This window comes from Punica granatum, chromosome 1 (genome assembly GCF_007655135.1).
Source record: "Punica granatum isolate Tunisia-2019 chromosome 1, ASM765513v2, whole genome shotgun sequence".
Classification (NCBI taxonomy): domain Eukaryota; kingdom Viridiplantae; phylum Streptophyta; class Magnoliopsida; order Myrtales; family Lythraceae; genus Punica; species Punica granatum.
Window position 1 is genome coordinate 44,401,789 of NC_045127.1, and position 72,089 is coordinate 44,473,877.

At 40.8% G+C, this 72,089-nt stretch overlaps 3 protein-coding genes and 1 pseudogene across 6 annotated transcripts; all 4 read right to left on the minus strand.

Moving 5' to 3' along the window:
- Positions 1 to 9,435: 9,435 nt before the first annotated feature.
- LOC116214512 ((+)-neomenthol dehydrogenase-like) lies at positions 9,436 to 11,242 on the minus strand. 4 transcript variants are annotated; one of them, XR_004158277.1, is made up of 5 exons: positions 11,109 to 11,241; positions 10,795 to 10,981; positions 10,469 to 10,546; positions 10,134 to 10,347; positions 9,436 to 9,928 (listed from the first exon to the last, which is right to left on the minus strand). XR_004158277.1 is itself a non-coding variant. In XM_031549922.1 (4 exons), exons 1-4 carry the CDS (start codon positions 11,204 to 11,206, stop codon positions 10,327 to 10,329), a joined length of 384 nt encoding a protein of 127 aa, XP_031405782.1. In that variant the 5' UTR covers positions 11,207 to 11,241; the 3' UTR covers positions 9,436 to 10,326. The 4 variants fall into 4 exon arrangements, 2 of the variants coding, with proteins under 2 accessions (XP_031405782.1, XP_031405773.1); XR_004158276.1 differs by having other exon boundaries at positions 10,134 to 10,546; positions 11,109 to 11,242; XM_031549922.1 differs by having other exon boundaries at positions 9,436 to 10,347.
- A 2,372-nt stretch (positions 11,243 to 13,614) lies between these two features.
- LOC116206516 lies at positions 13,615 to 15,653 on the minus strand (annotated as a pseudogene).
- Positions 15,654 to 32,906: 17,253 nt separating this feature from the next.
- On the minus strand, positions 32,907 to 39,011 carry LOC116206532 ((+)-neomenthol dehydrogenase-like). Its single transcript, XM_031539340.1, has 4 exons — positions 38,961 to 39,011; positions 34,116 to 34,193; positions 33,527 to 33,715; positions 32,907 to 33,309 (listed from the first exon to the last, which is right to left on the minus strand). Exons 1-4 carry the CDS (start codon positions 39,009 to 39,011, stop codon positions 32,932 to 32,934), a joined length of 696 nt encoding a protein of 231 aa, XP_031395200.1. The 3' UTR covers positions 32,907 to 32,931.
- A 20,553-nt stretch (positions 39,012 to 59,564) lies between these two features.
- On the minus strand, positions 59,565 to 62,228 carry LOC116191572 ((+)-neomenthol dehydrogenase-like). Its single transcript, XM_031520269.1, has 5 exons — positions 62,018 to 62,228; positions 61,534 to 61,789; positions 61,200 to 61,277; positions 60,852 to 61,028; positions 59,565 to 60,155 (listed from the first exon to the last, which is right to left on the minus strand). Exons 1-5 carry the CDS (start codon positions 62,050 to 62,052, stop codon positions 59,778 to 59,780), a joined length of 924 nt encoding a protein of 307 aa, XP_031376129.1. The 5' UTR covers positions 62,053 to 62,228; the 3' UTR covers positions 59,565 to 59,777.
- Positions 62,229 to 72,089: the final 9,861 nt, after the last annotated feature.

The window sequence follows — 72,089 nt, forward strand, 5'->3', positions numbered from 1 at the left end:
TCCATGAGCAAGAAGCAAGTCTGGGATCTTGTTGACCCTCCTGAAGGTATAGTACCTATAACAAACAAATGGGTCTTCAAAAGAAAGATTGGCACTGATGGAAAGGTAGAGACCTGTAAAGCTAGGCTAGTGGCTAAGGGTTATAGCCAAAGGATGGGAGTTGACTATGACGCGACTTTCTCACCTGTAGCTATACTGAAGTCCATCAAGATACTGCTAAACATTGTTGCACACTATGATTATGAGGTTTGGCAGATGAATGTCAAGACTGCATTCTTAATGGATACATTGAGGAAGACATATTCGTGGACCAACCCAAGGTTTTTGAATCCAAGGATAAGTCCAAGGTGTGTAAGCTTAAGATATCCATTTATGGTCTTAAGCAGGCTTTTAGGAGCTGGAATCGACGTTTTGATGATGCCGTGAAGTCCATTGGTTTCATCAAGAACAAAGATGAGCCATATGTGTACAAGAAGGTTAGTGGGAGCATGATTGCCTTTCTTGTATTATACGTGGATGACATTCTGCTGATGGGTAATATTTTGGTACTCTCACCTTTGTAAAGGGCTGGTTGTCTAAGACTTTCTCTATGAAGGATTTGGGAGAAGCGACCTATATTCTAGGTATTCAAATCTATAAAGATAGATCGAAGAGATTGATAGGTCTATCCCAAGACTTGTATCTGGATAAGGTGTTGAAGAGGTTCAACATGCAAGATTCCAGAAGAGGATTGCTCCCCGTGAGATACGGTATCCGTCTCTCTAAAACGATGTCTTCCAAGACTCATGAGAAGAGAGAGAAGATGGCAGAGGTGCCTTATGCTTCGGCTATAGGTAGCCTAATGTATGCTATGTTGTGTACAAGGCCGAATATCACGTATGTTGTTTGTATGACTAACAAGTATCAATCCAATCCAAGACCTGATCACTGGACTGCTGTCAAGAACATCCTTAAGTAATTGAGAAGGACTAAGGATATGGCTATGTTATATGGAGTAAGTGAGTTGAGACTAGATGGGTTTACACATTATGATTTTCAATCAGATGTGGATGATAGAAAGTATATCTTCGGTTATATATTCACCTGTAATGGAGGTGTAGTTAGCTGGAAGAGTTTTAAGTAAGAGACGACTGCAAATTCCTCTATAGAGCCTGAGTATATCGCTGCATCTGGTGCAGCGAAGGAGGTAGTTTAGATTCGAGAGTTTGTGACAAAGCTCGGTGTTGTTCCCTCTTGATCGTCACTAGTAGAGCAATACTGTGATAATATTGGACCGATCAATCAGGCAAAGGAACCAAGATCACATCAGAAGTCCAAACAAATGGAGAGGAGATATCACATTATCAGGGAGATTACCGGGAGAGGCGATGTAGTCATGCAGAAAGTAGCTTCAACAGACAATGTCACTGATCCACTTACGAAGGCCACGACACAACAACAACTAGAGAAACATCTAGAGAAGATGGGTCTTAGATACTGTACTGAGTGGCTCTAGTGCAAGTGGGAGATTGTTAGTGATATGCCCTAGAGCCGGTTTATGTACTTGGATAATTCCTTTTATGGCAATGAAGATAATTCTATTATTCATATATTGTCTATGTTTATTAGAGTAAAGTCTTTAAGATATTTTGAATACTTCATTCTTAAAGAGTTACGAATATGAGTGACGGAGTAATTCAGTAAGAACATCTTTAAACTGATCACGAGCATAAGAGACTTAACCAGACATTATCTCTTCGGATTGATTGTCACTTCTGTCTATATACATGATTAGTATTAGATACTAATGAAGATAGAATAATGAGTCTCATGCTATCTAATAACTATTTCAGAATAGACATGTGGATACTTAATTGAACATGACGTTTAGATAATATTCATAAGGTAATTTACTAATTTCAATTAATATTATCTAGACTGTATTAGTGCATATAATCTTTAGACCTGAGATGAAACGCTATTTCATGTAAATATAATTAGAATTTGCTACTGCTAATATATTTGTACTTAACATAAGTATTTGACAAATAGTGGTTTTAGTTAGTTATACTTGGAGGTAGGTATCTGATCAAAACGAGATTCACTAACCTGAGTAAATAGAAAAAATGTCATATGGATGTAAGTTTTATTCTGAATCAAGAAATCCTCAGTCGGGGTAAATATAATTGAATAAAAAAGAGTTTTTGTTTAAGTTCTATAAATCTAAGAATGAAATCAGAGAATTCATATGGTTAGCTAAAGGGTTTGACATTTACCTTAACTCTAGCTAGATTGGGATCTTGTAGTGAAGTGACTCAATGCATGGTGTATAAGGTCACAAGTTCATTAGAATGTTTTAATTATACATTCGTCACCATTTGGATTGTCATGATGTGTTGCTAGGCGTCACTCGTGAATTTTAGGAGCCGTGGGCATTTTGGAAATTGTGCTTTTGGTTACAGAAAGAGTTTCTGATAATGTCAAATTAGTCAATATTATAATCCCCTTTCTATTTGGTGATGAACCTAGTTAGTCACACACATTGAGCGTGTTTAAGTCGAGAAAATAAATTAATTCTAATTAAGGAAGTTAATTAGTAATTAATTATCGAATGAAGCTTGCAATTTGGTTGCAAAGGTGCTAGCACATCCTGAAGCTGAATTCAACATCAATGATAACTCTAATTAAGGAAATACAAGAGTTTTCTTATTTGGAGAGTTTATATAAATAGATTGTCTATTAATGGAAACTTGTGTCAAGGACTGGATTGATCTTTATTTCTTACTTGAAGGGCAAGTCATTAGATGACTTAAATGCTAGGACTAATTTGTGGTTTATTAATTAATATAGATTAATAAATAATTACAATTAGATCCCTAGGGTAAATCTATATATAGATATGATCTTGTGATTAACCCTAAGAGTGCCTTTATTATCAAGTCCCAATAAGTGAGAGGAGAAGAGAAGAGAGTCGGCTAAGTGAGCATGAGCTGAGCCGCCCTTTGCCCTTTTTCTGATCGGAGGCCTTCCCGGCTTCAGTTTGGTGAATTGGTCTTGTCCAAGACATCCTTGAAGTGGTCCTTTCCTTCTGTGGCAATTTCGTTTGAGTTTGGTGAACTAGATCGGAGTGTACAGGTCGAGAGGAGGCTATACTCAGTGAAGACACGTTCGTGTGGACAAGCTACAGACCGGATAATTGAACGGTTCCATTCATCGACTGAATGGACTCGAATTCGACAAGAGTAAGTATAAAGGTTGTAACTTTCTTGTGGATTCAATATGTATTGTTATTTATTCGTTAGAATGTGATTTCTTTTGTCAAGATATGATCTTGATTTTTGATTAAAATGAGCATGCGATAAAAATTTGATTTTTACAGATTTTAAAGTTTATGCTGCGTGCGTGCTCGGTTTTCCAACATCTAAATCCTACACGAATAAAGTTCCCATGTAATTCGGTCATCGCGTTACGTCTTATTATTGTTTTCACAATCAACCCCAATAAGATTCCATATAATTCAGTCGACGCGTTACATCAACTATCCGATCATTAGGTCGACGTATTACGCCCTCTTGGTGTTTTCAAATTCGACCTGAATAAGGTACCACGTAAAACAGTCGGTGCCTTATGCCTAATAATGCGATCGTTATAGTCGAACCATTACCATAGAAATACCCTTACCCAACTTTCATTTAGAAAAATTAGAAGAAATTTAATATTAGAAGTACTAGATATACAAATTAAGTTTGTGAGTGCGGAACCATTTTCGTCTCTTTTTTTTTTAATTTCCTTCTTTTATCCATTATTTCTTAAATTTGACCCGATAAGGCAGCAATGTAACTCAATTGATTTTGGCTGGGTCAAATGACCTGATCATTATGGTATACAAGTTTCTCTCATTTTTCCAAATGACTATAAGATTGACACAATACATTTCTCTATTCTCTCTATCTATTTTACCTTTTTCTGAAGACTTATACATATATTCTATACTTTATTTTTCTTACAAATTTTCATTTACAGACACTGACTTTCTTCGTCTATATTATATCTTTCTAAGAAATTATATTAATTTAACACGTACTTCTTTGAATTACAAGTAATATTTTATTTCCCCTTATCCATATGAGATGACTCAAAGATGAAAATTAATTTCATTGTTAATTTATTTTTCATCAATTTATAATATGCAAACATTTTCATATTCTTAAAGTGCATCACTAATCATATATATATATTTTTTGACAGAAACATCTCATGAAAAAATTATCCAAGTATATTTAATCCCTTATGTATATCTATGACAGACCCCATAGATCATGCTCTAAAATGTGAATTCTATATCATGAGCAGTTGCTTAAAACTTACCAATTATAATAATGATTTTTGATTTCATAATATACGCAAAAATATTGGTGTAAAAAATGTTATTCCCAATTATTAGTTGAATTGCCCGTTTCAATTCACGACTCATGACATTGCCCACGCAAAGCCAGGCTTATTTACTAGTGTCAGTGAATAATCTACACCGCACACGACTAGTATTTTCTTCAAAGGGGGAATGCCAAAATTGACAAAGGAGTGACTGACTTGAGCTGTCTAATGCAATGAAAATCACTAGGAAGATTCATTCACAACAATGATTCCTGTAATCTGGATTAGGGCTGGCAATTTTGACTCGGCCTATGGGTACTCGCCCGGCCCGACCTGTTTGGAGCAGTCGGACTTGACCCTTGCTAGGGTAAAGTGAAGTCTGGATCTTGTATGAGATCCACTAGGCCCTGCCCTGCCCCTCCCCCTTCCCCCGCGCCCTGTACATTTTGTATAATATAAATATATATAATATATTTATACAATAATTTGAATTTGCAAAATTATTTTTAATATTATTTTACCACTTAAATGGTCTATTATATATAACTGTTGTTTTCGATTATATTTTGCTGCGTGAGTGTCTTTTAAAAAAAAATGTTCAGTAGATCAGGGTGGGTCACAGGTCAAGGCGGGTCTACAGGCCCCAGGCACAAGTCAAGCTTGGGAGGGCATAAATACCCACCCTGACATGGCCTAATCCTAATCTGGACTTAATTTTTTTTTAAATCTATATACTATTTCACCCAAAAAAAAACTATATACTATAAAGTACAACCCTTATAAAAATATTTCTTCAAATTTTCTTGTTTCCTTAAGTAAAGTCTTGGATTCGAGTGTTGTTAATGAAATTAATTCTTAGCTTTACCTTTGTGGATCAACCTGACTCGAACTGGATTAGTTATTATCAGGGTACTCATCGAAAACATAAGTTTCTTTAATTTTTACCCTTATTATATTAATAATATTACTATTTTATCATTTACTTGTACTCTTTGCAATAGGAGTGTCGCGTAGTGCGGTTTTGAGGTCTCGGCCACCGACTTAAGTGTTCTGTTAATTCACATGACCTAAGACCCAATTGGGATTGGAGACGCCATTACACCTTCTTATTTGGCCGGTGAGCCACTTAAGTCAACTACGGTTAAGAAACCGTGGGTCCTAATGACCCACCCTCAAGGTCACGAAGACCTTCCTAGGTCCTAATACTCCTAATTAAATCACTAATTAGCCCAAACCCATGAATTAGCCCAAGTATACATAATTATTACAAAGTAACATACACTTTTCACGGCTCGACTGATTTTTACTCAAATAATCACATATAAATTCGGCCATAGACTCAATTGTGACTACTCACACTTAATCAAGCCTAAGGACACTCAATTAGATTCGATTAAACTCTGATTTGTGAGATCGAAACACTAATTAAGTCAATTTCGCCTAAATTGGTCTAATTACTCCTAATTGGACTCTAATTAAGCGAAATCGGATTTATTGGACCCTAGTCCACTCGGCCCTACACATCATTCATACATTCATGAGCTCCATGCATCTATTGAAGCACAAATTAAAGGAAAATGAATAATCAACATAGTTATCACCTAATTAAGCCTAATCACCCCTAAATCGATCAATTGGCTCTCGGATCAATTCAGCAAAAAATTTTCAGCATGCTTAAGAGGTCGATTTTGAGCTAATTAGAGCAAATTAAACCAAATTAAGAAAGATTTCAAACAATAGGAAGTTAATCACACCTAATTCGGTCTAATCAAGCAACAAATCAACAAAATGACTCCAAGCCGAATTTACAAAAAATCATGTAATGTTACAAAGTCCGATTTCACGCTAATTTTGTCTAATTAAGCCAATTCGAGCCTAATCACTTACAACCAAGTTCGTGGTTAAGCCGATTATACACAATTCAAGCCTAATTAGACTCAATTGACCTCAAATTGGACTAATTCACCACACGACAAGAATGATATCATGAGTAATTAAGCACGATTTAACCCGATTAGAAACCAAGTAGCATATATACAAGTTAATTATAACTAATTACACCTACTTACACACAAATCAACTCACTTAACACCAAATTGAGTCCAATTAACAGGCAAAGAGTCTTTTCCCGAATACAATCAAGATTAATTAGTCGAATTTGATCCTAATTAAGCATGACACTATCCGATTAATCCTAATTAGGCTCTAAATCACGCAAAATACCAACCTATTAGTCCAATCTACACATAATCACTCTAATTAAACAAACATCCACCGAAATACAAACTACATAGCATGATTTCAGTTCTGGACAGAGGCTTGAAGCCTCACATTACCTTAGTTCCGAGAAGTTTTTGGGTCTTCGAGCTCGAATTCGATGAAATCGGGGTTTAAGCTCTTAATAATCCTACTAATTATGGGAACCTAGGCTTAATTTAGGGATTTTGGGTCAGTAATTTGGTAGAGTCTCAGCACATGAGAATGGCAAAAATGGCGACAAATCTGCAAATGACCCTCTATTTATAGGGAAATGTGAGTCGGGGTTGTTTTGTAAAATCTAACAGTTCAGGGACCAAAACGTAATTTTAATTCTAACCTTTGATAGCTCCGGATGGGTCCAGCTATCCAAACCTGTCTGTTGGGACAGCTGGCTCGCAGGCGCAGTTACTAATCCCGCAGTGCGGTTAGTGACCACGCCTCCGTATAAGGACGAGGGAATAAACCGCGCTCCTATCCTAAATTTTCACCTCAGTGGGAACTAACTTGAACCAATTTAATTGAACTGGTTTGGTTGAGCCAAAAAAACATATATGCCCTAAAACTTTCAAAAACATTTCATTTTCACCATTTTCGGGATTTTAAATTACTTTTGAGCATAGAAGAATTATCGGAAAATATTCTCAAGTTTGTAGATAATATGAAATATATAAATGATAAAGTTGGAATATAATTAAAATGAAATATTTTGCAGTCAATTAAATATTTTGCAATCCAGATCTTAGATCACTCAAGAGAATTAGGATTTATGAAGTGAATTATTGCCTGGCACTCAACCATTGTAATTAACAAAGTATGGTCATCATTATTCCACGAATTTGCCGCTTTCAACCTTTAAGGAAGTCATATGCAAAGATTTTGACTGCTTCATAGATTATGAATCATAAGCCTGACTAACGCCAATTCCGGATTGTAGCCTAACATACAAACATTAAATCTAATTAGGACATAGAGCAGCTAACATGTTTGTAAGACATATCTCGATGGCGCCTGGGGGTTTTTAGTTCATGTTTCCCATGCTTTAGAGGACACTTACAGAGAGAAAAATAATAAAATCAGCATAAATTTAATCGGTAAATTTCACGTCGATGTTTTTTACCTCTGGAAGATTTTCATAAAAAGAAAAAAATGAATAAATTATTAAAAATCAACCGAAAGCAATATAAATTCACTTATTCCCCATGACCTACCATCAAGAAAATACATTTCTTATAGGCCGCATCAACACATTCCTCGCTCTTCATAGCCACCATAAACTTTGGCTGATGAAAAATTCAGAAATTGAAAAAAGGTAATAATGTATCAGCGATGTTGAAACTCATAGAGAAAAGATTTACATTAAATTATAAAATAAGAAAAAAAAAGTTCAAGGTATATAAATTAGAAAAGTCTTACCGTTACTGAAGCAACGTCCATAATGGAACTGTAATAGAGATCCCGTCAAAACAATCAGTCAATATCGAATACAGTTCATTCAAAAAATCAAAGTTCAATCACTAAAAAGAAAAATTCGGAGAATATTATTAAAACAATCAAAATATCGAGGGAATTAGTTTGAAATTTGCATTAAAAAAATTCATTATATGAATCAAAACTCAACAAAAAAAAAAGAAAAAATTGGAGAATAAAGAAAAAATGATGTTTGGAATTATATATAGAATATTGTTCTCCTTTAATCGATACTCGGCTAGGCAGATGACTATATGTATACACAAAGATTAACAATCAAAATATCGAGGCAATTAGTTTGAAATTTGCATTAAAAAATTCATTCTACGAATCAAAACTCAACCAAGAAAAAGAAAAATTTGGAGAAGAAAGAAAAAAAAGAGGTCTGGAATTATATATAAAATACTGTTCTCCTTTAACCAATTCTCACTAGGCAGATGACTATATATATACACAAATGTTGAATTGTCAAAAAACGACAATTATATATTTAATATATATATACTTAATAAATATGGTAACAATTATAATCTATATATATTTAATTGAAGCGGAAATTATATATATATATATGCCGCCTTTATATATTCTGGTGTTGCAATTATATCTTTTACATGGAGGAAAAATATATTTTTCCTCCTATAAGTTTGACATTTAGTCAATTTTGGTTCTATAAGATTTAAAACTACCGTATCAGTCCTAAACATTTACTCCATAAGACAATTCGGTTCTATAAGTTTTAAAAAAGATATTTTTGATCTTATAGTTGGCTTTCAATTAAAATATGGTCCTATAAGTCACGAAGTGGACAACAATTGCCATATGAAGCAAACATATAGGACTAATTCGGCACTTTTAAAATTTAAAAGATTAAAATTGATTGAAGACTAAACTTATAGAACCAAAAATTTCTTTTTCCCATATATTATATATATGGTAATGCAAATATTGTAATGTCATTGAGCTATATATAATCTAATTTTAAATATCGGGCGATGTATATATAATCTATACATTCTATCGCATATTGTGTTCCCTTGTATATATTCCGTTGTGCCTTATGTCATATTTTATTCTCTTATATATATTTCGTTGTGCCTTATATATATCATTTATATATTTACTACATAATTAATTAATAAAATTTCCTTAATAAGAATATAAAAATTTCCTTTAATATAGTCTATTGCATATTTTGTTGTCTTGTATATATTATGTTGGGCAACATGCATATAATCTATATATTCTACTGTATAATTAATAATAAAAGAATATAAAAGATTTCCTTAATTTATAAGTGATAACGTGGCAAGATGAGAGAGCTCCGTTTTATAATTTTGATGATGTGGCGGCATGAGAATTAAGCTCGGAACTTTATATATATATATATATATAGATATATAGATATAGGTTGTACTCTTTTGGCAAATAATATTTGGTCTTATTGCCAGATATTCAATAGATAACCTATGTTTCTCAGAAAGAACAGACTTTTTTCCCGGGAGAAGAAGAGACCGGAGGGCCCAGTTTCTTGGAGAAGAGACTAAGTGTAGAGGGCTCTCTGCTCCTTCTGGAGCGCTAAGAACTCCATTGTTGCCAGTTATATCCATCTTGACAAAGCCGGGCAAATGCTGTTCACCAGGAAGGATACGGGAACTCTTTTGCTAGGAGCCTCATGTAAGGCTGCTTTCGACAGCTTGTATGCGGAGAGGTTCTCAGGCCAGCCTTCGGCTTCTAATTGACCTTGCTGGAAATCTTCCAGAAAATCCTTGAGGAGCTCATCTATTCGATCTCTTGTGAGGTTCTCGACATCTTCAAGGGCATCTGTAATTGATTTTCCTGGAATATTCTGATAATGGTAAAGACATTGACGTTAGTTTCACTAAGAATTCGGGGGAAAATAGTGATCCACACCTCAGGTACAGGAAAGTTCCTTGAGTTCTCTCGACTCCCAACTATGATGAGAAGCAGTTCAAGGTCCAAAATGCGAAAGATGAATCGAATCATGAGTACGCAAAATTGAATTGGACAGCCAAAGTTCAAGCATATCTTACCTCCGAATATAACTGGAAAGTCCAAGAATATTACTAGGCTACCTGCAGGAGTCCCAACTTTGAAGAGACATTGCCTTGCAGAATGCGACCGTTGAAGCAAGGGAAGGAGACCTTTGGTCACTCTTTTTGCACGATAGAAGTTTGTTTCCAGGTATTCTACTGCCAATTTGTAATTTTGGGTTGCCAACGTTTTTCATACCCGGTCATCAGTTGGCTATATCAAAAGGATAAACATATTTCCAGTTCTGTCAAACTTGATTGTCTTCCTTTTTTTCATTATTCTCTATATTTTGTTATGCAAGTGAAAAGCTATCTGGGATAGCATGAAGACTTACCCAACCACCAATGCGCTCGACAGCTTCTTGAAGGGCATGAAAATAAGAAACAATTCTGCTAATCCCAGCATCGTTCACCTGCAATGATTTTCCATCTTCACTAAAGAAAGGCATCAAAAATTGAGTTTAGATAATAAATCATGCCACAATTAGGAGAAATATGGAATGATCATGGAATTTAATCACCAATCTTTATGCTTGGTATTTGGGGTCAGCTGGTGACACGTAAAAGTTACAATTTCCCGCTAATGAGACAAATATAAAAGAAACCACAGGAAATAATATGAAGCACATGGTTAAGGGGAAAACTGCAACGCCATATTCACCAGAATGTCCAGCTGAAAAACTACTTCACCCGGCAGAGGAGCAGATCCTTCTTGTTTTAGTTTGCGAACGGCCTCCAGACCCCTCTTCTCGTCTCTTGAAGTTAAGACCACAGTCACCCCTTTCGAGGCCAACTGCCTGCAAATCTCCAATCCGATCCCTTTGTTTGCTCCCGTTACCACAGCATGCCTTCAAGAGGAGGAAAGAAGCCTCTGTTATTTAAATGCAAAACTAGTGAAACAATCTACATACCAGCAATTTCTAGCAAGTCATCGAAGATGGTCAGATCCCGGGATGAAGTGGAAGGTGAAGATACCTCCTCATATCGAGTAGCGTGGATGCTTCCACCATGGAAAAGGGGTTCCGGATGATAAGAGCAAGCCTGTCTACTTCACTTAACCTTTTTAAAGTCATTAAAACCCGCTTTTCTTTTCTTTTCTTTTCTTTTCTTTTTGGTTTTAAATTCGCTGGTGGGAACATACTCGTGCTTGAGACAATAAGTAAAGTTACCTTATCTTATAAGATTTAAAGCACTGAACAGGTTAATCACGATTATTTTGTGTAAAAAACCGTTTCTGTCCCGAAACCCTTTTTTTTTGGGTGGATGAAACCGAAAATTTTTATTTATGTTTTGTTCACGATATTGTTGAGCAAGAGTGTGAGCCGTTAATCCATTTTCTTATCAATCAACATCTTCTTTTGACCAAGATGCCACTTTTGCTTCTTATAGGTTCAACGAAGGATTTGCGAATGGCAAGTTTCTTTGGCCGTTTCCCATTTCATTGTATTAGGCACATGAGCCTCCCTTTTAACTGAAAAAAAAGAAGAAGGAGAAAGGTCAAATTTGATCCTCAACCTTTAACTATTTTCTATCTTACTTCTAAACCTTTTCTTTGGTTGGATTTTGTCTGCGATCTTTTCCGCACGGTATGAGTTCATTCCGTCCAAAATTTCGTCCATTTTTCCTGACATGTATATTCGTCAAATGAGAATGCGCCACGTGGGCGACTGAACACTGCTACTCTAAACCGATTATTATAGAGCAAATCCGATTCTTTTTTTAATCAGACCCGTAAACCGGACTAAGATATTTTCAATTCTTTTAGGATTCCAGCCATCTGTTGGTGCATGAGATGATGAAAGAGAAGTGATGGCTGGAATCCTAAAAGAACTGGAAATATCTTAGTTCGATTTACGGATCTGATTAAAAAAATAATCGAATTTGTTCTATAACAACCGATTTAGAGTAGCAGTGATCTGTCGCGCTCGTGGTGCACTTTCATTTGACGAATATACATGTCAGGGAAAATAGACGGAATTTTGGATGGAAGGACTGAACTCATACCGCGCAAAAAAGATTGAGGACGAAATCCAGCCAAAAAAAAGTTTAGGACTAAGATAAAAAAAGAGATAAAGGTTGAGGATCAAATTTGACATTTTTTCAAAAAAAAAAAAGTTTCCTTGGCTCTTTTCTAATAATTTTTCTTTCTCCTTTATTTGTAAAATTTCATTTATACGACAAATGATTGTAATTCCATGGCTTCATCATTGAAAAATGTGAGCTACTATTAAGGTCATTGGCCGATGCGGCATTCATGATGACAAACTCCTCTTTTAGCCTCAGCGTTCTTGCTGGGCTACGGGACTGGGATCCAAACAATTCCTATCCATTTGGGCTTGTTGACAATCTTCAAACACAACCTACTGGCAATACGGACCCATCACTAAAAAAAAGGGCTAGCTATTATTGAGGTTACTAGACTTCACACATAAATCTCAGATCTTCCCCGTGTACAACCAATGTGGAATTTGGGGCGTGACAATGGTTGAGAGAGTTTATTATTATTTTTAATAAGTGAGAAATTTAGATCTTTATTTGTGAGAAATTAAAATTAAGCTGGTGAGTTTGTTCATCTTGAGTTCTCATTGATCGGATATAGCTCTGCACTCATTAACTACGAATCATGTTGAAGTGAATGAGAGCCATGGTTGCGGGTTTTATGTACGACACTAGTCTATCTTCATCTGTTATGTCTGAACTGTGGGTGATGAGGACGGGGCTAAAGCTTGGCTGGAACTCGGGATTTTAAAGACTGATACTTGAGCTTGACCTCAAAATGGTCACTCGTTCAATAATTGAGGATTATGACCAACTGGGATATGGTAAGGCTATTCTCGATAGAGATGGTAGATATATTTATCAACAAAAGAAATGAATGCTGATTGGCTTGCAAACCATGCTTTATCAATAGATTTCGAGTCAGAACAAATAACAGAATGTCCAGCTTTGTTGAAGTCAAGTAATGTATCCCCAAGTTCAACTCCTGCTGTGTATTCCCGACTAATGTAGCCTCAGATGCTTCAATTGTCGATTCTAGTATTGAGCAAAAGGTTACCAACCCTTTTAGTCCAGTCCATGTAATGTCTTTTCACCAATTAGTAGGTATGAGAGGATTAATAGGTAGAATTTTTGTCTATAAAAAGGGGTATAGGTATTAAGTCATGAGAACAGTTGGTTGGCTTTCTTTTTCTCCCAGTTAAGGATATGCTCTTATCATCAACTGTGTTTCTTTGACTCATAAATTATCTATGGGATGTTTCATTTCGAACTTGACACGTTACAAGATTGCAACCACACTAAAGAACTAGAGATATAAGACATTTCTTTCCTCAGGAAATATGCCTATCCGGGGCTCCCTATGAATTCGTGGGCATGTACTACTTGACATCTAACCCATACAGTGTGCCTACGTCCCCACACACGTAAACACAAGCTCTCCTCTCTTTAGAAAATTCTTCACATTTCGAGATTGGCTATCAGGTGTCAAAGGCAATATTTAAACATGAGCTCCTTATCATTTGTACATAACGAAAGTTTCATTCAAAGGCATTGCTGAATAATAAGATGAAATATCTGTATTATGAGCAATTATTCAATCCACTTAATATGATCGCCGACATAAACTGTAGGTCTAGAGAAGCCATAACTTTTGGAACATGATATTTCTAGTCTTACTGCCAGATATTCATCGAAACAGGCTTTGTTTCTCACAAATTAGAGACTTCTTTCCTGGAGAAGAAGAGGCCAGAAGGCCCGTCTTCCGGGAGAAGAGCCAGGTGTACAGGGCTCTCTGCTCCTTCAGCAGCGCTTAGAAATCCATTGTTGCCAGTTATATCAGTCATGACAAAGCCTGGGCAGACGCTGTTCACCAGAATGGATGGGAAATCTTTCGTTAGGAGTCTCGTGTAAGCATTCAAGGCTGCTTCTGACAGCTTGTATGCGGACATATTCTGAGGCCAGCCTTTGGCTTCTAACTGGCCCTGCTGGAGATCTCCGAGGAATTCCTTAAAGATCTCGTCTATTCGATCTTTTGTGAGGTTTTCAATGTCTTCCAGGGCATCTCTAATTGATTTCCCTGGAATATTCTGAGAATTGACAAAGACATTGACGTAAGTTCTACTAAAGTCTCAGGAAAAAATAGTGATCCACATGTCGGGTCGATGAACAGTTCATTGAGTTCTCTTGAATCCCGACTAACGATGAAAAGCAGTTTAAGTTCCAAAATATGGAAGATAAAATGAATCATGAGTATGCAAAATTGGAAGGCCGAAGTACGAGCATATTTTATGGCCGAATACAACTGGAAAGTCTAAGACTATCACTGGTCTACCTGCAAGAGTCCTGAAACTGAAGAGACGTTGACAATCCTTGCAGAATTCGACTTTTGAAGTAGGGGAAGGAGAGTTTCCGTCACTCTTTTTGCACCATAGTAGTTCGTTTCCAGGCATTCCACGGCCAATTGTTAATTCTGGTTTGCCATCATTTTCCACTCGCGGTCATCAGTTGGCTATATCAAAAGGGCAAACAGATTACCAGTTTCTGTCAGGAAAACTTGATTGCCATCCATTTTAATTTCATTTCTATTTTGTTTTACAATTGAAAAGCCGTGCAGCATCGCATGAAGAATTACCCAACCACCAACACGCTCAACAGCAGCTGTAAGGGCATGATAATCTATAACAGTTCCAACAATCCCAGCATTGTTCACCTGCAATAGTTTTCCATCTTCTTTTGGTCAATAAAGAGAGGCATCAGCAAATGAGTTTAGATAAGGAATCACGGCAAATTTGGGGGAAAGAATGGGATGATCCAGGAATTTCATCACCAATCTCTCTATGCTTGTTATTTTGGGTCAGTTGATGGCAAGTAAAAGCTACAATTTACCATTAAGGAAACGAATCCAAAAATACACAAGAAAGAATAGAAGCACATGGTTAAGGGAAAAATTGGGCCAGCGTACGTACCAGAATGTCCAGCTTTCCGAACTGGGTTCTGACAAACTCAGCCAGAGAGTCGATGCTTGCGGAGTTGGTAACATCAAGCTGATGAAAAACCACTTCACCAGAGAGAGCGACAGAGCTTTCTTCTTTCAGCTTGCAAACAGCCTCGAGACCCCTCTTCTCGTCCCTTGAAGCTAAGACCACCGTCACCCCTTTCGAGGCCAACTGCCTGCAAATCTCCAACCCGATCCCTTTGTTCGCTCCCGTTACCACAGCATGCAGGGGCGGAGCCACGGGGGGCTCCAGGGGGGGGCAATTGCCCCCCCTGAAATTTATGTTCTTTCAATTTTTGCCCAAAAACTTTAACTATTTAAGGTTTTGCCCATATAAAATTAGTATTTTGCCCCCACTGAAAAAAAAAAATGTATTATCTATGTCGGCTCATATTTTTGCCCCCGCTGAATGAAATTCTTGGCTTCGCCCCTGACAGCATGCCTTCGAGAAGAGAAAGAAGCCTCTCTTATTTAAATGTCCAACAATAATGAAAGGATCTACATACCGGCAGTTTCTTGCATGTCATCGAAGATGCTCATATCCCTGTATTGCATCATCTACGTTATGAAACTAGGATCACCGTATACAAGGTTTCAAGACATGCCGGCACCAATTGTTGCGAAGGGAAGAATTGGAAGGTTAAGTACCTCTGCGTAGCCAGAAATGTGGATGCTTCTGCCATGGAATGGGTTGCTGGATAACAAGAGTATTAATTTCGTCTCTGCCTTCTCTGTTTCAATATGAATATCTACTTTTTTTTTATTTTTTTATTTTTATATATCGAAACGTCATGAGAATCCTTCATATATCCATTGCAAAAATGGATACAAGAGAAAATGCCCAACCGAATATTACAAGAGCTTGATATAATAGTTTATCCGCTGGGTAATTCACAAAAGAAAATATTGTGAGAAATCACATCAAAATAAAGAAAAGTACAATTGAAGATTGTCATCTTAAAACCATCAGTCTCGATCACGCCCTGTCTGTAACATTCACCATGGACCCCAGTGTACACCAGGAGGGGGATCCCCAGCCTTATCCATAATCCATGGCAAATTCCACTCATCCGCCTTTGTCATATTCCGACTTGACCCCATCCAATCTAACCCTACAGCTCAACCCGACCTGCATTCTGCCTCTCCCCATTACCCGATTTGATTAACGGATCTGATTTGGCGCTCCTTGATTCCAGCTTGGGTCGTATTCAATCTGACCTGATATGGTCGGGTATGGTTCAGATCCGGTCAGGTCGAGCAAGATCCAATTAGTTCAAACATTGGTATTTCGGTTCAATCATATAGTATTTTGTAAGTAAAAGTATATAATAATCTTAATAACTCAAAGTAAATCTAATTTTAGTATTGCAATTGTACTTGAAGTACTACAATTTTCAAATATTAAATATTTTAGTTTAAATGTTAGTATTTTGAGAGTACATTCAAGTACTAACATCAACTAACATTCATCCGGAAAGACCAGCTAAGCATCATTGGCTTGGTCAGCCTTTACCCGACGCATGTGGTCCTTGACATACACCGTTTTCAAATGATGGGTCATCATTAATTATTAATATTAATATAAATAAACTAGATGCCGTCTTCCTCCATTCTTCTTGCATAGGATGACAGACATCGTTATTGATGATAGAAACTTATAGCTTTCAATTTGGAAATTTACAATTATATATTGTATTATATTATATATTATATAATATTATTATACCCTTAAATAAACTAAATCTCTTGCACGTTATGTCACGTGGCACTCCATAATTTTTCTTTCCTTTTATTTTTATTTTTTGGAAAAATAAAAGGGAATTGTGAGAAAAAAGGTTTTTATTTTTCCTTTTTAAGTTAAATTAACGTGATGGAGAGGAATGGATTTTAGTGGATTTTAGTGTAATGGCACAAGATACCGACTCGAAAGTTAAATAGTTCCGATTCTAGGTTCAAGTAAAGTCGGTCCATTCAATGAATAAAGCTCTGTTATAATAGATTTTCTCCAATCATAAGACTTCTACCAAAGACCTCGCTTTACGGAAACAAAAATTGAACCACCAAAAATCAACCAATTAGTAAAAGCTCTTTTTTAATTTATCATTAATTTGAGTAGTCTCTTTTTATTTAACGTTGAATTTTGAAAATATCCTTATCTTTTATTTTTTTCATAATAAGACCGTAGCCCGAGAAATATTCTTATTTTTTCCCGTGAAATGTAAATTTACACCGGTTACATAATTCTTTTAATGAATATCAAACCCCAACAACAAGTAAAGTTTGTATATTTAAAATTAGCAGAACTTAAGGCCTACTATATTTTGATCATAGTCCAATTGGAAACATTGAGAATTCAATTTAAGATTAACGCGGAAAAAATATTAGCTTTCATACCATATGAAATATTAATTAGTACATTCTTTTGAAAAATTTGAATTATTTAGTATCAATCGAGAGTCTATAAGTGTTATACATAAATAGTTTTGTCGTTAGTTTCAATTGTACTATATATATTAGTTATTATGCAAACTATCACGATAACGCAAAATAGTTTTTCATGTCCGCGGCATTGCGCGAAATAATACTATAGTAATGATATGATTATGGGTCCGTCGGCAAGAGGTGACGAGCGTGTGGGGTTTCTCCACCGGCAGTCACTTCCATTTTCATTTTTTTTCCATTTCTTTTATAATTTCTAATTTCTTAAATTTCCTCTAATTTTTTTAGTGTGTTCAAATATTATCCATGTGTGGACCCGAATTTCGTCTCGTCGGGGCCCGCATACGTGCGTATTGATCGCACGGCTTGGGAGTGTTCACATTCTTGGGAGACACCTGACGGACACCCGCGAGAAAGAGTTGTCGCTACCTGTTTACGGTCGGAGGTCATGGGTCGGTGAGTTGCCTAGGTCTGGGGTAATGGGTACACCTAGTTTGCTAAGGCATATGGTCTGCGGAACTAACGATTCCGAATTCGGGAATTCTATTACGTGCAGGCTTATATCCCGCACGCCCTATTGGTATTCTAGTTTGTCTAAGGTTTGCAATTTTTTAGTTTATTTACCGTGTTGATTAGGTTTCGCTCATCTCACTCATTTTGACACCGTAAACTCGTGGAAATGATCGATTAGGCTTAAGGGACCAAAAGAGGAGTGGATCCTCGGGTCAGGGAATCGGTCCACCGTTCTCGCATCTCGGTTCACCGTGTGGATTGGACTCGTGACCTGTGTGGTCCCGCTTGTCTTAGGGACCCGTAAATTGACTCGATCGGTTCCGTCTTTGAGACTCCATGCTTGCCGACATGGATCGTTACATAAACAAATGTACAAATAAATACCTTACAATGTATTCTCAAATAATAAATACAAATTACAACAAATGGATCCCAATCGACTCACGTTCAGTTAATATTCCACTCGCACTCATAGTGAGTTTTGGAAAGATCGAAACCAAATTTAATGCGATGCGGGCTCATGAGAGCCGGGGGTCGCGTTTGACCGAACCAGCGGATCCCAGGAATGCCAAATGATCCTCAAGATAGTATTGGGACTAGTCGAGCTCCTGGGTGATTGTCTAACCCCAATTCATGCATCCCGACCCGAGTCTTTCTCCACTTGGATACTACTTGGGTCGAGACGGTGACTTAGGGTTAGACCCCATACTACACTCGAGTCGCGTGCTCTCAGTGTGTGGGGGTGTTGGGTCATGTGATTGATGGTTAGGGCGTTAGACCTCGTATGAATCGTATTCTAGGGGTTCGGGCTTGAACCGCCACAAAACAGACAAAAACATATAAAAACAGATGAAAACAGATAAAAACAGACAGAAGTAGATAAAAGAGACAAGTGGTGTGGATTAATTGCCATGTTTACGTGATTATCATATTATGAACCAGAGTTGCTTAACAGACACATTTCTATCCTAAACAGACAAAACAGAGCAAGCGCATGCGATGAAAATCGACCATGGACCACCCTGAAAGGGCCAGTAGCATTCGGCTTTGCTTAAAATAGTTTGATAGACACGATGTCTATCGTCAAGCTCTAAGTGTGTGGATTTCTTTTAAATTCTTTTGTTTTGTGACACTGATAGATTAGTAGATTATGACAGAAGTGTGTTTTGCCAGAAATCTAAAACCTAGGGCTTGGACCCGCCCGTTTCCCTGTGTTTGACTATGTGCATGATTAGTCCGGTTTCGTGTTTTATAACATATAATCCCAATCTAAGCACAAACTTAAGAAAGTGGGAACGCGAAACACCACGGAGATGCCAAGATCTCTACTCATGCCTATGAAGGACTGGACAATCTTTCACGGGCTATCCTCGCTCGCACCTCTGATCCACATTCTTAAGCGCCCCAATTTATGCTAGAATGACATAAACGGTTGGATAAAGAGCCCTATATAGATAAAACCTATGCCTGCACGGGCCGCCCGTCTTTGCCCGTAACTCGAAGCATTTTGATCACTCTAAACCTATGGTTGCCGGTAAATCATAAACCAATAATCTTGCCCTCGAGACGGAAAAATTAATTTGCAAAAATTAGACTATGTGATGTGGGCCACCTCGGCCAATAGACGATGTCGACCAATCCCTAGATCCACTAGGGTCGTGTATAGACCTACGGGAGTCGGAAAGACTGGTCGGTCTGCCCGAAAGTGGTCTAAGAAGAATTCCCATGTTCCGATCTAAGCCGCTTCAAATTGGGCTCAGACTGAAGTCAAGACACATGAGTCCTTCCAAGATATCCATGCTACACGGACCACACATATCGATATTTGTAAAAATTATTGGTTTGAAAAGTCCCCAATTATCAGTTTGTGATTTATCGACTCGATTACAAGTTATTAGCCGGTTCATGCAATTCACTTAAATATCGAGTAAGTTACTTAGCTAAGTGAATCATCCCGATTACTGCGTGTGTGGCATTGATTAAATTGAGTGACCTGTCGAATGCTTTTGTTTGCAGGTTTCAAGCCGTCGAGCCGACCATTGGTGGATCGTCTGATAAAAGCCCTAAATCCCCACTGTCTTGGAATTAAATTCGATTTTAAATCGACTTTACGCGATTAATCTGATTCATGTGATGTTTTAATTAAAAATGCAATCACACACTCTAGCATACATGAATCATGATCACGACTATCACAACAATTTTAATTTGTCGGTTTTAAATTCAAGTAATCAATTAAGCTTGTTTTGGTGTATTTGGTTGATTTTATCCCTTAAAGCCAAGTGAGTATGAGATTAATTCGTGTGAGTTCATTCAATTCAAACAACCAATTTTAAGTCCGATTCTTTAAAATATTCAAATTCATGCTCATATCGGATTTTACTAGACGTTCCGATTTTAAAGAGTCGTCTTGGATTAAAAAATCAATTCGTGCTTTTCGATCAAAACAACAATTTCATAATATCATCATGATCATTAAATTAATCGACAAAAATGAGTCCTAGACATGCCACTAATTTTAGGATTTATACCTCTCTCGAGCTAGGGTCGTGAGGAGCTCTTGTAGCTTCGAAGCTGCCTCAAACCGAGCCTCGCATGAGCCGTTCAAACTCACCACAGCAGCAAAGAGTGGGGCGGTTGAGCAACTCAGTGAGTGGAGAGGGGATATGGGCAGCTCGATCACGTCTTATGGGATTGAGGAAGCGTGACCATAGCTTGAGGGAGCTCGGGAAGGGGCGCAACCATACACAACACACGGGACAAGTAAGGTGGTGGTTCCGTTGGACAGAATGGAGATATGTGAGTGAGTGTAGGCTGTTGATGTGGCCACGAGCAGGAAGGGGAGGAGAGAGTAAAGGAGAAGCTGTGATAGATGAGAAGGAAAGAGTTGGTTTTCGTGGAGGGAAGCAAGAGCAAAGTCGGGAGGGAGCTGGACTGGTGCGTTGCTGTTCTGTCCGAGAGAAGAAAGGGGAGACCGTGAATGTTGAGGGAGTGAGCTGAGGTGAAGAGGGAACGGTGCTTTCTTCTTTTTTTTTCCCTGGTCTGAGGGGAAGAAAAATATTAAAATGAGAGTGATGAAGGAGTGGGGGAGCTAGGGGGAATTGGGCCAGGATGTTGAATGAGCTGAGGGTGAGTTGCGTGAGCTGAGGGAAAGAGTGAACCTGAGAAATTGATCTGGTCTGGGAATTCAGTGAGCTGAGAGTTTCCAGCTGGAAGCTTGAACTGAGTTACTGTCCTCCTCTTTTCATGTCCTCTCCGTTCTTCTGTTCTCCAGTTTTCTTTTTTTCTTCTTCTTTTTTTTTTCCTGTCCGTTTTCTTTTCTGTTCTGCTTTCAGTTTGCCCGAGCCAAGAGAAAGAGACAGAGAGAAAGAGAGAGAGAGAGATCCCGCTCAGAATGAGGGAACCGAGCCTGAGATATCGAAAATGACGGTGGGCAATCTATTGCAGCTGATCAGAGGAGCAAAACGTGCAGGCTTGGGCGGCTACTGCAGGCTAGTTGCATGGGGCTGAAGCAGAGCAGAAGCTTTGAGAGATGATGGAGTTGCAGGAAAGTGTTGCAGAGGATGGTGATGGTGACAATTGCAGGCAGCTCGGGAGAGGGATTGCAGAGGATGAAGATTGCCATGCCTATTCTGTCTTGCATGAAGTCAGCGTGAGGATCATCTCGTACCAGGTTGGCGCCGAGATTCTGTGTAGGCGCCCTCAGATCCACTTGCCTGAGCTGCCAAAGAAAAGGAAAAAACGAAGCAGAAGAGGAGAAGAAGAAAGAAGAAAAAGGAATAAAAGGTGGCAGGTTGAAATGCTTGTGGCCGAACCTCCTGACAATTTTTTTTTTCTTTAATATATAAATATATTTACTTGTACGCATGTCTTCGGAGAAATTCAATTTCTCGGGATCCGTTGACATTTTTGGAATGAAAACTTTGAAATTGAGACATTCGAAAATAGTCGGTTTCATGAAAACTCCAATTTGCATAGACGGAGATCGAATCTCGATGAAAATCGATATCGAACTTCTGACACACGTTAATAGTAATTGTTCGATTATTTTCAAAATTTAACCTTTTCAACCGGATATCCGAAAAATATTCCAAGACCATCATTGTGCTCAGAAAAATTCTAGGATAGATATTATGCAGAGAAATATTTTTCGGTCCGAATTATAGTCTCGAATTTGAAAGTCAAAATTAAAGCACGTAAGCCTGAAATTCTTGTTTTTCCAAGCTGATACCCGAAAAATGATCCGGGATCACCGTTGTACTCAGAAAAATTTCAGGATCAATACTATATAGAAAAATATTTTTTTGGCCTCGAATATTGTTCTGAATTTTGAACGATAGGAATTGATGCACGTAAAACTCGAAAACGTCCCGTAGAGTATTTTTCTGAAAATGTAAAATTCGAATTAAAGAAGTGCCATGAGTTCAAAAACAGTGAATGCATCGAAGGATAGCCAGATGCGACTTTCTCGATAAATGGGAAATGTGATCGGGTTCTCCTTGATGGTTCCCGAGCGCTAGTGGACCAAAACAGGGTCTCGTAATTCGATTGACACGTTATCGATATCACGTAATTCAATTGACATGTTATGCTAAATGATCTTATCATTAGATCGACGCATTATGCCCTTTTAGTGTTTCCAAATCTTACACGAATAAAGTTCTGCGTATTTCGGTCTTCACGTTACGTCCTTTTAGTATTTTCAAATTCGACCCTAATAAGATTCCATATAATTCAGTCGACGCGTTACGTCAACTATCCGATCATTAGGTTGACGTATTATGCCCTTTTAGTGTTTTAAAATTTAACCTGAATAAGGTAACACGTAAAATGGTCGACTTCTTATGCCTAGTAATGCGATCGTTATAGTCGGACCATTACCAAAGAAATACTCTTACCCAACTTTCTTTTAGAAAAATTAGAAGAAATTTAGTTTTAGAAGTACTAGATATACAAATTACGATATTAGTTTGTGAGTGCAGAACCTTTTTCGTCTCCTTTTTCTTAATTTCCTTCTTTTGTTCAGTATTTCTTAAACTTGACCTGACAAGACAGCGGTGTAACTCAATTGATCGGCCAAATCAAATGACCTGATCATTATGGTTGGACCAGTTATTCCTTAAAAAAAAATATAATATCACATTTTTTGCCCATATGGTGTACAAGTTTTTTTCAATTATCCAAGTCACTATAAGATTTGACACAATACATTTTATTATATTCTCTCTATCTATTTTACCTTTTTCTAAAGACCTATACATATATCTTATACTTTATTTTTCTTACAAATTTTCATTCACAAACACTGACTTTCTTTGTCTATATTATATCTTTCTAAGAAATTATATTAATTAAACACGTACTTTTTTTGAATTACAAATAATATTTTTTATCTCCCTTTATCTATGTGAGATAACCCAATGATGAAAATTAATTTCATTGTTAATTTATTTTTCACCAATTTATAATATGCAAACATTTTCATATTCTTAAAGTTCATCATTAATCATCTATATATATATATATATATATATATATGAGGTTACTCTCAGTGGCATTTTTTCACAAGTAAGAGAAATCCTGTTTTTGTCAAAACTTCCTGATGACATTGTCTCAAAAATCTCTGAGATAAGTCTCCAGGAATTTTCTTCAAACATAATTTCCTTTTTCACTAAGATCCTCCAGTTCTGTGCTAGCACACCAAAAGCGACTGACGGATGGTTCTGGAATTGGGAAAGAAAAAACCATTTTCAAAATGATTTTCAAAAACCCTGCGACTTACATGATGAAGATGAAGCTTATGAAAAAACTGATATCTTAATGATGGACGGTTGTAGGCATATTCTGAAATTTTCCATACCCAGAATAAGTTTTTATGTTTTTCCTTTAAATAACCATTTCAACAAACACCATTTCGACTTTTGTGATCTTCTGAAATATGGGATTCTCAAATCAATGATCCTCAAACCAGAAGGTGCACACCGGTCAGAGCTCCAATCCCTTTTTGGGAACAATGCCTGGAATCTGATCACCAAAACATTGAGGCGCTCTGCTAGCCTCTCCATCCATATTGAGTCATCTCCCCTAGAGTGGATTTCTCCAACACAGGTTCAACCTGCAATTCATTACATCTTCATTTCTCCAGTAGATTCCAAGGTCATCTTACCTCCGGAAGCAAGATACTGGACTAATGGAGGTCAAATCATAACTCAGATCAGCAAATGGCGTGCTTGGGTTCAGGTAAATGAATGGCACTGACGCAAATATCCAGAGCACATTCTCCAGTTCTCAGGTAAATGCCAGAGGGTCTTCCTGCACATATCTCTCATCGACAAGCCATTACCACCAAGGTTCAGCACCCGTCATGATCAGTGGCTACAAAAGTTCGAGGATGAGATTAAGATGGGACCTGATATTGCTTATGAGCAGTATTGATCTAATTGCTAGCCTATGCACCCGAGAGCGTCCGCCCACTGCTTCAAACAAGTGGATCATTACCGGACAAAAAACCTTTCGGCTCACAGGCTATGCCCTACTCTGCGCAATTTCCGGAAGCGTCCCACCACTACTCCAGTGGTACCATAACGGACAAAAAACCTTTCAGCGAGCGTTCCGGACATAAAGCAGCAATCTGTCACCTTTTGCAACAAAAAAGGCACTGTAGCTACAGTTCTCCCACTGAGCTCGACAGTACCCCGCATGTGAGTGCACAGTCAAAAGCTGCACAGCAACAAGGCATCCATCATCGCTTATAAGAGGAGCCTTCCTCCAGCATCGAGGAAGCATCACTCATTCACCACAATAATCTCTCTCTCTTCTTCTTCTCATATGTAATCATCCGGCATGTAAAACCCGGATCCTCCACCTTCCATTCTGTGTGTAAGTTCCAGTGTAAGCATGGGTTGAGTTCTTTCAGACTCTTCCCCTTTTCTTTTTCTTTTCTCTTCTCCACAAATGTTTTCTTTTGTTTTCATAATCCTCATGTACTCTCCCCAGCCCATCATGGGCTAAGTTTCTGAATAAATCTTCCATGTTGATCATCTATTTATGTTGATATTCCCTTATATCAGATTCTTGATCTTTCAGTACTCTATGGTTATCCCTTAGTCGAGATCTTGGGTGTAAATGGTATCAGAGCCAAGTGGGGATAGGATATATAGTTTGTTCTTATTTTTAGTTCCAGTAACTCTTATAGATCATATCATCTAGGACCGCCTTCATGGCTGGTAGTATCTCATTCTTGTGTTCTTCCTTAAGTGTCTAGTTGCATATCTATACAATGAACTGAAGCTGGTAAACGTAGTAATACACAGCCATAGCGTAGGTCTCTCTAGTGTCTAGATCCAATACCACAATGAACTGATGCTAGGCAAAGAAGTAATGTCACGAGGCTCTAATGTCCATCCGGCAGCTCTAATGGACCCTACACATTCTAATCCTTAAGTGCGGTGCTCCAAGCCTATTGAACCCAATTGTAAGTCCCGACGGTTAGGGCAGTTTTTGGGTATAACCAGGAGGAGTAATGGTGTAAGGATACGGTCTAAGTAGATGGAGGTTATCTGCGTAACTCGGAGTAGAGTTATCCTCGTATATTATCGTTCGTCTAGGTACAGCAGTTGGGGTAGGAGATAGAACATTAGAGAGTCGTACTGAGTTTGTCTGTGTGCTCTTATTGTTAAATCCAGGTACAACAGTTGGTTAAGGTATGTACTAGATCCCCAAGGGAAACACGGTGTGAGGCTTCTTCCAGCGTCCAGGTATGTTTTAGATCTTGATCTTGAGAGAAGCTAGGCTGAGAGAGTAAGTTCAGTTTAGCATCTTCAAACCACTTAGCTATTGGTCTATAGATCTCTAGAAAGTTCATTTAGGTATAGATTAGTGTACTGAAAGGTAAGGAACTGATATGTTGTTTGAATATCTTGATAAATATTTGTGAAACTGGAAGGTTTATTGTTTCAAAATATGAGTTTATTCAAAATGAATCCTTCCTCTCACGCATGTGGCTCTTCTAGCCAAAAAATCGATAAGAAATCTTTTCACCAAAGGATTTCAGAGAAAATATCTGAATTAAATTCCCACAAAACATTATCTGTGTTAGAACGACCCATTCTGACCAAGATAGTCAAGGAATTTAAGATAGATTCCGATAAACTTAGGAATGATTTCCTAAGGCCCCATAATGAAGCCAAAAGGAGATGGCTCTACGAGTCATTCTCAGAAAAGTATACCAAGTCTCACATCCAGGATAGTTGGACAGCATTCATGCTAAAAAACTCCACAAATATCCTATTTTGGGATTGGTTTGAAAACCATTTTGTATCAAAAAGAATGGTCTATGTAACTCAGAAAACCATAAAGTGGGATCTTGCTAACACAGACCCGGTTGAGTCAACACATCCACCCTTAGATACCCTCAAAATAACCCATCAAAATGAGGAGATCAAAGCTTCTCCTTTCAAAAAGAAAGTAGACGATTCACTGGCCCCCAAAGATATTAAAAACATCTTTGAACAAAATAATTTCACAAATCATTGTCTCTCCACCATAGGCTCCCAGCTGACTAGGATAGAACAAGAAGTCACCAAACTTGTAGTCACTCAGGTAGGGACCTCTAGTCGTCCAAGCCAACTAAGGCCTGCACCCATTGAGTCTCTCAGAAAACCTCCTCTTAAACCCCATGAGATCCCAATCTGTAGGAAAAAAGAGTTTAATCAAGAGATTGAGAGAAAAATAAAAAACATAAATCTCCAGGAAGAATCACCCTCCATGAGTTTGCCCAAAATGGTCATCCCAGACACTCCCCTGTTAGGAAGAGAGCCTGGAACCCCATTAAAAGCAGCAAAACAAAAGACACAAGAGTTCTCGGACTCGAATGTCAACGCCATCGATAAAACTGGAGAACTGAACAAAATAGTGTGGCAGGAACCCCAAAAACCCTACTACACTACCATATCTGCACCAAACCTAGCGCTAGAAGAAAAACCTAGCATTGTCCAAAATAGGTATAGTGCAAATGCGATCTATGAATGGAACATAGATGGCCAATCAGAATACAACATACTGAGCGTCTTGCAGCAAATGACGATGGTGTCAAATGCTTACAAGACCCAGATGTGATTGTCTGACCCAGCTATAGTACACATGCTCATAGTAGGGTTCACTGGTCAACTGAAAGGATGATGGGATAACTACTTGTTACCTTTTCAACAAAATGAAATCCTGACCAGCGTCAAGACAGATGAAACTTGTGAGATCATATGGGATGGAAACAATGAAGATATCCCTGATGCCGTAACAACCCTAGTCTTTGCCATCTCCCAACACTTCGTAGGAGACCTTTCACACCTCAAAGACAAAAACCTAGAGTTGCTATCAAACCTAAAATGCAAAAGATTGTCTGACTTCAGACAATACAAAGACAACTTCCTCACTAGGGTCAGGTCTAGGGAGGATTGTAACCAGCCGTTTTGGAAAGAAAAATTCTTAGCAGGTCTGCCAACCTTGTTAGGAGAACAAGTCCGAAACGAAATCAAATCCATAAATCATGGCCAGATACCTTACAAAGATCTAAGTTATGGAGAGCTCATTAGCTTCATACATAAAGAAGGTATCCGAATGTGTACTAAGCACAAACTTCAAAAGCAATTGAAAAAAGAAAAGGCCTAGACCATGAAAGAACTTGGCAATTTCTGTCAACAATTCGATCCCTTTTTTCAGGTCGACAAAAAGGTCGAAAAAACCAAAACCTGCAGTGGGGACTGTAGCAGAAAACATAAGCCCAAACATTTCAACCGAAAATCTAGATTTCCCCCAAAAGCTCAATCCATTGATAAGAGTGAGAAAAAATCCAACTCCTCTTACAAATGCTTCAAATGCGGGAAAACTGGCCATACCCAGAGGTATTGCTACTTCAACAAAAAGATTCATCAATTGGAAATTGATGAAGAAATCAAAAATCAGGTCTGCAACCTGTTGATAGAGTCCTCAAACTCTGACACGGAATCCTCGACTGCTAGTGAGGAGGGCCTGCAAATGGATGAGCTTAATTGGTCGTCCGATAAAAAATCGATAAATGTCTTAACAAAAGATCAGGAATACTTGCTAGAAATAACAGATCAAATCCAAAACTCCTTGTTAAGAAAACAATATCTTGAGAAGTTGAAACAGGGCACTCTCGAACACGAGATCAAAACCCCTAATTACAACCTCTCTGAAATCCTTAAAAGGCATGACAAAAGACGAGCTCATAAAACCTCGTTTGATGCCCAAAAGGAATTCGAAATCTTAAGGAGTGAAGTTGATTGCCTCAAGTTCGAGCAGTAACAGCATTCCTTGATAATTGGCCTATTAGAAGAGCTATTCACTGAGGCTACAAAACCCTCAGCTAGCTCTGGACAAATCCTAATGGACTAGAATGATGATCCAGAAGGAAAACAAAACCCAGGAGAAGCTATGGACCAAAAGCAAAATGACCAGCATGAAAACCTAACCATGATAGGGGAACCTTCTGTTCATAGATGGTTAATCAAAATCACGCTCGTCATAAACCATAATTTGTTAATTGATGCAATTGCTCTGTTTGATACAGGTGCAGATGAAAATTGCATTAATGAACAATTCATCCCTGCCAGATTCTATGAAAAAACAACTGAATCACTTTCTTCGGTCAGTGGTACCAAACTCGACATCCAATACAAGTTGAGTAAGGTAGAAGTTGAACAAAATATAGTCCGGTACAAAACATCATTCTTGCTAGTAAAGAACCTTAACCATAAGGTCATACTAGGCACCCCATTCATCCAGCTTTTAAAACCGTTTCTTGTCACCTCATCTGGCATAGAGACGCAGAAGTTTGGAAACAAAATAAAATTTTATTTCATCTCTAATAAATGTATTTACAAAACAGACTAATACATTTTGTGCAGGAAATAGCCATGGAATCTGCTTAAGAGTGGTTACACAAATGACTGTTTGAACTGTGGCAAGACGATAGTCTTGAGAAAATACAAAATGACATACAGGACGGGGAAACAAAGTCCATGGATCGTATCTTCACTGCATATATCCACAATATCTGTGCCCTCATCGATCATCCTGTGTCCGATGTGTTGTGTGCTTTCTTTAACAGGCATTGCAAGGATTCTTCTCCATGCGATTCAAAACCCTGTTTTCAGCACATAAATTCCACTTTAAAAACCCGGGAGGACTATGAGTTGGTCATAGGCCACCTGATCTTACAGGCTCCTGTAAGAATAAATTTAAACATAAATATGCAATAACATTCTTATGTCTTGCAAGAAAATGGATGAGCCCTTGTTCGACCAGGACCCTGGTAACTCCTTTTCGGAGAAACAAAAAAGAAAGAAACCTACCTCCAAAAAAGCGGTTCCGGATAAACTCCAGCCCCACGGCTTGGAAGCCTGATCCCAGGCAACAACTCATCTTGGATAATTTATGGACATCCATAAAGAATCCTCAAAAGGGTGAGGAAATCATAAATGCATTAGTCCTTCACATGGAGGAACTATGCACCAGCAAAGCAACCTTGCAGCAGGAACTTTGCCTCAAAATCGATTCGCTGCAACATGAGCTATCCCTCCAAAAAGCTCAAACTCATGACTTCCTCCAGAACAGGTTAGTCGAGTTTGATAATTTCACAGAGCACTTTGCAGCAATGCAAAGAAAAAACAATGCTCTGAATGAAAAAATCAAAAAGAGTGAAAAAAGGAGAGATGTTCTGAAAAAAGAAAATGAGAGTTTCAAAAAAGAAATTGAAAACCTCTTTTTAGAAAGAATAAAAGTCTTAGAGCTTTCTGAGTCCTACCTCAGAGAAAAAGACGCTCTTGAAAAAGAAAACATAAAATTCAGGTAGGAATTGGAGTCATCCACTCCTTCGATAATCCGGTCTCAGGATCTCTCCAAACTTGTGACTGAAAAAATATTTTCTAAAAAACCCATTGAGGTTACTCTCAGTGGCATTTTCCCACGAGCAGGAGAAATCATGTTTTAATATATATATATATATATATACAGAAAATAGAAACATCTCACGAAAAATTTATCCAAGTATATTTAATCCCTTATGTATATCTATGACAGACCCAATAGATCATGCTCTAAAATGTGAATTACTTTATGATGAGCAATTGCTTAAAACTTACCAATTATACTAATGATATTTGATTTAATAATATATGCAAAAATATTCATGTAAAAAATGTTATCCCCAATTATTAGTTGAATTGCCCGTTTCAATTCACAACTCATGGCATTACCCGTGCGAAGCCAGGCTTATTTACTAGTGTTAGTAAATAATCTACACCGCACAGGACTAGTATTTTCTTCAAAGGGGGACTGCCAAAATTGACAAAGGAGAGACTGGCTTAAGCTGTCTAATGCAATGAAAATCACCAGGAAGATTCATTCACAACAATGATTCCCATAATCTGGATTAGGGATAGCAATTTTAACTCGGCCTAAGGGTACTCGCCCTGGTCCGAACTGTTTGGGGCAGGTCAGACCCAACCTTTGCTGGGGTAAAGTCAAGTATGGATCTTGTGTGAGATCCGCCGGGCCCTGCCCTGGCCTGGCCTGCCCCTCCCCGTGCCCTGTATATTTTTTATAATATAAATATATATAATATATTTACACAATAATTTGTATTTGCAGAATTACTTTTAATATTATTTTACCTCTTAAATGGTCTATTATATATTTATAATACAATATAAATATATATATATAACTGTTATTTTTGCTCATATTTTGCTAAGTGAGTGTCTTTAAAAAAAAATTGTTCTGTAAATCTGGGTGGATCACAAGTCAGGGCGGGTCTACATGCCCCGGGCACAAGTCAAGCTTGGGCATATAAATACCCGCTCTGACATGGCCGATTGTCATTCCTAATCTGGACTTTTTTTAAAAAAAAATTCTATATACTATTTCACCCAAAAAACCTATATACTATAAAGTACAACCCTTTTAAAAAAATTTCTTCAAATTTGTTTGTTTTCCTTAAGCATAGTCTTTGATTCGAGTGTTGTGAATAGAAAAAATCCTTAATTGAGATAGTTTTACTTTTGTGGGCCAACTTAACTCGAGTTGGATTAGTCATTATCATGGCACTAACCGAAAACATAAGTTCCTTTACATTTTTACCCTTCTTATAATATTATATCATTTACTCGTATTCTTTGCAATAGGAGTATTGAGCGGGGTGGATTTTAGGTCTCTGCCACAGAATTAAGTATTTTTTTAGTTCACGTGACGTGGGACCCAATCGGGATTTGAGTTGCTACTATATCGTTTTATTTAGCTAGTGAGCTACCTAAGTTATCTACGAGGTCATGATACCAACTGCCTAAGAATTTATGTTTGACTTGATCTTTCTAACAAGAGAAATAAATCCAGGGAATTTATTACAAGATTAGAGGTCTATCAACCAATAATTCGCTTTTTCGGTATGCTCTTGAATTCTTAATGGTTCTAACAATTTTTTAAGGGCCAAAGTGAAAAAGTTATAAAAAAATGGCTTTTTTATTTTTAAAATTAAATCGTGTCTGTGGAGTCAATGTTCCTCTCAGCACGTGGGTGACAGAGGCCACCTAACGAACAGTGGCCACCTGTCCCATCTTTGGTTAATTTCAATTATTATTTAATTTCTTTTAATTTGTTCGGAGCGATGTGATTTTTCATAGGCAGAATTAAGTTGACATAGTGTCTTTGCTGCTCCATATTGGAAGATTACAGGGAATGTGAACATTGAAGGTTTTTTTCTTCCTGAACTGTAAGTCAAATTGTGAGATTATTGTGTTTGGTAGATTGTATTAGATTATGGGGAAATGTGATAATATAATATATGATTTATTTTTATAGAGATGATTGTGAGTCCTATGACCGTAATCTACTTTATAATCTAACGTTGTAAAATAAGATGTAAAGTTTGAACTTTACAACGTAAAATCCTCACTTTACACTTAACCGAACGCCCCTAAATTAACTATGGTAATTCGTGTAGATGGGAAAGCACAATTCTTATTTCATATGTGTGATTGTTTCCTAGATTCACTTTTCATTTGATATGTAATATGTAATGTTTCCATGAATCCCTTATCGGTCATTGATGATGTATGTTCTATATATCATTGATAGGGGATGAAGAACAACTGCAGGTTTCCAGTGAAGACAGTGTGCAAGGGATCGTGTTCGAGCACCCGACCGAGCTTGGTAACCATTCTGGTGGATGGACGGCCAAGGAGAAGCACCTTGAGGGATCTTCTGAGCTGTAGGCGATGTCGGACAGGGCATTGGTCGTCCCAGGCAACCGGTCCAGCTCCCCATCTGATAAGATATATGACATTTATTTCCCCTGGGCATGTCCTTTACTTGACCTTTAACTCATGCAGTGTACTAGGTCACATGTCCTATCTTTAGAATATAAATTCTTCTCGTTATATATATAATAGGATAAATTACAAAAAAAAAATTCAAATTTTATAAAACGTCTCAATTTTGTCATAAATTTTATTTTATAATAAAAAAACCATAAGTTTTCTAAAATGTCTCAAAAATGACCTCCGTTATAACTTCCGTCAATTTTTGCTGCTGATGGTAGGTCCCTTTAACAGTTCACATAGGTCACACGTAGGCTAGTGGGTCACTTTAATAGTCCACGTAAGTCACACGTAGGCAAAAATTGACGGAAGTTATAACGAAGGTCATTTTTGAGACATTTTAGAAAACTTATGGTTTTTTTTGTTACAAAATAAAATTTAAGACAAAACTGAGACATTTTACAAAATTTGAATTTTTTTTTGTAATTTGCCCTATATAATATATAACGAGCTTTGTTTCTCAGAAAGTAGAAACTTCTTTACTGTGGAAGAAGAGGCCAGTAGGCCCGGTTTCCGGGAGAAGAGCCAGGTGTACAGGGCTCTCTGCTCCTTCAGCAGCGGTTAGAAATCCATTTTTGCCAGTTATGTCCGTCTTGACAAAGCCCGGGCAAACGCTGTTCACCGGGAAGGATGGGAACTCTTTTGCTAGGAGCCTCGTGTAAGCATTCAAGGCTGCTTTCGACAGCTTGTATGCGGAGATGTTCTCCGGCCAGCCTTTGGCTTCTAATTGACCCTTCTGGAAATCTTCCAGGAAATCCTTGAGGATCTCGTCTATTCGATCTCTTGTGAGGTTCTCGATGTCCCCCAGGGAATCCTTGATTGATTTTCCAGGAATATTCTGAGAATTGAAAAAGATAATGAAGTAAGTTCTTTTCTAAAAAAATCGGGAAAAATAGTGATCCACACCTCGGGTTGGGGGAACAGTTCATTGTGTTCTCTTGATTCCCGACTATAGGAGATAAATCGAATCATGAGTATGCAAAATTAAAAGGCCACAATTCAAGCATATGTTACTTCCGAATATATCTGGAAAGTCTAGAATGTCACTAGTCTACCTGCAAGAGTAGTGACTGTTGCACAATGTGACTGTTGTGCAAGGACATTATCCTTGCACAACGTGACTGTTGAAGTTGGGGAAGGAGAGCTTCTGTCACCCTTTTTGCACCATAGTAGTTTGTTTCGAGGCATTCTACGGCCAATTTGTAATTCTGGGTTTCCATCTTTTTCCACTCCTGGTTATTTGGCTATATCGAAAGGACAAATAGATTTTTGACTCTGTCAAGGCCAGATTTTTAGAGTTAAGTAGAGTTAAGTTTTAATTTTAATTTGTTTGTAATAATTGTGTTTGTTAAATTATGAAAAATTAATGAATAGTGGAGAGAATTTAGTATTAAAAATTGAATTGAATAGTGAAAAAAATTAAAGAAAATGGAAAAAGTAATAATTGTGTTGTTGATTTTTGTTATATAGTGGAATAGAGTTAAAGTTAAAGTTAATTTTAAAAACGTAACTCGCAAACCAAATAGAGTATCAAGGTATTATGGTGATTACGTGTGTCGAGAAAACTTGATTGTCTTCCTTTTCATTTTTCTTTGTATTCACTTTTACAAGTGGAAAGGCAGGCAGCATCGCATAAAGACTCACCCAACCACCAACACGCTCAACGGCAGCTGTAAGGGCATTAAAATCTATAATAATTCCGCTAATCCTGGCATTGTTCACCTGCAATAGTTTTCCATCTTCTTTTGGTCACTAAAGAGAGGCGTCAAAAATTGAGTTTAGATAAGGAACCATGCCACATTTGGGGGAGAAGAATTGAACGATCATGGAATTTCATACCAATATATGTGCTCGTTACTTGGGGTCAGCTATGGCATGTCAAATTTACGATTTCCCATCAAGGAGACAAATCTAATTTTTATCGAATTTGAAGTTTCCGCTGCGCACGTGATTGGTTTTCTAACACTACATGCCGGCAATTTCTAGCATGTCATTTAAGATGCTCGCATCCCTCTCACTTCCTTGCTGCATCTTCATCTATGTTATTAAACTAGGATCACCGAGTGCAAGGTTTCAAGACATGCCGGCACCAATTGCCAATTCTTGCTAAGGGAAGAAGTGGAAGGTGAAGGTTTACCTCCTCATAGTGAGAAATGACTATGCTTCTGCAATGGAGATGGGATTCCGGATGACAAAGGTACAGAGAACTGTGTGTCTGAATTCATTATTTCAGGGTAAATATCTAGTGAAAGTCTGATGGGAACAAAGTTGCACGTAGAGTTGAAGTCGATAGGTTTGTTCTTTCTCTTTGTATTCATTCGAACCTGTCATGCTTTTCTTTTCGGTTTCATTTTCGTTGATGGGAATTAACAAGTGCTACAAGGTAGGGACAACAAGCAAACTTCCCCTATTGTAGTACGGCCTACGAGATTCGGGGAATCGAATGGCTGGCTTAACAGTCAGAAATATCCAAGAGAAAACTGCCACTGAATCCGCCCCCACGCCTGCAACTTTCCATCTCACGATGGACTTGCAAGGTTAGCACACTAAGAAAAGAAGACAAATCTGGAAGGTGGATAAAACTCTCCCAATCAAGGATTTTTGCATTCACAAGACTCGAACACTCTTAAATTTTTGATTCATCGAATTACCTTTTAACACAAACCTTTGATTCATCTATAATAGAGCAGATAAGTTTGAATTTTTTTTTTGAGAAGTTGCTTTAGAGATACTAGATTGTCACATGTTAAGCTCAATTCTATTTTTTTATCGAGCTTCATATTCATAGACTTTCCATCCACGTTATGCGTGTTTGATTTCCAAATTTTCGATTCTGTTCATTTTTCATTCTATCTACATAGGTCGAAATCAAAAAGAAAAAAAAATTAAAGGGGTTAAAAGTAAAAGTACATGATGCCTAATAGGAAACTGCATGACTTCGCCTTGACATGAACTTATGCTGTCTTGACGGCGTGAATCGTGTCATTCAATCCCCAGACCAAGTCTATTTGGTTTTTTTGCCATCCGTTTCAACTCTCTGAGACTTTGCTTCATAAATCTATATGTATTCTGAAATTGTTATACATAAGAACTCTTAAGGCATACTGTATAATTAAACAATTGTAAACAAAAATACAAACAGAAAGTTCCCCTGATTTTCTTTTCATGTTCAAGGGGAGTGCTCGAGCAAGATTCGTGAAGCTTTTTCTAGATTTTGCAGTTTTCTTGCATCATTAGGGTCAGTACCCCATTTTAGTCCACCCTAACAAAAGGATGATATTTTTTATTTAATTTGTTTTAAAAAAAATCAGGCCGGGGAGGGGGAGGGGTCAAATCGGCGTCAGACCGGTCAAATCGACATCAGACCGGTCTGACGTCTGTTAGAATTTCTGACGCGGGTCGGAAGTTTCTGACTGTTTAATTTTCGCCACTGCTCTTTCTTTCTTTCCACTTCGCCCCCTCTTCTTTTCTTTCTCTTCCTTTCCGCCCCCGCCGTTCTTTCCTTCTCTTCTCTTCTCCCCTTCTTCTTCTCCTCCTCTTTCACTGACGTCCCTTTGCCATCTCCGACACGCCGCGGTTGTCCACCCACCGCGACCGCCTGCCACCGTTGACATTTTCGCCCGACACGCCACCGCTCGCTTCCCCGGCACGTTCCCTCGGCCGCTATCTCCCCCTCACGGTCCCGATCTCTCTCTCTCTCTCTCTCTCGAGACTCTTGGTTCGGATCTCTCTCAAAAGCTCGAAAATCTTTCCCTCTCGCTCGGATTTCTCTCTGGGAACGGACTCGCGACACTCCCCAGAGCAAAACCCCTCTATTTCCCCCTCTCAATTCCCCCGATTTTCGACAATTGAACTCGAAAAATCCATCGCCGGAAAACTAAAAAAAAAAAACTCACCAAAACCCGAAATTACCCTCGATCTCAACCGACCCGAGCCTCGTGACGCCCATCCCGAGCACGGCGTAGTCCAGGCGGTGCTTGTCGCCGTCTTCCGCGCCGTCGCCGCGGCACCCAGAGGCGAAAGCCGCTGTCCGCGGCCGCCGGATTCCTCTCCTCCGCCCAACTTCGTCTTATCCGGCGTTCTTTCTCTCACGGGCTCGGCCCATCTTTTCGGTTTGTGCAGGTCCAACCCAGTCGAGTCGGTCCAGCTCGTTCGGCCCAGTCCAGCCGAGACAACCCGACCCAGTCCAGACGCCCGACCCGTTCCGCCTCGCCTCGGGTTCGGCCCGGAACGCGTGACCCAGTTCGCCAGCAGATTCGGCCCAGCCACTGCCTTCCGCGGCCCAGCTCCCCTCCGTGGCCCAGCTCCAGCGCGCCCGCGCTCCCTTCCGCGGCCCAACTCCCGCTCGTTCAGCCCAGTCCGCTTGCGCCCGGCCCAGCTCGCCGGCCCAGCGCCCGTCTAGTCGGTCTGCACTGTGCAAACCGCCTCCAGTCGGTCCGACCGCCTCCAGCCGGTCCGACCGCCTAATTTTCGATTTATACCGATACTAGGTATATTATTCCGACTTAGTGGCATGCGTAGGGCTCAATTTATGAATAAATTCGATGATTATGGTGATAATTAGTGTTTGTCATGTTAAAAAAATTGAAAATTGGGAAATAGGAAAAATGGAACAAAAAAATAATAATTGTGTTTTAATTAAACCGACGAAAGCACGAATTGGAACATTTTTAATTACTCGACATTAAAACTGATTGTTTGAAGCGAGAACGAATTCACACGAACCAATCTCATGTTCACTCGGCTTTAAGGGAATAAAATCAATTAAATACATCAAAATTGGTTTAATTAATTATTCGGACTTAAAATTGATAAAATTAAATTCCATCGTATCTAATTTTGCTTGTTCATGTGCACATGTGAATAATTAGATACGATTTTGATCGAAATTCCGCACGAATCGGCTAATCACGTAAACACGGCATTAAAAGACACAACTCTCTGTTTTCTGTTTATTTATTGCAAGTGGAGCCCGGATCCCTAGGATACGATATACACAGGGTCCGACACCCTCTCTTGTCAATCACGGGGTCCAACGCCCCCACACACCTAGCGCGCGCAATCCGAGTGTGGAATCGGTCTTGTTTCGACTTACTGCTTCGCTCCTATAGTAGTGTCTATGTGGAAGACGACTCGGATCGGGTAAAGTAAGTCACGGCCGGACATGACCCGGGAGCTCGACCGATCTTACGGCTATCAAGAGAGTCACGTGACTCTTTCGCCATTCGTTGGTTTGGTTGGACCCGACCCCCTACTCTCTGAGCCCGCGTTGCTATAATTTCAATTTCAGTCTTTTTAAACCACACGGTGAGCACGAGTGGAATAATGACCGAACGCGAACCGACCGGGATTCAGTTGTTGTAATTTGCATTTTATTCATTTGAGAGAACAATGTAAGGGTTTATTTGTACATTTATTCATGTAAAAATCCCGGTCGGAGAGTGGACGGTCGAAGTGTTTATTCGAATTTACGGTGTCAAAATGCGTAAGATGAGCGGAACTTAATTAAGCGGTAATTAAATTAAAATGGCAAGCCTAGACAAACTAGAGTACCGATAGGACGTGCGAGATATAGGCTCGCATGTAATAGAACCCTCGAATTTCGGAACCTCGGGTTTCGCAGACCATATGCCTTAGCAATTAGGTGTATTCTGTATCCCTAGACCCCGGGTAACTTGCCGGCCCTCGATCTTCGGGTCGTAAAATGGCAAGTGGCGACTCATTCTCACGTGCGTCCGTCGCGCGTCCCCGGGAAGGTGGACACTCCCAAGCCACGTTGCATAAGCGCGTGCACGCGTGCCCCGACGAGACGAAATTCGGGTGCGCACAGCTTGGCGACTCCGATGGGGACACTTAGAGGGTTCAGGCTCGTTTTTGTTTGCGTTGTTTGCTTGTTTATTTACAGTTTTCCGCAATTTCCCGCTTATTTATTTTACGCACTTTTATTTCCCACACACGTATTGCATATCATACTAGCTTCAGGTACCTATGGGTCGCGTCCCACGACCAATATTAGGAAACACAGTTTAAATAGGGGTTCCGAGTAAGGGTACGTCGCACGGTTGGACAGTCAATTAGGCCCCCAAAGATCCCCGCTCGATTTCAAGGAATTGACACCCTTGAATCGGAAGCCCCTATCCTTACATAGCACAGTCTCTGTAGTACCGAAACCATGCATCGTGCTGAGACTCCATGCCATCCTCTAACCCGGCTTCAACAGCTGTCCTTTGAGTCGGCCTACGCGCCATTTGAGTCTTTTCCCATTTCGAGAGATATGTATAGATACCTTGTAATTTTAATTAAGCCGTCGTCATTTATATTTTCTCAGGCATACATCACGTAATTTTCAAAGATTAGGGTGTCACTCGCATTGATGAGTCCTAAGTCAATCTTCCTTTTATCTTGGTAAGGGATGCCGCACTTGGTCTCTTGATTCGCGTCTCGACAAAGTCTGTCAACACATGAGGGTCCCACCGAGTCTCCGCAAACCAAGACCGACACACTTGCCGGGACATTCCTCACTTCAGGCACAACCGCCATGGTATTCTCACCAATAGCAGAATCGATCACCTTCGCCGGTAAGCTACTGAGAAAGATGCGGAACTCACCGACTAACCGTAACTTCTGGAGGGAGCTCTCTCGGACCCGCACCAAGCTACAGAGACACGATCAGGAGCTCGCTTGCGCGAACACCTCCCTGGAGAGGTCTAGGAAGAGGGCTCGTGGAGGCCTTCACATGCACCTTAGGATAGACATCGTCACCAGGCCCTCGCTTAGAACTGGTACTTTCCACGGCGGTGGTCGCTCGCGCCCCGAGCGCGGTGGAAGATCGATTTAGGGCTTATTTTCAAAAAATTGCATTGTATTTTCGAACCATGTGGATCAATGCGAATAACAGCGTTAGCTTTCAAAATCCATGCATCTTATACACCGCATCTCTCTATTTATTGATTCTGCACATTTATATAGTTAGCAGAACTTGCTCACATTGCAACTTACAAATTTGTGGGATGTAGGTAACCATAACTGGCGCCGCATCGTTATCCTACTCGTCAGCAATTGGGGATGGCGCAAAACAACCAGCCCGCTAGTTCCGAGGAAAATGCTCCACAGACGCCGGTTTATTCTCAACCGCCCATGACTCATGCACCGCCACCACCAACCCCTGCAGGCGCGCCCCCGGCACACTCGGGAGCAATTCCGCCACCAATCCCATCGCCGGAGGCCCAAGTACTGTCCACCTCCATTGAAGGTGCCCGCATCGTCATGCTGGAAGGTGACATTACTACATTGAAGGGCACGGTCAATCAGATGGCCGCCGACATGGCCGAGCTCATGGCCTTGCTCAGAGCCCAAAGCGCACCTCCTCAAACTCTAATCCGCCTCCGGGGTATGGGCTAACGGTCGACCTGAACCCTTGGGTCCCATTGACCCATGCTCCGGAGAGTGGCGAAACGCCCTCAATGCACGCACCGGCGGTCCACCCTGTCAACATTCCTCCACCACTGGTGACGCTCCAGGCGGCCGTTCCTCCCCCACCGTCGGACCCAACTATGCTAGCACCGCCGTCGATATCCATACCATCTCCGGCTCCAATCTACGCAGCTCCTCCGCCGATGGTCTTCCTGGCACCGAACCCCACGCTCCTGTTTATACATCCGAGCCTCTCTCATTCCAAGCTCCACAACCCATATCAGCTTCTCCTACCCAGCACCACCTCCCATAAATATCACTGCCTCTGAACCAGGCACGCCAACTCAGGCGGCCTTCACAGCACCACCAACAAATTGTCTCCCGGAGACGGAGGCCGAGTAGGAGCAGAGATTAAAGAAGATGAAAGAGAACATCAGAGCTTTACAATCAAGCGGCTTCCGCCTCCATGTCGGCGATGGCGATTGGAGTCTTTTCCCGGGTATGCGGTTACTCACGAAGATTAAGGTGCCTGAATTCCAAAGATACGACGGCACAATAGACCCTCGTCACCATCTCCGTCACTGTAGAGGAAAGATGTTGCCGTACTGGGACTACGAAAAGTTTGTCATCCACACGTTCCAGGACAGTTTGGTGGGAACAGCTATTGACTGGTACATGTCACTGAAAGTCGCGGATATCCCCACGTGGGTGGACCTCTCGAGCAAATTTGTCGACCAGTGTAGATACTGTGCGGAGACACCCCCGACTCTGTTAGAGCTTAATACGATAGAGATGACCGAGAACCAAGGCTTCGAGGCCTACGCAGTGAAATGGCGGGCTAGAGCGGCAAAGCATGTCCCCCCGATCAGTGAGACACAACAGATCCAATTATTCCACTCCACTCTCATAGAAGCCTATTACTTGCACCTATTGGCCCACACTTCCTCATTCTCCAGTCTGATCGACGTTAGGAAGAAGCTTGACATGGGCATCAAGCTCGGGAAGATAGAAGGACCGACCGAAAAAGAGGGGTAGTCATCAAAGAATGCCACTACTGCGCTATCACCAATGAGTAACAAAAAGGGCAGAGACGCGTCCGTTAATGCCGTCAGCCTTGGAAGCCAAACCCCCCAGCCGTACTCTACGAACTTGGCACCAGCGCTGCCGGTCGCTCAGATACACGCTCCACCCCCCATGCTGTACCAACAGCAATACTCGGCCTTGCCGATTAACTACTCGGCTCCACCGGCTTACCCTTCGCCATGGGCCCCGCAACCATACGATCATAATTACGCGCCTACCCCTCATTGGGCATCTCCAAATAGGCCCTTTGCTTTAGGAGCTCCACCAACGGCTCAACGAGCCCCAACCTTGCAACCTCAACAAGGAGGGCAGGCCAGGCCACGTCTGTAATACCCGCCTTTGCCGGTTCCCCAGTCACAAGTCTATTGCCAACTTCTGGCAGCTAAGGAAATTAGACCCGTGGCCCCTCATCCTCAGTTCAATCCTGCGAATCAAGATTAGAATCTCCGTTGTGAATACCATATGGGTGCTCCGGGGCATACTACGGATGATTGTTACACCCTCCGGGGCAAATTGCAGGAGATGATTGAGAATAATCAACTCTTTTTCAATGAAGTCAAGCCACCAAATGTCCAGGCCAACTCCCTCCCCGACCATGGATCAAGCTCTGATGCGGCTATCAATCTGATCGGTATTTGCCATAGGGACAAGAACAAGGTCGAAAAGGAAAAGCTGGTTTCCCCATGAGGCTACCTACGTAAAACGTTCCCTGCATGCAGGTGAAACTATAAGTCACACGACGGAAGATGGATTTTTGTTGTAACGCAAATGCCGATCTTAATGAAATACCTTCGCATGTTTTTGAAATTGTCGCATCCGTACATTATTTCTCCTCACTTGTTTCAAGCACTTTCGCCAGCTGAAAAGAATCATCTTCATTGCTAGGGTCCACTCAAACGCAACCAACTGACACAGCGACTCATAGTATTCCAAGCCACGATTTGGAGAGGGCCAATCCACCCACCACGGCGAATACTAATCAACAGCCGGAGCACCATGCGCCTTGCAAACACATACTCTTCCTTGAACTCCCTCTTTACATTTATCTTAATGCATTCCCAAACAGACTCCTGGCAAGAAAGGGGCATTAGGACAGTTCTCAGGAAGCCCTATTGGTTCTGTCAGGCCTGTTTGACTTGTCTGTTCTCATGGGACTCGGCTCCTCGAGCCTTCCCTAAGATGGTTGCACATGCTAACCCGCAATTGGGGAAACTACAACTATGCGGCTCCCAGTCACGGTCTGACCACTCTAGGGTGGTGATGATTCGACTCCCAGAATTGAGTGTCCCCCATGCGCGACACCCCATGGGTCGCTCGTTGGACGAAAAAGATTTTCTCATGGGCCCATCTTACATTTCTTACCACACATTCCACCGCATAATCGCCTGATACATCACTTTCTTTGTCGTATTTCACAGGGACACGCCGGTCACAGGCAAAGAGCAATGCACGGGTTCACACCTCGTCGAGAACTCTATCGGGCCCTTCACTCTTTTACTTCGATAGAGAAAGGGTCCGACCATGAGGTACCCCCTACGAAGCCGAAGACGAGGATAATCGAGCGAATCACTCAACATCGATGCGACTGTCTTCCTTGAACATCCGACAACTTCAACAGCGTGCACCCTCCAAGAGGCACGCACTGTAAAGAACAGCAAGAAACGATCGGGGACATCGCACCAGGCGCCTGCCACGGGCCAGTTTATCAAATGAAGACCGGGGCATCCCCGTCCAATATTCGCACAGGGGCAACATCAGTTGTTTATTCACGGAGCAATCCTACATTTTCTTTTCTTAGACAATAGAGGAAGTTTACTTGTAATGCTTGCAAGGCAGATGACACGAAGTTTGGCTTCTAAGTGCACAAAAGTCAAACTTCCAAGAAAATCGGCCCTCACAAAATGGGATTGGGTCAATAACTCGCAACAGGTCTCCACGAGGTAAAGCACACCAAAGTGGCCTCGGCGATGCAAAGTCGAGGAGTTTCAAACAAAGACACGGGGCACAAAATAAGCCCCAGCTGCAAGAAAAAAAATAGAGCGGAAAGAAGTGGGTAAAACCCATCAACAAAGAAAAGAAGAGAAGAGAGAGGGAAAAGAAGTGAAAAAAAATTCTGCCAATAAAAGAAACGGGGCAGCGCCAAGGTTCACTGAAAATACCAACGACGCTAATCCAATCAACAAACCCCCGACAAAAAGGGAGCAGCAGACACAACTCTTCGACGGAGATAAGACACAATGCACTCGGAGGTCGGGTCCTTCGAATCATACGCCATTACAAGCTCGAGAGATAAAAGAATCGAGCCCGCTAGGTCGAAAACCCCTCTTAGGGGCGGCTTAGGCAAAAGCTAGAGCAAAAGAGAGGCACAACTGGAAACCCCTTGTAGGTGGTCGTGGCAAAAGGAGAGCTCATCCTCTTTAGGTTGAGAGGTAGGGCCCCGAGGTGGGTGACCGTGGCAAAAGGAGAGTAAAACGACAGATAAATAAAACAGTCACCCTAGGCTCTCGTACACTACCCGGACTAGGGATCCCCAAGGGAAATGGCCAGGTTATCTACTCCAACGCGATCCCCGATCAGCTCTTCAACACAATTTAACCCTCCAAGGTGGATTCTTCCTCGAGTACAGTGGGCGACCGAACACGCCATCCGAGCAGTTTGGCGCAACCCACAACATGAAAGGACAAAAAGGGGGGGTACATCTCGTTGCGGGCGTGAACTCGTGTATCATTTTAGCTTGGGGCAACGTACTCTCCATTCTTTCTCTTTTCTCTCTGTCCATAAACAACTCTAAACGGGTCATAGCCACCCTACAATTGGCTACTACAAAGCCAAAGTCCTAGACATTCCTTTTCAAGAGTCTAGTCATAACACTCTGGAAATGATTAGACCGAGGTCTGACCAAATTTGCACTGAACTCCCCCATGCGGGTCACAAACGTAGCCACCCTGCAGTACCCTGACGAAAAGGGTCCTAAGTCGACGATCGTGTCGAACAATCGATAGAGTCGCTAGGGCATCACTGAGGACGTCTTAATATACCCATACATGGCCGACAAAAGCCCTTGAAGGCCTCGCATTGAGACCTTCGAAAGCGGGATCTGTTCGTATTTATCAACGCAAAACTCTTCACGGGTCACCAAGGGGACCCAAAACTGAAGCATCGTGTGTCACAATGACGTTATTTTCATAGCATTGATACACCCATACATCGTCAGTAACTCACTATGTCTTGCTAATGACGTCATGATCACAGATACCAAGCGGCAAGAACTATGGCAGACTCTGATTCCCGGTCCCATGGGATACGTAAGCGCTCACTCTCAAAGCTTGAGTTCCTCATAAATGAATCGTGATCCTAAGAGCCAGTCCAACCCACAACATCATCACCCTACGGCAGCACTGAGAAGCAACCGGGGCATACTCAATGAGCAGAACAATGGGTCATCCCCGCTGCACGAGAGGGTGCCACGTCATCCCTAGTGAAGGCCTAGCCCAATGCCAGGCAAACCAAGATCATCTCTCTTTCGCGGCTAGCATAAATCCCATCAGCACTGTCAGCACCCCATTTCGGTCCACCGACTCCAAAGCGACAAAATCGTCCCTTTGTCACCCCGTATGAGGGAAGTATTTCTAGCAAATTGCTCGAGCATTCACGACCTTTGAAAAAGTGACATTTTTTCTAATTTAACATCAATTTTATAAAAATATTTTACGGGGTGTCTTTGAATTTTACGCGTGTCAACGTCAATTTTTAAAATCCGGGAAGAAAATTCGATGTCGAAAAATATTTTATTGCATAACACTAATGCATAAATTTTTTCTGAACACAATGCCGGTCCCGGATCATTTTTTGGACATCTAATTGCAAAGACGAGAATTTTAATTTCGACGCTCGTTAAATTTGAATTTTCAAATTTTAAAAAAAAAGGAAGGAAGAAGTCAGGTCGGTCAGAACCGGTCTGACCGACTGCTGACCAAAAAAAAAAAATTCAGAGGCAACGGTTAGTTGACCCTTGCCTCCTCCTTCTCCCCCCCCCATTTTTTTATTGTTTTCTGCCTTCTTCTCCTTCCTTCCTTCTTCTTATTTCCTTCCTTCTTTCTTCTTCTTCTTCTTCCTGAGCCAAAAAAAAAACCGAGAAGGAAATAAAATTTCGGATTCGATCTTTCCTCTTCTTAGCTAATTCTCCGCGATTTCCAGTTGGCCCCTCCCTCACATTCGAAAACCCTAGCCGCGGTCCTCTTCATCCTTCCGTTATTTTTCGTTCTCGGTTAAAAAGGAAATGAAAGGAAAAAATGGAAGGAGAGATCAGAAAAGGAAAAAATCCGAATGGCATGGGGACTATATCGGGATTCTCGGATCGGACACACGAAAAAAACCCTAGCCGCAAGGAGACTTAAAAAGAAAAAATCCGAATTTTTGGAGGCTCTGGACGCCCACACCCACAGCTCGCACGCGAAAAGAAAAACCTTAGCTTGGCCTCTTCTCCCTCAGCTCACCCGGATTTTTCCCCGATAGCTCCCACAACTCACCCGGATTTTTCCCCGATAGCTCCCACGACTCGCCCGAATTTTTCCCCGATAACGCCCACGCCCACAGCTCCTCTCAAATCGAAAAAAACTCCAGCTCATCCCCTAACTCCTCAACTCAGAAAAGAAAAAAATCCCTTGCCTTGCCCGGAAAATCTCGGACTGAACCACGGGACCCGATTCCTCTCTTCGGCTCCTCCATCACGCAGGCAAATCCGAGCCCCCCATCACGTAAGCCTCCTTCAGCGGACCACCGGGAACCTCCCTCGGAGTCCGAAGTCGTCGCGGCCAGTCACCACCGCCGCTCGGACCACCCCTCCCCTTCTCTTTAGTTTTCGTGTTTTTTTTTCTAATCGGGTCTGCCGTGATTTTCGGGTTGAACACATGTTGTCCAGCAACCCAATTCATGCGCCCAGCCCGTGAAAGTCCAGCGGATCAGCCCAGCAATTCGGCCCGGGTCCAGTGGTCCAGTCCAGCAGCCAACGGCCCGTTCGGCCCAGCAGCCCACTCGGCCCAATCCGGATCGCAAAGGCTCAGTTCGGCCCTCGTCCCAGTTCGGCCCAGTTCGTCCCCGTCGGCCCGGTCCAGCCCTTCGGCCCACTCCCCAGCAGCCCAAGTTGTCTGACGAAATTTTTTCTTTATTTACAGATCTGCCCCTATTCTTCTCAAACAACGTAAATTCCCAACTTAGTGGCATGTTTAGGGCTACATTTTTGAATATTAATGATTGCTTGATGGATATAATGTGAAATGAGTGTTCTTGGGTCGCGTGGGTGATCGGATTTGTCCCGAACTCGATTTTACGAACTTTTCGTTTTGTCACATTTCTGTCCAGAGGACGCATTTTATTTTTCTCAGATGTGCCCCGAATTTCAAAATTTCTTTTCAATCAAGTCCCAGTCATTTTATTATTTTCCAATCAGTCCTCGGATTTTTCAGAATTTTTCAAGCATCCCAAAGAACTTTTCAAGTTGTTTCAGTTTAGTCCCGGGGCCATTTTTTACCTTTTTCAGATCTTCCCCCAATTTCAAAATTTATTTTCAATCAAGTCCCAGTCATTTTACGATTTTCCAATCAGTCCTGGAATTCCTAGAAATTTTCAAGCATCCCAAGGAACTTTCCAAGCTGTTTCAGTTTAGTCCTGGGACAATTATTTCGTTTCCAGATCAGTCCAAATTTTCAAATTCGTTTCAAACAAGTCCTGGGACATTTTTAGTAATTTTACATAGTCCCCAACTTTTTAAGAATTTTCAAATCAGTCCATGCTCCTTTAAAATCGTTCAATTCAGTCCCCCAGACATTTTCTAAAAATATCTGATCTTTTCCTACTTGGATCACCCACCGACAATAAATGTGTCCCATTTAAATATTTTATTTTTGTAATTATATGTATACAACGTGACCATATCGGAAATTAGAGTTTATCGGGCGGTCAACTAATGGCTATCTCGACAACTCGAAATCCGTAGACCAAAGCATTCGGCAAATTTCTAATTAACCTAAAATTCTACATACAGGGTAATCGGGACGTTAAATTTGGCTAAATTAAATCACTGGACTCTTTTAAATAAATTGTACGAACTGATTAATAATCTGTAATCGCATCGACAGTTCAAGAACTGTTAGTCATGCCCTTTTCAAAATTCACAATTTCAAAAGCACCGAGATACGTACAACGTAATCTTAATTTTCATGCACACACATATTTACCGATTCAAGGGCATGATTACCGGTTCTCGTACTGCCGTCACTCTAGTGTAGGTTTGTGTTTAGAACGGGTTAAAACATGGGAAAATGGAGTAATCACAAACTCGACATAATCAACATGGGCAAATAGTCAAGTAGAGGGTTAGGTTTTGGGTTTTAGGTGAAAACACTCTTAGTCTGTAAAAGCCATATTGCCACGATACAGAATAATCTAAAAATAACCCACACATTCGAGACTTGACTACAGACGTCATGTCTATCGGGTCCGCTTTAAATAATGCCGAATGCTACATACCCTATCCATCATCCCTTTTATTTGTTTTAAGGTAGGATTTATATGTCAATATACCCCGGTTAATAATCAATTAATTCACGTAAATTCGGCGATAATAAGAAACCCCATTGTTTGTTTATTTGAGCTTGCTTGATTACATTTTGCACTTGTTTGTTATGCGAATCGAGCCCGATCCTTTAGGACTCGATTCACACTGGGTCCAACGCCCTAACCTTCGATCACGAGGTCCAATGCCCCCATACACCGAGTGCGCATTTAATTTAATTTCCGGTCTTTTCCAAAATCATACGGTGAGCATGAGTGAAATAACGGCCGAACGCAAAGCAACCGGGATTCAGTCATTGTAATTTATCTTTTATTTGAGAGAACAATGTAAGGGTTTTATGATGCATATTTATTCATGTAATAATCCCGGTCGGAGAGTGGGCGGTTCAAGTGTCTATTCGAATTTACGGTGTCGAAACGGGCGAGTCGAGTGCAACCTTAAATCATGCGGTAAATAAATAAATGGCAAGCCTAGCAAGTTAGAGTACCGAAAGGGCGTGTGGGATATAGGCATTCACGTAATAGAACCCCCGAATTTAGAATTTCCGGTTCCGTACAAGACCATTGCCTTAGCATACTAGGTGTATCCATACCCCTAGACCCGGGTAACTCACCGACCCTCGACCTTCGGGTCGTAAACAGGTAGTGGCGACTCATTCTCACGTGTGTCCGTCGCGCGTCCCCGGGAAGGTGGACACTCCCAAGCCGCGTTGCATTTAGGCGCGCGCATGCGTGCCCCGACGAGACGAAATTCGGGTGCGCACAATCACTATTCTGCAGGGCTGAGTCTCATCTTTACCTTTATGAAGGGCCGAGTCCCATCTTCGCACTTCTACAGGGCCGAGTCCCATCTTCACTGTTTTGCAGGGCCGAGTCCCATCTTTACTTTTTTGCAGGGCCGAGTCCCATAATTACTGTTTTGCAAGGCCAAGTCCCATTTTTACTTTTCTGTAGGGCCGAATCTCATCATCATCATTACTTTCCTGCAGGACCGAGTCCCACATTCACTATTCCGCAGGGCCGAGTCCCACATTCACTTTTATGCAGGGCCGAGTCCCATATTTACTTTTATGCAGGGCCAAGTCCCATCTTTACTCTTCTACAGGGAATCTTCACTGTTTTGCAGGGCCGAGTCCCATCATTACTTTCCTGTAGGGCCGAGTCCCATCTTCACTCTTCTATAGGGCCGAGTCCCATTTTCACTGTTTTGCTGGGCCGAGTCCCATAGTTACTTTTCTACACGGCCGAGTCGCACATTTACTTTTCTACAAGGCCGAGTCCCACATTTACTTTTCTGTAGGGCCGAGTCCCATCATCGCTATTCTGCAGGGCCAAGTCCCATCCCTAATATTCTACGGGGCCGAGTCCCATCTTTACTCTTATGCAGGGCCGAGTTCCATCATTACTTTTCTGCAGGGTCCATGCACTTGCACAATTCTCTCCGACACATCCGAAACAAAAGAACAAGTAGCTATTGGGAAAGAATCAAGACAGTCGCCGGAACCCGATGGGGTGCTTCTCACGATTTTTGGTTGCATCCTCTATCCAAGCACGCAACCAAAAAGGGGCAAGCTGTCAGCACCCCATTTTGGTCCATCCTAACAAAATGATGGCATTTTTTATTTAATTTGTTAAAAAAAAAGTCAGGCCAGGGGGGCGGGGTCAAATCGGCATCAGATCGGTCAAATCGGCATCAAACCGGTCTAACGCCGGTCAGAATTTCTGACGCGGGTCAGAAGTTTCTGGCTGTTTAATTTTCGCCCCTATTCTTTCTTTCTTTCCACTCGCCCCCTCTTCTTTTCTTCCTCTTCCTTTCCGCCCCCGCCGTTCTTTCCTTCTCTTCTCTTCTCCCCCTTCTTCTTCTCCTCCTCTTTCACTGACGTCCCTCTGCCATCTCCGACATGCCGCGGTTGTCCACCCACCGCAACCGCCTGCCACCGCTGACACGTTCGCCCGACACGCCACCGCTCGCTTCCCCGGCACGTTCCCTCGGCCGCTATCTCCCCCTCACGGTTCTGATCCCTCTCTCTCTCTCGGGACTCCTAGTTCGGATCTCTCTTAAAAGCTCGAAAATATTTCCCTCTCGCTCAGATTTCTCTCCGGGAACGGACTCGCGACACTCCCCGGAGCAAAACCCCTTTATTTCACCCTCTCAATTCCCTCGATTTCCGAAATTGAACTCGGAAAATCCCTCGCCAGAAAACTTAAAAAAAAACCTCGCCAAAACCCGAAATTCCCCTCGATCACAACCGACCTGAGCCTCGTGACGCCCATCCCGAGCACGGCGTAGTCCAGGCGGTGCTCGTCGCTGTCTCTTGTGCTGTGCGCACCCGAATTTCATCTCGTCGAGGCATGCGCGCGCGCGTCTCAATGCAACGCGGCTTTGGGGGTGTCCACCTTCTCGGGGACGCGCGACGGACGCACGTGAGAAGGAGTCGCCACTTGCTATTTTATGACCCGAAAGTCGAGGGCCGGCAAGTTACCCGGGTCTAGGGGTACGGGGTACACCTAATTGCTAAGGCATATGGTCTGCGAAACCCGAGGTTCCGAATTAGGGGTTCTGTTACATGCGAGCCTATATCTCGCATGCCCCATCGGTACTCTAGCTTCTCTAGACTTGCCATTTCAATTCGCTTAATTAAGTTCCGCTCATCTTACGCGTTTTGACACCGTAAATTTGAAGAAACACTCCGACCGTCCACTCTCCGATCGGGATTCTTACATGAATAAATGTACAACATAAATCCTTACAGTGTCCTCTCAAATAAATAAAAATTACAACTGAATCCCGATCGGTTCGCGTTCGGTCATTATTCCACTCGTGCTCACCGTGTGGTTTGAAAAGACTGGAATTGAAATTAAGATGCGTGCTCAGTGTTAGGGGATTGGATCTCGTAATCTACGATTGGGGCATTGGACCCCATGTGAATCGTATCCTAAAGGATCGGGCTCGACCCGCATAACAAACAAGTGCCAAAATGTAACAAGTAAGCACAAATAATCAAACAATGAGGTTTTGTTATTGCCGAATTTACGTGAGTTAACCAATTATTAACCAGGGTATCTTGGCACACAAATCCTACCCTAAAGCAAACAAATGGGTGATGGAGAGGGGATGTGGCATTCGGCATTATTTTTTGTGGACCCGACAAACACAACGTTTGTAATCGACTCTCGGATGTGTGTGTTGTTTTTAGAATTTCCTATATTGTGACAATGTGGCTTTTACAGATTGTGACAAGAGTGTTTTTGCCTGAAACCCAAAACCTAACCCTTTTACTCAACTATTTGCCCGTGTTTAATTAAGCCGAGCTTGTGATTAATCTGTTTTCATGTGTTTTGACCCATTCTAAACACAAACTTACGCTAGGATGACGGCATGACAAGAACCGGTAGTCATGTCCTTGAATCGGGAAATATGTGTGTGCATGGAAAATCAAGATTACGTGGTACGCATCTCGGTGCTCTTGAAATTGTGAATTTTAAAAGGGCATTACTAACAGTTCTTGAACTGTCGAAGCGATAACAAATTATTAATCAATTCGTGCAATTCATTTAAAAGAGTCAAGTGGTTTATTAAGCCAAGTTTAGCATCCCGATCGTCTTGTGTGTGGAATTTTAAGTGGATTAAAATTTACCGAATACTTTAATTTATGGATTTCGAGCCGTTGGAATGGCCATTAGTGGGCCGCCCGATAAACTCTAATTTCCAACCGTCTTGAAATTAAAAAATTTGATTTTTAAGCCGAGTTTACATGACTAAACTGATTCGTGTGAGGTTTCGAATTAAACAATGAAATAAAGCATTTAAATACAGATCAAGAGCACATCATCACGTCAAGCACGATAAACATACGTATTTTACACAATCGGTGCCGCCATGATTACGATAAACACATGCAAATGTACACACACATAATATTAATGGAATCGATAGAGCGGTACCGACACATGGAAACGCAAAAAAAAAAAATCATAAAAGAACACACCTCATCATGTTATGTGCATACAATTATTGAAATAAAAATATTTAAACGGGGGCACATAAGTTGTCGGTCGGGGATCCAAGTAGGAAAGGGTTGGATATCTTTGGAAAATGCCCAGGGACTGATCTGAACAATTTTAAAAGAATAGGGACTGCTTTGAAAATTCGGATAAAGTTTCAGGGGACTGATTTGAAAATTCTGGAAAAATGGGGACTGTGTAAGAATTACTGAAAATATCCCAGGATTAGTTTGAAATGAATTTAAAAATTTGGACTGATCTGAAAAGTGAAAAATGCTCCCTGGACCGAACTGAAACAACTTTAAAAGTTTCCGAAACTGATTTAAAGATCCTGAAAAATTCAGGGACCGATTGGAACGTGCTGACAATGGTTGGGGCTCGACTGAAACGAATTTAAAATTCGGGGCAGATCTGAAAAGGGTGGAAAATAGCCCCGGGACTCAACTGAAACGACATGAAAAGTTCCTAGGAGTGGTTAGAGAATTCTGGAAAATTCGAGGACTGATTGGGAAATATTAAAAATGGCCGGGACTTAACTAAGAATAATTTTAAAATTCGGGGCAGATCTGAAAAAGGCGAAAATGGCCCTGGGACTAAACTGAAACAACTTAAAAAGTTCCTGGGGATGCTTGAAAAATTCTGGAAAATTCAAGGACTGAATGGAAAATGGTAAAAATGACTGGGACTTGGCTGAAAAGAATTTTAAAATTTGGGGCAGATCTGAAAAAATAAAAATGCGTCCTCTGAACTGAAATGAGACCAAATGAAAAGTTCGTAAAATCGAGTTTGAGACAAATTCGATCACCCACGCAACCCAATAACGCTCATTTCACATCATATTCATCGAAGCAAATATAAACGTTCAGAAATGGAGCCCTAACCATGCCACGAAGTCGAGGATTTACCTAGTTCAGGAAGTTGAGGGGTGATTCTGTAAATAAGAAAAAATTAAAAAAAATTTAAAATGTTGGACAAGTTGGGCCTTACTGACTGGGCCGACCTTCAATGGGGGTGGACTGGGCTGAGTGGGCCGAACAGGCTGCTGCTAGGCCTAGCGAATGGATTGCGAACTGGGACGGACTGGGCTGGGCTGGGCCGACGCGAGCTGGGCCGACTGAGCTATCGCTGGACCGGGCTGGGCTGCCGCTGGACACAGGCTGTACTGCTGGACACGGACCGACACGAACTTTGCCCCTGTGACCTGGAAAAAAATGAACCGATCCGGTTAATGTCGAGCGAGGAAACCGAAGAGAAGCAAATGCATTTCGGGGGGTTGATGGCCGTGCGTGAGGACCGTCCAGAGGGGGAGTCGGTCGAGCTAAAGGATCGGTGAGCTGAGGGAGCCGAGGTGAGGGAAAACCGGGAGAGTGAGCTGTGGGGTGGCGAGCTGCGGGACGAGCTCGGAGGTCACGAGTCGAGGGTCTCCCGTCCGACGAAAGTGGGCGAGCTGTGGGGTCCCGGTTCGAGTTCGAGCTCCGGGTTTTTACGAGAGTGTGTGAGCCGAGAGTTTTTTTTTTCGGGAGAATCGGTGAGCTGAGGGAGAGTGTGTGTTGTCCGAAAAAAAATCGAGCCCCGGCTGTGAGTTTCCCAAGAGAGAGTGGGTAGAGGAGCTTAGGGTTTTCTTTGGATTTTCGGGCGAGCTCCGGGCGGGGATCCGAATGAGCTTCGAGAATTCGCCGTAGTCGAGCTGTGGTCTTTTTTGGATTTTCCAAGAGAATCCGGGAGAGAGCGAGAGAGAGCCTCCAGGGTTTTTTTCGATTTTTTTTTTGTTCTCCCCCGAAAGAAGAAGAAAAGAAGAGAGGAGGGGAGTGTGGCGGCTAGGGTTTCGAAGGTGGTTTTTTTTTTTGCGTGAGTTGGAGAGGGTCGTGGAGGAGCAAAAAACCGAGAGAGAGAAAGAGAGAGCGGAAGAGTTAGGGTTTTTTTTCGGTTTCCTTTGAGGTTTAGCAAGAAGAGCCGGGAAAGAGAATGAGGGAAGAGAGGAAAAAGGGAGGAAAAGGACAAAAAATCGGGGGGAAGGGGGGCCAATGGTCAAGAGCCGTCTGACCTGCTCTGACCGGCCCTGCCCCTTCGTTCTTTTCTCTCTGTTTTTTTTTAAAAAAAATTCAAAAATTCAAATTTAACGCGCATAAAGATTGCAATTCTCGTTTTTGCAATTGGATATTGAAAAAAAATGATCCGAGATAGGCATTGTGTTCAGAAAAATTTATGGATCAATGTTATGCAATAAAATATTTTCGGCCCTCATTTTAGTCTCGAAATTTTAAAAAATTGACATTGACGCACGTGAAATTCAAAGACTACCCATGGAGTATTTTTCGAAAAAATGGTAAATTGGCGCTAAATTGAGGAAATGTTATATCTCCAAAAGTCGCGAGTGCTCAAGCAATTAACCAGAAATACTTCCCTTCGATGGATGGTGAAAATGACGATTTTACCCTTCTGGAGCCGGTGGACCGAAATTGGGTGCTGACACGCGCTGTCGCCGCGGCACCTAGAGGTGGAAGCCGCTGTCCGCGGCCACCGGATTCCTCTCCTCTGCCCAACTTTGTCTTCTCCGGCGTTTTCCCTCTCACGGGCTCGACCCATCTTTTCGGTTTGTGCAGGTCCCACCCAGTTGAGTCGGTCCAGCCCGTTCGGCCCAGTCCAGCCGAGACGACCCGACCCAGTCCAGATGCCCGACCCGTTCCGCCTCGCCTCGGGTTCGGCCTGGAATGCGCGACCCAGTTCGCCCCCAGATTCGGCCCAGCCACTGCCTTCCGCGGACCAGCTTCCCTCCGTGGCCCAGCTCCAGCGTGCCTGGCCCAACTTGCCGGCCCAGCGCCCATCCAGCCAATCTGCACTGTGCAGACCGCCTCTAGCCGGTCTGATTGCCCAATTTCCGGTTTAAATCGATACTAAGTATATTATTCCGACTTAGTGGCATGCGTAGGGCTCACTTTATGAATAAATTCGATGATTGTGGTGATAATTTGTGATTGTCGTGTTAAAAAACAAATTGAAAATTGGGAAATAGGAAAAATGGAACAAAAAAATAATAATTGTGTTTTAATTAAACTGACGAAAGCACGAATTGGAACATTTTTAATTACTCGACATTAAAATCGGTTATTTGAAGCGAGAACGAATTCACATGAACCAATCTCATGTTCACTCGGCTTTAAGGGAATTAAATCGATTAAATACATCAAAATTGGTTTAATTAATTATTCGGACTTAAAATTGACAAAATTAAATTCCGTCGTGACTGATTTTGCTTGTTCATGTGCACATGTGAATAATTAGATACGTTTTTGATTGAAATCCTGCACGAATTGGCTAATCACGTAAACACGGCATTAAAAAGACACAACTCTCTGTTTTATGTTTATTTATTGCAAGTCGAGCCCGGATCCCTAGGATACGATATACACAGGGTCTGACACCCTCTCTTGTCAATCATGGGGTCCAACGCCCCCACACACCTAGCGCGCGCAACCCGAGTGCGGAATCGGGTCTTGTTTTTACTTACTGCTTTGCTCCTAGTAGTGTCTATGTGGAAGGCGACTCGGATCGGGTAAAGTAAGTTGCGGCCGGACATGACCCGGGAGCTCGACCGATCTTATGGCTATCAAGAGAGTCACGTGACTCTTTCGCCATCTGTTGGTTCGGTTGGACCCGACCCCCGGCTCTCTGAGCCCGTGTTGTTTTAATTTCAATTTTAGTATTTTTAAACCACACGGTAAGCACGAGTGGAATAATGACCGAATGCGAACCGACCGGGATTCAGTTGTTGTAATTTGCATTTTATTCATTTGAGAGAACAATGTAAGGGTTTATGCTGTACATTTATTCATGTAAGAATCCCAGTCAGAGAGTGGATGGTCGGAGTGTTTCTTCGAATTTACGGTGTCAAAACACGTAAGATAAGCGGAACTTAATTAAGCGGTAATTAAATTAAAATGGCAAGTCTAGACAAGCTAGAGTACCGATAGGGCGTGCGAGATATAGGCTTGCATGTAACAGTCGAATTTCAAAACCTCGGGTTTCGCAGACCATATGCCTTAGCAATTAGGTGTATCCCGTACCCCTAGACCCCGGGTAACTTGCCAGCCCTCGATCTTCAGATCGTAAAATTGCAAGTGGCGACCCCTTCTCACGTGCGTCCGTCGCGCGTCCCCGGGAAGGTGGACACTCCCAAGTCGCGTTGCATAGGCGCGCGCGCGCGTGCCCCGACGAGACGAAACTCGGGTGCGCACATGGAGTCTCAAGCAAGGTCTTGCAAAGCTTATTCTCAGTCAAGGGATGTTCGTGGAACCTCTGGGGCCTTTGGCCAAGTCCGTGAGTCCTTGTGAAGACCTTCAATTCTTTGATTCGATAAAGTCCTGAGAAAATCCAAGGAGTCCCAACTTCTGCAGAGTTTCTTTAGGTCTTTTATGTAAAATTCGAAAATTTTACACGACGAAATAGATAAATACATATGAATTTTCATACAAATTAGGAATATTCAGAAAATTATAAATTTGATCGGACGAGTAAAAATACTAATAAAATTCCACGAGTCCATCGCCATTTTGACCTGTAAAACAACTGTGAGAATACATTTGGGGGGCGAGCTTGACACTCAGTGAATAACTACAACCTAAACTAGCCGGATCATAGAACAGGTTTAGTAATGTCATAATAATACTGTCGAGACCTCTAGTACTCAGATCGTTCTTGTGCCCCTTCCTAGCTTCTGACCGCAGTGGTGGCGCCACACTGGTTGCCTCTCTGCTCCAGGCAGCCCTTTTCTACTGCTTGACTTACGACTGATTTAGGACGCCACATGACTCATCAACTCCCATCAATCTCAGTTATACAACTCAAAATCTCACTACTCATTTCCAAATGTCGTAATCGATCATCTAAAAATACATGCATGATCCGTGACAATGACATTGCTATGACCATGCAGTTACAAAAATATCAATTAAGGATAATCAAAGTACTAGTTTAAGAATAGGTTAGCCACCTTGACGAGTCCTCGGATTTTAAATACTGAAAACTAATCGCTTTCTATTTTCTCGAATTTTTCTCAGATTTTTCTCTCAATTTTCTCTCTTAGTTGCTCGAACTCTCTCAATCTCTCTGTTATGGCCGAGAAGAGTGAAATGATAAAGGAATGAAAGCACAAGGATTAAACACCCCGAAAGTTATGGCGGTGGAAGGGATGGAATTGAGTTGGCCGCGTGGAAAGGGAGGGGTGAAGGAAAATTTAACACATGGAAAGCCAAGCTTAATGCTTATCTTCTTAAAATTAAAAATTATATCATTAATCAATAAATAAATCTAATCAAAACTGTTAATATGTGAAAATGTACTTATGAAGAGGAAGTTTTCTATTATTACTTCCCAAGATATAAGTGTAGTAACACGATTTATAGAAAAAAAAATCTAATGATGCACCCAAATCATTTTGGTGAATATTAGGGTGCGTTTGGATTCAGTGTTAAAGTAACTTTGATTTTGATTTTGATTTTGATTATGAAAAAAGACAAATGAGATATGATTATAAATTTGACTTGGAAACGTGTGTTTTTGTTGTGTAGTGTGTTGAGTTAAAGTTAAAGTTAAAATTTTTGACTTGGAAAATGTGTGTTTTTGTTATGTAGTGTGTTGAGTTAAAGTTAAAATTAAAGTTAAAATTTTTTATTCCTGAATCCAAACAGGGCCTTAACATCGAGTACGAACAACTGAAAACTATTGTTGAAATATCAAATTGATAGTTGTCCTATTTTCAGATAAAGACATCAATAAATATTTCAGGCTCCGGCCTTTATTCAACCCAAAAGAAAGACACTACTTGATGCAGCAGAAGACCTAGCAAGTCGGTACCTGGAGGAAAATAGGTTCTAACGACCCTATTTCGAAGGAAACGGCCTCAGGAGCAAAACTCACGGCGTCCTCTTTCTCACTTGACTTGCGCGAGTCACTGCCACTCCGTGCGCCATAAACACCACTAACAGTCCACCGGGTGCTACATCATAAGCACATTGGGAACGTAGATAATTGTAACCATATACATATAAAATGACAGCAATGGAATTCCAATCCTCCGGCTTGGCCATGAAATTTTGATATTTTAGGCGAATTCCATCGTTTAGAGCCTCAAACAGGCAATTTTGTGTTAATTAGGCTGTTTTTTTTGCAATTTTAGGAAAGTTTATTTCTTTTTATACAATTTAGTTTTTTTTAAACCCTATTTAAGTTTTGTGTAAGCCCTAGGGCTAGAAGAGTTGTTTTTGGATTATCAACAAATTGGAGCTTTCGTACTCTTTGCCCAATTCTTGGATTTGTTCGAGTTGGATGCCTATTCCTGAAATTTGTAGAATCAACAGGTGATAGAAGGTCGTAGTTCCGGTATTCGTGCGCGATCAACGGGTCTGTAATAAATTACTCGTGTGTACGTTGCGTCACTACTAAAGAGAAAATGCATTTTACCTAGAATGTTACGAGTGATATTAGCGCCCCCCCCCTTCTATTTTTTTATGGTACCCGAACCCTACAGTACAACCTGTTGAGATATGGAGCCAGAACCTATCCCAGAGTTGTATCATATCATCGGTTCTGAGTACCATGTTGGAGCCTATAAATATTTTTTTTTCTCTTCAAACAACTGAAATATATAACTTTGAAAAAGATCTCATCAACATCAAACACAATAATACAGTACAGTTGAATGTTGACACAAATGAATCACAGCTCATCCATCCATCCACAGATTACCTAATATACAATTACAAATTACAAAGAAAGAATAAAATGAAAAAGAAGAAGCAGTTTTTTCGAGTATCTGTTCCAGTTTTGGTTTTGGGTACCATGTATATTGGAACAACTTAAGTTACCCTGCTTTGGGCTTCACCTTCGAGCCTAACTCTTCACTAGCTCCAACAGGAAGTCCTAGGTGTTCTTGCTCTACTTTCTTGGATGCACCTCAGCCTCTTTGATGCTGGGTAATGAAAATTCCTATAATTACATGCTTTATATGTGATGAGATAAAGATGAAAAATCAAAGCTCAATTTGAAAGTTCTATTCTTGCCTCTCTTTATCTCTAATTGGCTGAGCTGATCTGGGCAAGCTTATTGAAAAGTTATAATCATGTTTTAGCTTCTCCTACTGGTATGCTAGAGTGTACTGGCTCCTAAACTGATCAGTTACAAAGCATTACGTGTGATTCAATGCAGCAAAACATTGGAAAGTCTGAGATTGCCCAGCACATTCGCAGGCCATTTTCTGGTGTGAAGTTGGAGCCCTTGTTCACACAGTTGAGAAGCCTGGCAGGGGAAGGTAAGCTATATTTATAATTTTTTTGATTCTCTTGTTGAGTCGCTTAATCCTTCTTGCTAATGAATCAGCATACATCTTTTGGATTTTACATTTTGAGGCTTCCACCATGCTGGCATGCTTAATTGTCTTTCCAATAATGTAGCAAAAGGCGACATGTTGTCAAAATTCAATCATTTGACTCATTTGCATCTGAAGGGAAGGAGCTTGAATACCAGATAATTCCACCGAATTGACAATTTTTAAGTTCTGTAGGATATATCAGACTTTTCCAAATGGATACATTTTGGTCAAGCAAATGATTAGTTTTTTTTTTCCAGCATATATGGTTAAAATTCTATTCAAGCAAATGGTTACCTTTCTATTCAACATATTTTCCCTCAAATAGGTTGAGATATATTCGGGTTCTTTTCTCTTTTTGGTCTGTTAATTGTCTTGAGGAGAACGATACTGTGATTTGCAAAATAAGCGGACAACCTTGGATGTCCGGAAAAGCTAAAAGCAGCAGGTGAGAGGAGAGCCTGTTCCTTAAGATTTCCTTGACAGGGTGTTAAGCTACCCAAACCTCGTTCTTTTCACATCCCCGAACCATGACTAGAACACATGCAGATAACACATCCATGACTTTTCATATCCCCGTTCTTTTCAATCAGTCTCTCCTCTCCTAGGCCAATATACATTCATCATCGATTTAACATCTTGTTATAACTTCATGGTTTTAGGGAGGTAACATCGATTATCGAAAATTATGTGAATCTGATGATACAGAGAAGCCTGACAAACATCTTACTAAAAGTTTGTGAAAGTGCACAGAACAGGTTGCATGTATATTACATCAATTTCAACAGGTTGCTGTCATAATCCATTCCCCTTTTGGCACATGATATTTGGTCTTATGGCCAGATATTCAATCAAACAAGCTTTGTTTCTCAGAAAGAACCGACTTCTTTCCCAAAGAAGCAGAGGCCAGAGGGCCCCGTTTCTGGGAGAAGAGCCAGGTGAACAGGGCCCTCTGCTCCTTCAGGAGCGCATAGAAGTCCATTGTTGCCGGTTATATCGGTCTTGACAAAGCCCGGGAAAACACTGTTCACAAGGAAGGTTGGGAACTCTTTTGCTAGGAGCCTCGTGTAAGCATTCAGAGCTGCTTTGGAGAGCTTGTACGCGGAGATAGTCTCTGGCCAGCCTTTGGCCACTAATTGACCCTGCTGGAAATCTTCCAGGAATTTCTTCAGGATCTCCTCTATCTGATTTCCTGTGAGGTTCTCGATTTCTCCAAGGGCATCCTTGATTGATTCTCCGGGAATATTCTGAAAATTGACAAGTTTGATAGCAGAAGTTTTAGGAAAAAGTCGGGGAAATGTAGTGATACGCTGCTTCGGGAAGTGTTCCAGGTTCACGTTTCCGTGTTGGAAAACCTGTTTGAAATCTTTTTTTTCATTTTTTCAATGAAGCAGAAGTAAGTTCCTAGATCGTTATTGGATTACATTGTCTAATTATCTTTCCAATTTCAAAATGTTAATTTTTTTTAGAATGCAACAACAGAGAAAACTACAGAAACTTCTTAAAGATGAGAGATTTTTTTTTGGTGTGTACCCTGGTATCCGAGAGCCCATCGGGTCCCTACTAATCTAGTTCGAGCAGGGTTGGCCTGCTAAGGGATAAAGCTTTCACAATATGGATTTTCTCCATTCACAGAACTTGAACATAAGACCTTGCTTAAGGAGAACGAGCGTCGAATCGCTTAAATTAACCCATGTTGGTAAAAATGAGAGATTTTGAATAGCCATTTCATGACATGCTTCTGATTAAGAAAGGTTTAGGAAAATGATAGTCTAGGAACAGTTCATCAAGTTCTCTCTATTTCCAGATACGAGGAAAAACAGTTCAATGTCCAAAATCCAAAAGATAAGTCGAATCATGAGTACGCTAAATTGGAAAGCCAAAGTTCAAGCATGTTTTACTTCTGAATATAACTGGAAAGTACAGAATATCACTACAGTTACCTGCAAAAGTCCCAATTCTGAAGAGACATTGACGATCCTTGCAGAACTCGACTGTTGAAGCAGGGGAAGGAGAGCTTCGGTCACTCTTTTTGAGCCAAAGTAGTTCGTTTCGGCGCTGTCTACCGCCAATTTGTAATTCTGGGTTGCCATTGTTTTCCACTCCGCTTCATCAGTTGGCTATATCAAAAGGACAAACAGATTTCTAGCACTATCAAGAATAGGACTTTGAGGTATCATCCGATTCTCACACCATAAGTGGTTTGGTATCATACAACCTCGATTTTTCTCTTCTTTAAATTGGGATTTCTTGCCAGGTAAAAAGCCATCCCAGATAGGATGAAGACTAACCCAACCACCAACACGCTCAACAGCACTTGTAAGGGCTTGAAAATCTATAATGGTACCGCTAATCCCGGCATTGTTCACCTGCAATAGTTTTCCATCTTCTATTAGTCACATAAGAGAGGCATCAAAAAAGGAGCTCAGATAAGGGTCACGTCACATTTGGATGAAAGAATGGAACGACCCCGGAGTTTAATCACTTGTTTATGCTTGTTATTTGAGGTCAGCTGGTGGTGATACAGAGAAAGTCACAATTTCCTGTTGACGAGACGGATCTTGAAAAACACAAGAAAGAATATGAAGTGCTTAATTCATGGGATATTGGAACCCCCTTCTGTACCAGAATGTCCAGCTTTTCGAACCGGGTACTGACAAACTCAACCAGTGAATCTATGCTTGCAGAGTCGGTAACATCAAGCTGATGAAAAACTACTTCACCGGAGGGAGCGGCAGAGCCTTCTTCTTTCAATTTGCAAACAGCCTTGAGACCACTCTTCTCGTCTCTTGAAGTTAAGACCACGGTCACCCCTTTTGAGGCCAACTGCCTGCAAATCTCTAACCCGATTCCTTTGTTTGCTCCCGTTACAACAGCATGCCTTTGAGAAGAGCAAGAAATCTCTGTTAAATATATATGTCAAAGACTAATGAAAGAATCTATCTACCGGCAGTTTCTAGCATGACACCATGGATGGCTACATCTCTGTAACCTTCACGTTGGTTCTTTATCTATGTTATGAAACTAGGATCACCAAGTACGACGTTTCAAGACATGCCAGAACCCATTGCCAATTATTGCTAAGGGAAAAGCTTGAAGATGAAGATACCTCCTTGTATCGAGAAATGCGGATGCTTCTGCCATGGAAAAGGGGTTCCAAAAGACAAGAGTGTGTGTGTATGCCTTTGAATTCCTTTTTTCCGTCTAAATATATAGGGGAAGTTTGATGAGAACAAGCCGTACATAAATGTGAAGAGAAGTTTGTAGGTTATGCTTGATCTATATAGTCATTCGTATACGCTTTGCTTTTCTTTTTGGTTTTCATTAGTCAAATCTGTAAGAGTGATTAAATATTTTATTATGATCCTTATCCATGAAAATAGAATCAAGCCAGCAGGCTTTCTGGCTTATAAAATGTCTCGATAATCTTTATGCGAGTGGTTGTCTGTTCATTCCTCTGCCATAAGATGACAAATGAGAGTACAAACTTGTAGCTTTCATTTTGGACATATCCAATGTCAGTGAACAATCAACACCACAGACGACTAGTGATTTCTTGAAAACGGGAAGCCATAACTGACAAAGGAGGGACCAGCCTCTTGAGCTGTCTAATGCAATGAAAATCACCAGGAAGATCCATTCACGACCATGATTCCTGTATTCTGGACTTAATTTTTTATAAAATTGTGTAGTCTATATAAAGTTACAACCATTTTCAAAATGTTTCTTCAGCTTTCTTTACTTTTTTACCCTTCTAATATTAATAATACTACTATTTTGTCATTTATTCAAACAATATGAGTACCTATTAAACATTACATCTTTTCAGTATCATGGCACATTCCTCACCCGTTTTCAATAAAAAAAAACCATTGTGTACCTACTCTTTGCCATAATGCTTTCCATTTTTCCGTTTTAAGACGCCATTTCATACTCTTCCAATATCAAAACTACCTACCACATTTTTTGTGATAATTATTTCACTCAGTCAAATGCATCAAATAACTTCTCCATTCAACGCTCACGGTTCATCTCTCTCCAATTTGCATCTCTTCTATTTTCTCTTTTGTTCCAATGACTACTCCCTTTAAATATTCTTTTTTTTCCCCTTCTACTAATCTCAGACAAAGCCTTTTCCCGCATTCACTTTCCTCTACTATGTTCCTTTTATAATTTAAGTCTGATTTTCTTCAAGTGGGGAAGAAGTGGAAGGTGAAGGTTTACCTCCTCATAGCGAGAAATGTCGATGCTTCTGCCATGGAGATGGGATTCTGGAATGATAAAGGTACAGAGAACTGTGTGTCTGAATTCATTGTTTCAGTGTAAATATCTAGTGAAAGTTTGATGGGAACAAAGTTGCACATAGGGTTGAAGTTGATAGGTTTGTTCTTTCTCTTTGTATTCATTCGAACCCGTGTTACTTCCCTTTTCGGTTTCATTTTCGCTGATGGGAAGTTCCCCTATTACAGTATGACCTACGAGATTTGGAGCATCGAATGGCCAGCTTAACAATCAGAAATATCGAAGAGACAACTGCCACTGAACCCGCTCCCAAGCATTCAACTTTCCATCTCACGATGGACTTGCAAGGCTAGCGCACTAACAAAAGAAGACAAATCTAGAAGGGGGAAGTGAGGGGGGAAAATCGTGGAGAAAATATCTGGTTAGTGATCATTTGATTCTTGAGTCTTTTTCTTTTCGGTGTGTATTATGATATTCATAAACTCAATAAGTCCCGATTAATTTAGTTTGAGCCGGATTGGCCCACCAAGGGTAAAGCTCTCCCAATCAAGGATTTTCTGCATTCACAAAACTCGAACACTCTTGAATCCTTGATTCAACGCATTACCTTTTAACACAAACCCTTGATTCATCTATAATATAGCAGATAAGTTTGAATTTTTTTTTTTGAGATGTTGCTTTATAGATACTAGAGATTGTCACATGTCAAGCTCAATTCTATTTTTTTTTATCGAGCTTCATATTTCATGGACTTTCCATCCACGCTACGCGTGTTTAATTTCCAAATTTTTGATTCTGTTCATTTTTAATTCTATCTACGTAGGTCGAAATCAAAAAGAAAAGAAAAAAGTTAAGAGGGGTAAAATTAAAAGTACATGTTGCCTAATAAGAAACTGCATGACTTTACCGTGACTTGAACTTATGTCTGTCTTGACAATGTGAATCGTGTCGCTCAACCCCTAGACCAAGTCTGTTTGGTTTTTTTGGCATCCGTTTCAACTCTCAGAGACTATGCTTCATAAATCTATATATATTCTGAAATTCCTATACATAAGAACTCTCAATGCATACTCTATAATTAAACACTTGTAAACAAAAATACAAACAGAAAGTTCCCCTGATTCTTCTTTCATGTTCAAGGGGAGTACTCGAGCAAGATTTGTGAAGCTTTTTCTAGATTTTGCAATTTTATTATATCATTAGGGCCTCAGGGTTAAATCTGATATGGAGTCTCAAGCAAGGGCTTGCAAAGCTTATTCTCGGTCGAGGGATGTTCGTGGAACCTCTAGGGCCTTTGGCCAAGTCCGTGAGTCCTTTTGAAGACCTTCAATTCTTTGATTCAACAGAGTCTTGAGAAAATCCAAGGAGACTCAACTTCTGCAGAGTTTCTTTAGGTCTTGTACCTCCTTTTCTATATAATTTTATGAAGAGGAAGTTTTCTATTATTACTTCCCAAGATTTAAATGTAGTAACACGGTTTATAGAAAAAAAAAATCTAATGATGCACCCAAATCATTTTTGCTAATATCAACATCAAGTACGAAATACGAACAACTGAAAACTATTGTTGAAATATCAAATTGATAGTTGTCCTAATTTCAGATAAAGACATCAATAAACATTTCAGGCTCCGGCCTGTATTCAACCCAAAAGAAAGACACTAGTAAAGAGAAAATGCATTTCACCTAGAATGTTTCCAGTGATATTAGCATAGGCGTGTGGATCCAAGTAACCCTTTTTCTTTTTATGGTACCCGGACCTTACCCTGGAGGGGATCGGTTCCAAGATTTTGGATTCAAACCCAACCCTGTTGAGATATGGAACCAGAACCTACCCCAGAGTTGTATCATCCCGCAGTACCACGGTAGAACCTGTAATTTTTTTTTTCTCTTCAAACAACTGAAATATATAACTTCGAAAAAGATCTCAACCACATCAAACACAATAGTATAATACAGTTGAATGTTGACACAAATATATCACAGCTCATCCATCCATCCACAGATTATCTAATATACAATTACAAATGACAAGAAAGTATAAAATGAAAAAGAAGCGGCAGTTTTTTCGGGTATCGGTTCCAGTTTTGGTTTTGGGTACGGTGTACACTAGAGCAACTTCTCAAGTTACCCATTCAGCGGAAAAAAAAAAAAAAAACTTCTCAAGTTACCCTGCTTTGGGCTTCACCTTCGAGCCAAACTCTTCACTAGCTCCAACAGAAAGTCCTAGGTGTTCTTGCTCTACTTTCTTGGATGCACCTCAGCCTCATTGATGCTGGGTAATGAAAATTCCGATAAGTATATGCTTTATATGTGATAAGATAAAAATGAAAAATAAAAGCTAAATTTGAAAGTTCTATTTTTGCCTCTCTTTATCCCTAATGGAGCTGAGCTGATCTGGGCAAGCTTATTGAAAGTTACAATCATTTTTTAGCTTCTTCCATTGATATGCCCAAATCGAGTGCCTAGCGAACACCAAAGCTTTTGTACTAGCTCCTAAACTGATCAGTTACAAAGCATTACGTGTGGCTCAATGCAGCAAAACATTGGAAAGTCCGGCAGGTGGAGCCCTTGTTCCCACTGTTGAGAAGCCTGGCAGGGGAAAGTAAGCTATATTTATAATTTTTTTGATTCTCTTGTGAGTCACTCAATCCTTCTTGTTAATGAATCTGTTGGGAATTGGTGTATGCCCTAGAGGCAATCTATCATCAGTTCTGTAATATGACATGTATTTCATTATATTACGAGGCATATCTGTTATTGTGTAGATTGCGTTAAATATGATTTTATACAATAATGTCCTTGGAATAGTATGTTCAATAGGCATCAAGTGTGACTTGATTGTGAGATCCTATAATTACCGAACATTATTCCTAAATGTCCATAGTCAAAGTATTATCGTTAATTAGGACAACGATAATACGGTTAGACTAGTGTGGGTGTTGATTGATGACCAAGTCTCACAGGTCATGGATATGGAGATATCAAATCACATCACATGTATACATTAAGAGTAATGTGTATTGGACTGATCCGCCATGAGATTGCTACATGGGTTGTTACGTGACTGTCATTAGCATATCTCAAAGTGACTATAGTGTAATGGTCCTTTGACTTGAGGTCACCATGGATTCCTACGTGTAATGTCGTATATTTTGATACTGTCAAACGCCACCGTAACAGGCTGGTTATAAAGATAGTTATTGGGTATGCCACAAAGCATGGAAAAGAATGTGAGTGACCAAGATAGGATTTGTTCCTCCTACGAAACGGGAGCGATATCTCACGGCCACTTGGTGGTTAAGTCTAAAAGTGTATGCATACCCAAATGAGTCGATATAATGATATCGAGCTCATTTGTTCTGATAGACTTACCCGGTAAACCAAGAAAAAGAGATATTGAGCCATACAAGGATGTCATCGACCATGCCTTGGGCTCAATAGAGATATAGAGGACAAAGGGATTATATTACACGGTAGCATAGGTCACAAGGTTTGTCGAGAAATTGACTTTCCGATTACTTGAGTAATAGTGATGCATTGCTAGATGCCGCTCACTGTTTGTAATATTGAAATAGAGATTTCGATATTACTGTCAACGTAATTGGGAACCTACAGGGTCACACACGACGACTAAATCGACGGGATATTTTGAAACAAATAAAATCGTCTAATAGAGATTATACGATTTAAGGTGCGACCGATTAATCGGATATTTAATGAGATTAAATATGTCGATTAATTAGACTCGATTTATTAAATTCAATAGCCCACAAAAGTAATATACATAAATATATATATGTTTGTATGTGTCTGTGCACGCATGCAAATACATATATATATATATATATGGCTATATGTGTATGTATATAAGATACAATTGGGATCCTTAAATCCTTTTTGTCCCACACCGGTCAAATGGCTTGAAATCCTTTCCCCAAGCCATTATATATACATGGCAGTGTATTGAGATATTAGATATAGATAACATACAACATATATGCACGTGTATATATGATATACATGTATGTATATAAAATGGGATTATTGAGTTGAATTGTTAAACTCATTAAGTCCAATTAAGTTTAATAATTCCGGGTGTCGCATCGGTGTTTCTTTCGAGTGTTGGCCGCTAGCACCGCCAATTTCGAAGACTCGTCGACAAAGCCGGTGTGGATACCGGTAGAGGCGTCACGCGTGGGACGCTCGGTCGACAATTTTAAATATTCCAGGTACGCTTTTATTTACTCTTATTCTTCTAGTAGGTCTTGGAATTAGTTTCACGGGTAGGAAATTTTGAATTTCTGTTCCTTTTTCGCTTCCGTTGCGCCCCGTGGAACTAGCAATTGGTATCAGAGCCTAGCTAGTTAGAATCTGAGTAGATAATAGCATAAAATATGATTTTATGCTTGGTACTGGTATGATTATGTTTGATATTTGCGGTGCATGACTGTTAGACATGGACTATGTCCTAGTTGTGTTAGTATAATAGTTATACGTGTGGACTATTATGTAATAGTTACATAATAGTGTATAGTGAGATCGATTAAATGTTAATCAAATCCCTCAAAATATTAAGTCCATATCCTTCCACCGTGTAACGCTCGTCAAGACCAAGATCGATGAGTGTGTAGACCTTGCCTTCGCAGGATGCCCTTATCTATCCTAGTAAGACGTGGTGTTTACCAGTGGGTCGGACTTAACTGAGCAAGCCTAATAGGATTAGGAGTTCAGAGGCATGTAGTTGGGCATCGATCTACAAGATAAATTTGAATAAGGAGTTATTCACCCAACTAATCAAGAGTTGCATGTGATGCAATTGGGAAAGTGAGTTCCCTACCTAAATAGCCAGTTCTGGGTGAATCAGCCCTCGCTGACTCAGAGCTTGGTGAGATATGGATCTTGAGCTACTATGAGAATGATATTCTCTGAATCAATATTGAGGGTCATTGATTTGATATAAATAGTGGGAGCAATATTTATAAAGTCCTCATTAAATATTGTTGTGTTATAATACTTATTTTGTATATTTCTATGGTAGTTACCATGGCAGGGAGCACTTCTGGTACTTTCTGTTTGCGATCCGTCCTTGATAAGGACAAACTGTCAGGGAATAATTTCCTTGGTTGGTATCGAAACTTGAGAATTGTTCTCACCCAAGAAAAGAAGCTATATGTCTTAGAGCAACCTCTTCTTGCGCCACCGCCTGACGATGCCCCCCAAGCTGAGAAAGATGCTTATAGTAAGCATCATGATGAAGCCGTAAACGTCGGATGTCTCATGTTAGTCACCATGGACTCGGAGCTTCAGAAGCAACACGAGAACATGAAGGCGTACGATATGATCGTGCATCTCAGGCAGCTCTATCAAGAGCAGGCCCGACATGAGAGATTCGAGATCTCTAAAGCACTTTTTCAGGCAAGGTTGACTGAGGGTAGCCCGGTGGGTCTTCATGTACTCAAGATGATTGGGTACGTTGAGACTCTGGGAAGACTGGGATTTCCTCTGGGTCAAGAGTTGGCCACAGATTTAGTCCTACAGTCGCTGCCCAGCAGTTATAGTCAGTTCATTATGAGCTATAATATGAATGACTACAATAAACCATTGCCTGAACTGCTTAGCATGTTGAGAACAGCTGAGCATGATATCAGCAAGGGGACGTCCGTTCTAATGGTCCAAGGGACCAAAAGAAAGGGCAAGAGCAAGAGTAAAGGCAAGAAGGCTAAAGGTGCATCCAATTTTGACTTGGGTGAGTTGAAGCCTAAAGCCAAGGTGGCGAAGAATGATTACTGCTTCCATTGTGGCAACACTGGACATTGGAAGCGGAATTGTAAGATATACCTGGAAGAGTTGAAGAAGAAGAAGGGAAGTGAGACTTCCACTTCAGGTATCCATGTTATAGAGATTAATGTATCTACTACTTCTACATCTTGGGTATTAGATACCGGATGTGGTGCTCATATTTGTGGAAATATGCAGGACCTAAAGGACAGTAGATCGTTGACAAAGGGCGAGGTGGACCTACGAGTTGGAAATGGAGCAAGAGTTGCTACATTAACTGTAGGGACTTATCACCTAGTTTTACCTACTGGGCTTGTATTAGATCTTAATGACTGTTATTATGTACCTGCTATTAGTAGAAACATAATATCTGTTTCTTGTTTGGACAAGAAGGGATTTTGTTTCACTATAAAGAACAAGTGTTGTTCTATGTACATGAATGATGTATATTATGGCAGTGCACATTTAAGTAATGGTCTGTATGTTCTTGATCTAGATACGCCTATTTATAATGTGGAAACCAAACGGCTCAAATCTAATGATTCGAACCCGACTTACCTCTGGCATTGTCGTTTAGGCCATATTAGCGAGAATCGCATCTCTAGACTCCATAAGGATGGATTACTGGACTCGTTTGATTTAGAATCGATCGAGACATGCGAACCTTACTTAATGGGGAAAATGACTAAGGCCCCTTTTACCGGAAAAGGTGAGCGAGCTAGTGATCTTTTGGCTCTCATACATACCGATGTATGTGGACCAGTGAACAAGCTTGCTAGAGGTGGGTATCTCTACTTCATTACATTTACTGATGATTTCAGTAGATTTGGATATGTGTTTTTGATGAAACACAAATCTGAATCTTTTGAAAAGTTCAAAGAATTTAAGAATGAAGTGGAGAATCAGTTGGGTAAGAGCATTAAAGTTCTTCGATCAGATCGAGGAGGTGAATATTTGAGCTATGAGTTCGCTGACTATCTTAAACAGTGTGGGATTTTATCTCAACTGACTCCACCTGGAACACCACAATGGAATGGTGTAGCTGAGAGGAGGAATCGAACTTTATTAGATATGGTTCGATCTTTGATGAGTCATGCAAACTTACCTGACTCCTTTTGGGGATATGCTCTACAGACAGCTGCTCTCATATTAAACAATGCTCCGTCGAAATCAGTTGAAAGGACACCATATGAGATGTGGTATGGGAAGCATCCCAAGATGTCTTTTCTAAAAATATGGGGTTGCGAAGCTTATGTAAAGAGATTGTCTTCGGATAAGCTTGGCCCTAAATCGGACAAATGTTACTTTGTGGGGTATCCTAAGGAAACTCGAGGATACTATTTCTATAATCCCATCGAGGGCAAAGTGTTTGTCGCTCGAACTGCGGTATTCCTTGAGAAAGAGTTTCTCTCCAAAGGAACTAGTGGGAGGAAATTAGAACTTGGGGAAGTTCTACCACAAAATGACATTGACCAATCGACGGGCGATGTTGCAGAACAAGTACCACAAGTTGTTGTGGCACAATCTTCTACACAGGTGACACAGGAGCCTCGTAGGTCTAGTAGGATACGTCATGAGCCCGAGAGATATGGATTTCTCGTGACTCAAGACAATGACGTATTGCTCATAGATAATGATGAGCCTACAACCTATGCGGAAGCCGTAATAGGCCCAGACTCTGAGAAATGGCTGGAGGCCATGAGATCTGAGATGGAGTCCATGTACACTAACCAAGTATGGACTTTGGTTGATCCACCTGAAGGGGCAAAACCCATTGGGTGTAAGTGGGTCTTCAAGAAGAAGACTGACATGGACGGTAATGTGATTACCTTTAAGGGCCGACTTGTGGCAAAAGGTTTCAGACAAGTTCATGGTGTTGACTATGACGAAACCTTTTCCCCGGTAGCTATGCTTAAATCCATCAGGATCTTGCTTGCAATTGCAGTTTATTATGATTATGAGATCTGGCAAATGGATGTCAAAACTGCTTTCCTGAACGGGAAGCTCCTCGAGGATGTGTTTATGACACAACCTGAGGGTTTTGTCGATCCACATTGTGCCGGAAAGGTTTGTAAGCTACAACGGTCTATTTATGGACTGAAGCAAGCTTCTAGGAGTTGGAATCTTCGTTTTGATGATGCAATCAAAGAGTTTGGTTTCATCAAGAATGAAGATGAACCCTGTGTTTACAAGAAGGTTAGTGGGAGCGTAGTAATCTTCCTGGTGTTGTATGTAGACGACATACTTCTAATTGGGAATGACATTCCTTCCCTACAGTCTGTGAAGACTTGGTTGGGAAGGTGTTTCTCTATGAAGGACTTAGGCGAAGCTACCTACGTGCTAGGTATTAGGATCTATAGAGATAGATCCAAGAGACTGCTTGGCCTAAGTCAGAGTGCATACATAGATAAAGTGCTTCGGCGCTTTAGCATGCAGGATTCTAAGAAAGGGTCGCTGCCTATGTTACATGGCATAAGCCTTTCGAAGGCTCAGAGTCCTTCTACTCGAGAGGAGAGGGACAGAATGAATAGGATTCCATATGCGTCAACTATTGGATCTATCATGTATGCTATGTTATGCACTCGATCAGATGTCTCGTATGCTTTGAGTATGACGAGTCGATACCAATCAGATCCAGGTGAAAGACACTGGATTGCAGTAAAGAACATCCTTAAGTACTTACGAAGGACTAAGGAGATGTTTTTGGTATATGGAAGCGAAGAAGAGCTCGTTGTAAGAGGTTACACCGATGCTAGCTTCCAGACCGATAAGGACGACAGTAGATCGCAGTCAGGGTATGTGTTCTGCCTGAATGGAGGTGATGTGAGTTGGAAGAGTTCCAAACAGGAGACAGTAGCCGACTCTACCACAGAGGCCGAGTATATTGCTGCCTTTAACGCTGCAAAAGAGGCCGTTTGGATCAAAAAGTTCGTGACAAAATTTGCTGTGGTTCCTAGCATCGCAGACCCAGTGGATCTCTATTGTGACAACAATGGAGCCATTGCGCAGGCTAAGGAACCCAGGTCTCACCAGCGATCCAAACATATACTCAGGCGCTTCCATCTCATTCGCGAGATTATCGACAGAGGAGATGTGAAGATATGCAAAATACCAACAGATGAGAATCTCGCAGATCCACTTACGAAGCCTCTTGTGCAG

Coding starts and splice junctions, on each gene's coding strand:
- LOC116206532 (XM_031539340.1), bottom strand. CDS start 39,011: ATGGCGGTTGTGCCTGAAGTGAGGAATGTCCCGGCAAGTGTGTCGGTC. Junction 33,716..34,115: donor TTGAGCGTGTTGGTGGTTGG/GTGAGTCTTTAT, acceptor CTTTCGATATAG/CCAAATAACCAGGAGTGGAA. Junction 33,310..33,526: donor AACAGTCACTACTCTTGCAG/GTAGACTAGTGA, acceptor TTCAATTCTCAG/AATATTCCTGGAAAATCAAT.
- LOC116191572 (XM_031520269.1), bottom strand. CDS start 62,052: ATGGCAGAAGCATCCGCATTTCTCGATACAAGGAG. Junction 61,790..62,017: donor GCATTTCTCGATACAAGGAG/GTATCTTCATCT, acceptor CTCTTCTCAAAG/GCATGCTGTTGTAACGGGAG. Junction 61,278..61,533: donor TCGAAAAGCTGGACATTCTG/GTACAGAAGGGG, acceptor AAACTATTGCAG/GTGAACAATGCCGGGATTAG.
- LOC116214512 (XM_031549913.1), bottom strand. CDS start 11,206: ATGACTTTAAAAAGGTTAAGTGAAGTAGACAGGCTTGCTCTTATCATC. Junction 10,982..11,108: donor ACGCTACTCGATATGAGGAG/GTATCTTCACCT, acceptor CTCCTCTTGAAG/GCATGCTGTGGTAACGGGAG. Junction 10,547..10,794: donor TTTTTCAGCTGGACATTCTG/GTGAATATGGCG, acceptor AAATCATTGCAG/GTGAACGATGCTGGGATTAG.